The sequence below is a fragment of the Aythya marila genome (assembly GCF_965140915.1).
Source record: "Aythya marila genome assembly, chromosome: 18".
Taxonomy (NCBI): Eukaryota; Metazoa; Chordata; class Aves; order Anseriformes; family Anatidae; genus Aythya; species Aythya marila.
This window is the reverse complement of record NC_139059.1, coordinates 12,708,857-12,780,945: the sequence shown is the minus strand read 5'-3', so window position 1 is coordinate 12,780,945 and position 72,089 is coordinate 12,708,857. Positions and strand designations below refer to the sequence as shown.

At 41.9% G+C, this 72,089-nt stretch overlaps 2 protein-coding genes across 2 annotated transcripts; both read right to left on the bottom strand.

The window, feature by feature from the left end:
* Window positions 1–13,842: 13,842 nt before the first annotated feature.
* Window positions 13,843–52,407, bottom strand: LOC309885067 (myosin-13-like; the record flags this gene model as incomplete). The annotated part of the gene is made up of 40 exons (XM_082774614.1): window positions 13,843–13,975; window positions 15,900–15,961; window positions 16,573–16,707; window positions 17,108–17,203; window positions 17,303–17,407; window positions 18,863–19,033; window positions 20,130–20,255; window positions 20,340–20,543; window positions 20,627–20,935; window positions 22,230–22,354; window positions 23,169–23,334; window positions 24,234–24,417; window positions 25,039–25,235; window positions 25,933–26,051; window positions 26,471–26,597; window positions 26,690–27,079; window positions 28,755–28,845; window positions 28,924–29,069; window positions 29,716–29,892; window positions 30,783–31,025; window positions 32,730–32,985; window positions 34,318–34,454; window positions 35,301–35,424; window positions 37,049–37,166; window positions 39,880–39,967; window positions 40,076–40,149; window positions 41,521–41,830; window positions 43,818–43,988; window positions 44,064–44,213; window positions 44,309–44,427; window positions 44,822–44,960; window positions 45,176–45,279; window positions 45,367–45,465; window positions 45,555–45,618; window positions 45,717–45,809; window positions 50,665–50,776; window positions 50,861–50,888; window positions 51,429–51,585; window positions 51,959–52,102; window positions 52,204–52,407. 40 exons carry the CDS (start codon window positions 52,405–52,407, stop codon window positions 13,843–13,845), a joined length of 5,997 nt encoding a protein of 1,998 aa, XP_082630740.1.
* A 5,310-nt stretch (window positions 52,408–57,717) lies between these two features.
* Window positions 57,718–58,988, bottom strand: LOC309885066 (myosin-1B-like; the record flags this gene model as incomplete). The annotated part of the gene is made up of 3 exons (XM_082774613.1): window positions 57,718–58,015; window positions 58,571–58,707; window positions 58,794–58,988. 3 exons carry the CDS (start codon window positions 58,986–58,988, stop codon window positions 57,718–57,720), a joined length of 630 nt encoding a protein of 209 aa, XP_082630739.1.
* Window positions 58,989–72,089: the final 13,101 nt, after the last annotated feature.

Sequence of the window (72,089 nt, the reverse complement as noted above, 5' to 3'; positions counted from 1 at the left end):
ATGGCTTTACTTGCACAGAGAGCAGCTCTCTCACCAAAGGCTTATACAAATGTTTGCTTCTGCATCATGTCTTCTCTTTATTGTAAAGGATATTATTGTGGAAATGACTTTTTCATTATAAGAAAGAGGATTTCTGGTCATAGAAATCATTTTCATATAGCATAAGATATGAGAACCAGAGACACTGGTTGGAAGATAAAGAAGCCATCTTAGAAGTATGAATGTTTGCAACAGCAATGGTACAGAGCATTGGAATGAATTGTTCAGCTTTTAGTTTCAGTCTTTTTTTCTATCATCTGTTCCAGCTCACCTAAAGCATCTTGTTGGGATGCAGGTATTCTCTGGCTAGTACTCAGCAGGTTTGACTGATGCTCAGAACAATCCCTCTGGCTGTAAGATCACTACAGATTTACTTCCTAAGCCATCAAAACTGTTATATTCTGTCATCTGATCTGGGAGAGTATTCCAATTAGCAGTGAAAAGCCCATTCTAGAATTAGTGTCACATGAACATATTCTGTATTAAAACTAGATGAATCTCAACTTGAGAGGACATTTTTCTCTGTCTGCTGCCAAAAAGTCTAGGATGAAGACCTTAGTCTTAGATATCAAACTTTTAAACAAACCTTAGTGTCACTAAAATGTTGCCTGTGAATGGGAAAAAGCTAACTTCATATAATGCTGCAGAGAACCTCAATTATAGTCATCTAGTCAGAGATGAATTAATCCTTCTTGGCTTGATTTTACAGATTGTATCTGGAGCTTAAAGTGACACCACTAAAGCCCTGTACAGATGTGGAGATTCCCTGAAGAGGGGCCTAAGAACATTATAGGAGTAATCGAAAGTCCACATCTGACAGCAGTAGAAACAGCATGGTCCATATTTAGTGCAACACCTAACAATCTCTTTAGCCCATGGCAAAAAAAAAAAAAAAAAAAAAAAAAAAAAAGATAGTGCAGATCTCCAAAAGAGGAGCTAGCATAGGTGCATGGGAGAGCTTTTTTTAGTTATGACAGACTGCTGTAGGTTCACTTGAAAAATTGATTGGCCACACCTATTTGCAAGACACAGAAACACCAGATATCATGAGGCCAAGAATTAGCCAAGAAACAGACTAAAAAGAAACCACATGTAGTAGTAGATCTTTAAATGATCTTTGCAGTCTAACTGCCTAGAATAAATTAGTTCTGTTGTTGGAGAGGAAATCTTAATGGCGCAGGAACAGTCTGTCCCCACGTGCCCAAAGACGAGCTGGCGGGGAAGAAGACCAGCCTGGCTCAACAGAGAATTGTGGCTTGATCTTAGGAGAAAAAAGAGGGTTTATAATCTTTGGAAAAGTGGGCAGGCCACTAGGGAGGACTATAAGGATGTAGCGAGGCTGTGCAGGGACAAAATTAGGAAGGCCAAAGCTCGTCTGGAGCTCAATCTGGCTACTGCCATTAAAGATAACAAAAAACATTTTTATAAATACATTAACACAAAAAGGAGGACTAAGGAGAATCTCCATCCTTTACTGGATGCGGGGGGAAACTTAGTTACAAGAGATGAGGAAAAGGCAGAGGTGCTTAATGCCTTCTTTGCCTCAGTCTTTAGCGGCAATACCGGTTGTTCTCTGGATACCCAGTACCCTGAGCTGGTGGAAGGGGATGGGGAGCAGGATGTGGCCCTCACTATCCACGAAGAAATGGTTGGCGACCTGCTACGGCACTTGGATGTGTGCAAGTCGATGGGGCCAGATGGGATCCACCCAAGGGTACTGAGAGAACTGGCAGAGGAGCTGGCCAAGCCACTGTCCATCATTTATCAGCAGTCTTGGCTATCGGGGGAGGTCCCAGTTGACTGGCGACTAGCAAATGTGACGCCCATCTACAAGAAGGGCTGGAGGGCAGACCCGGGAAACTACAGGCCTGTCAGTTTGACCTCAGTACCAGGGAAGCTCATGGAGCAGATCCTCTTGAGAGTCATCACGCAGCACTTGCAGGGCAAGCAGGCGATCAGGCCCAGTCAGCATGGGTTTATGAAAGGCAGGTCCTGCTTGATGAACCTGATCTCCTTCTATGACAAAGTGACGCGCTGGGTGGGTGAGGGAAAGGCTGTGGATGTGGTCTACCTTGACTTCAGCAAGGCTTTTGACACCGTCTCCCACAGCATTCTCCTCAAGAAAATGGCTGCTCTTAGCTTGGACTGGCGCACACTTCATTGGGTTAGAAACTGGCTGGATAGCTGGGCCCAAAGAGTTGTGGTGAATGGAGTCAAGTCCAGTTGGAGGCCAGTCACTAATGGTGTCCCCCAGGGCTCGGTGCTGGGGCCGGTCCTCTTTAATATCTTCATCGATGATCTGGACGAGGGCATTGAGTGCACCCTCAGTAAGTTTGCAGATGACACCAAGCTATGCGCGTGTGTTGATCTGCTTGAGGGTAGGAAGGCTCTGCAGGAGGATCTGGATAGGCTGCACCGATGGGCTGAGGTCAACTGCATGAAGTTCAACAAAGCCAAGTGCCGGGTCCTGCACCTGGGGCGCAATAACCCCAAGCAGAGCTACAGGCTGGGAGATGAGTGGTTGGAGAGCTGCCTGGCAGAGAAGGACCTGGGACTGATGGTTGACAGTCGGCTGAATATGAGCCAGCAGTGTGCTCAGGTGGCCAAGAAGGCCAACGGCAACCTGGCTTGCATAAGAAACAGTGTGACCAGCAGGCCAGGGGGAAGTGATCGTCCCCCTGTACTCGGCTCTGGTGAGGCCGCACCTCGAGTACTGTGTTCAGTTTTGGGCCCCTCGCTACAAGAAGGACATTGAGGTGCTTGAGCGGGTGCAGAGAAGGGCGACGAAGCTGGTGAGGGGCCTGGAGAACAAGTCCTACGAGGAGTGGCTGAGGGAGCTGGGCTTGTTCAGCCTGGAGAAAAGGAGGCTCAGGGGTGACTTTATTGCTCTTTACATGAACATAGATGAACATAGTTTTTGTATAGCGTTTATATTCATTAAAACCTTAAAGGAGGCTGTAGCGAGGTGGGGGTTGGTCTATTCTCCCACGTGCCTGGTGACAGGACGAGGGGGAATGGGCTTAAGTTGAGCGAGGGGAGTTTTAGGCTGGATGTTAGGAAGAACTTCTTTACCGAAAGGGTTGTTAGACATTGGAACAGGCTGCCCAGGGAAGTGGTGGAGTCACCATCCCTGGAAGTCTTCAAAAGACGTTTAGATGTAGAGCTTAGGGATATGGTTTAGTGGGGACTGTTAGCGTTAGGTCAGAGGTTGGACTCGATGATCTTGAGGTCTCTTCCAACCTAGAAATTCTGTGATTCTGTGATTCTGTGATATTCCAAGCCTGTACATAAAAGATATTACCAGTTTTTAAAATGTTTAAATGCTATAGTTTTTGATGGGAAAGGACTATTTCCAATGCTTTGAACAGCCAAAACATAAGAACAGATACAGAAGCTCAGAACAAAACTTAATCTAGACTACAGCAACTCAAAGAGAATGCATGGGGTAGAGTGAAAGAACAAGAAAACATATAGAAGTTTTTCCCTTGAATATTATCCCATCATCAACCAAGGACTCAGAATTATGACTCATGTTCATATGACCAAATATGTGTTTCAAGAACAATACAAAAATGCATTTGATGATAGAGAACAGATTTACCTTTGATTTCTGCCTGTTTCAGAGCCCTGTTCAGGTGGCTCTGCTGACATTGGAACTCTCCTTGTACAAGATCCATTATGAAAATAAGATCAGATCAGATGTTCAGTTCATTGCCTGACTGTGGCCACTGTAAAACTTAGTGATGTTCTAGGGCAGGTTTAGTCATCTGTACCTGTGTCATCTGCCAATGTCCAGAATTGTACCTACTATTTTAGAGCCAGACTTAAACAAACACAGTCTCTGTCTATAAAGGGACAGTGATATGACATGAACGAACAGCTTATGGTGATTCACCTGAGACTAAACTGGATTTGCCTGCCAGGATAATTCACCTGTAGAGCTTACTGCTTCCATTCACCCCCTTTCTTGGAAACAAGCTGAGAATAACAAACTGTTCTGATAACATCATCCTCCTTACAGTCAACATACTCTCTGTGGAGAGGCAGGGCAGGTCACACCCTATTACATGACAGGCACATATATGGTCATATAAATGTGATTCATAACTCTGACTCTTCAGCTTAAGAGTTAGGTGTCACCAACACCCTGTGGTCACAAACCACCTTGATTGAAATGTTGATGCCATGACTTCTCTACAGCAGTTCAGTGTTCAGTTCTCTCTGCCTGGGAGTCAGGAAAGTCTAAGTCACAAAAACGTACTCTAATCAGCTGGCTACAGACTTCCAGGAGAGAAGTGCTATCAGTCCATCTTGCTGCGGCTCCTGTTGGTGCAAGCTAAATATGCTTTGGGTAAGAGACCAGGGCATTCAATAGTGACAAGAACATTCACAAATGAGGGCATACCTCTAGATCAACTCAATGACTCCCAAGTGTTTATATTCATTAAAACAAATACCATAACCATGTCTTATCTTCTCCCAGGTGAATTCTATAGCCAGAACTTAAAGCATCTAACTCAATTTTAAGCATTTCTTTATTGAAAGTTTAGCTATTTCATGCAAAAGAGAAAAATCCTTAGGAGGAAGATAGGCGTTATCTATAAATCATGTTGTCTCAGTATCAGTAACCAACAAGCTGTGGACATTTGTTTTTCAGTTTCTAGAGCTATACAAGAACATAAGACAAATAGCTCTGGGTTAGAACACAGGTCTGTCTCGTTTATTAGCCTCTTGCCAGCAATGTTTAACAGCAGAAGTCTAGGAAAAAGGACAGGTGCAGAGACTTATTTCTGAAGAATATCCTCTGGATTTCCTGCTAATGATAGCTCGGATCCTCCCCAGTGAGAAATGGTATCTTGTATTTAGAAGAGCTCATTTCCATTATTTTGGGCAGTTATTTTTTGAGCCCATGAAAACTTTTGGTATCTATAAGATCCTGTAGCCAGGTTTTCCAGTTCAGGCACTGTATTTTGGAACTTGCCTCTTGCCTGTTTTGTCTGAGGCAATGTTGGCCCACTGTCATAAGCACAATTCACCTACACTGACCTTTATGTTATAGCTGCACTGATGCCCAAACTTGAATGGTTGAACTGAAAGTTACCTGCATGTAAAGACGTGGACATGCACATACATGAATCACCTACTTTAAGCATCTTAAGGACTTTGTCCAAGATCAAATGAAGAGGCATCGGAAAAGCAGGAAAACATCCCAAGATGTCTCTGACAAAAGCCCATAAACCTTCCTTCAAATATCTTTCTCTCTGGTTTAGCATCAGTCTCAGTGGTGTGATTTGGTCTTGCTAGATCATCTACAACAGGTTGCTGGGTCCCAGAGCATCTGAACTTTTGATCCCAGAGAGAATTAGACTTTTAGCCAGCTAAAAAGAGCAATCCAGCTAGGTAGTCCTCCAGCCAAACTTCCCCTGGGTGTGCTCATTTGGACATTAATATTTCACTGATATTAAACTTTGCTCTTCATCATGAACTGCTCATTACTTGAATGCCATCAGGGATTTCTTATGTCATGAAAGAGCAGAGATTCTGCATGAGCACACTGAGCAGGTCTGACTGTCTGCTTTCTGTGGATAAAGTCGTTGATCTGTGTATATGTGTGTGCCTGTATCTGCAGAACATAGATGTCTTAGTGTTTTCCTCTCAATGGTGTCTCTGTTCTGCAACCATCTGTGTATAAAGCTGCTATTATCTCATGAACAATGAGTCATACAGGAAAGTCTCTAAGAATTAGGCAAAAACTATGTTCATCTCTATTACTGAAGATGAGGATTCAGTCCCACAAGCTCTCTGGAAACTCAGCATTAGTTTTCCCTTGACAGTTTTAATCTTTAAAATCTGCTGTTGCTGGCACAAACTTACAAACAACAGGTTGGCAGTAAGCTGTCTGCAAACTGGCATTTCAAGTCCACTGCTTGTCCTCCTCTTGGAACTTTCTAACAAAGACCCAGTACAGCATTGCTTACTGTGACCAGCCTTTTCCTCATTCCATTTTCCAGTGGGGATCTACTAAAAATAATTCCCCAACTCTTTCTCAGCCCTCGCAGATGACTCTCTCCGGCTCTTTCATTTCCAAACTACTCTGCAGCTCTGCAAATTGCAGTGGGAGAGTTGGAAAAAGTTAGGGTCACTGCTTCTTGTGTCCAACAAGCTATACTTAGACCTGGAGCTGACCAAAAGATTGCGAAGTTGGCCATATGAACGGAGACAGTGATCCATACTGGTATCAAATAATAAGATCAAGAGCAAAGGTCTTGCACCTGAGTCAGGGCAATCCCAAACATGAATATAGGCTTGATAATGAGTGGACAGAAAACAGTCCTGCAGAGAGGGACCTGGGGGTAGTGGTGGATGAAAAACTCAGCATGAGTTAGCAATGTGCACTTCCAGCCCACAAAGTCAACTGTATCCTGGGCTGCATCAAAAGAAGTGTGACCAGCAAAGCAAGGAAAGTGATTATCTCCTTCTACTCTGCTCTTGTAAGACCCCCCCCCCCCCGGAGCACTGCATTCAGCTCGAGCCCCCAACACAAGTAGGACATGGACATTTTACAATGAGTCCAGAGGAGGGCTGGAGCACCAGTTCTGTGAAGAAAGGCTGAGAAAGCTGAATTTATTTAGCTTAGAGAAGAGAAGGCTCTAGTGAGAACTTATAGTGGGCCTACAAAGAAAGATGGGGAGAGACTTTTTATCAGGAAATGTAGTGATAGGACAAGGTTTAACAATTTAAAACTAAAAAAGGGTATGTCTAGATTAGATATAAGGAAGAAATTCTTCATAATGAAGGTGGCGAGGCACTGGACCAGGTTGCCCAGATACACTGTGGATGCTTGATCCCTAGAAGTGTTGAAGGCCAGGTTGGATGGAGCTTTGGGCAACCTGGTCTAGTGGAAATGTCATGGTTTAACCCGGCTGGCAGCTAAACACCACACAGCCGTTAGCTCACCCTCCCCCCTCCCTCTCTGGGACGGGGGAGAGAAATGGAAAGTGAAGCCTGTGAGTTGAGATAAAGACAGATTAATAAGACAGGAAAATAATAATAACAATAATAATAGTAACAATAATAATAATAGTACAATAATGATAATAGTACTACTACTAATAATGTGTACAAACAAGTGATGCACAATGCAATTGCTCACCACCCGCTGACTGATGCCCAGCCTAACCCCGAGCAGTCCGGCCCCCTCCCCCCGGCTAGCCACCCCTATATATTGTTTAGCATGACGTCAGATGGGATGGAATACCCCTTTGGCTAGTTTGGATCAGCTGTCCTGGGTCTGTCCCCTCCCAGCTCTTGCTGCACCTCCAGCCTGCCCGTTGGCAGGACAGAGCAAGAAGCTGAGACGTCCTTGGCTTGGTATAAGCACTGCTCTGCAACAATTAAAACATCAGGGTGTTATCAGCACTCTTCTCATCCTAAGCCAAAACATAGCATTCTACCAGCTACTAGGAAGAAAATTAACTCTGTTCTAACTGAAACCAGGACAGGAAAGTATCCCTGTCCATGGCAGGGGGCTGGAACTAGATGATCTTCAATATCTCTTCCAACCCAAACTATTCTATGATTCTAATAACAACAGCCTTAATTTCACATATCCAATGAGATTTGGGTACTTAGGAAATAATTGAAAGAAAGAAAATACCCAGAAGATTTTCTTAGAAAGTCTCCTGTGGCCAGAAAGGGTACAGAAAGAAGAATATCTGAAAATCAAGTGAGTTTCTCTGGCTAGTGGGGAAGTTTCTGTTTTGGGTCATGTTGTCAGACACAGTGGATAGAAAAGGTTACAGGGTTTTCATGGTCTCCATTGCCCCAGAGAGGTAACTAAGATGATTAAGAAGGTTTGAAATAAACAGTCACATATCCTAATAATGTAATGTACTCTAAATAAGTAGATCATACCCAGGAAACATGCACATGATAAATTCAGATTTACAGTTAGTTTAGATTTTTAATTGGAAATTTTAATCTTAGATTTTAAAAGTTCTCTAATATTTTGGGTGATAAATAAGGGTTAGAGATACTGACACATGAAAGGAAACATGCTCCTGTGGGCATGAGTGAAACTGGGTGGCTGGAGTTAGACCAGATGTTAAGATCAACGTATTAAATGACAATAACTGAATCACAGAATGTTTGAAGCTGGAAGTGATCTCTGGAGGTGATCTAGTCCACAAGCAGGGCCACCTAGGTCTGCTTGCCCAGGACTATGTCCAGATGGCTTTTAAATATCTTCAAGGATGGAGATTAAAATCCTATGCTATATAATGGGAAAAAGATATTGCACTTTATACCTGGAGTCATCACTTTGGGCACCTAAGGAAGTGATTGGGTAGCTCACTTGGATGGTGTCTGAGAGACCATCCATGCTATCCTTCCTCAGCCACCACCCTTCCTGTTAGCTGCATCCTTCTGACTCTCCTGTGGCTGGTATTAGTTTTGTGTTCTCCAGCCTTTTCACTGAACTGATCAGTCTTCAACCAGAAGAAAGCCACTGCTAGGTGGGTTCACTGAATCATTGAAAAATGTGTCTTGGAAGGGCTATTGGAGGTCTTCAGTACAATTTTCTACTCCAAGCAGACCTAACTTAAAAGGTAGATAAAGTTGCTCAGGGCCTTGCTCATGGGAATTCTGTAAATCCCTAAGGACACAGATTCTCTGCAGAGTCTCTGGTCAGCATGTCACAGGGCATCACCACTCTCATGGCAAACAATGTATTTGTCAAAAAACATCTTTCTGGTTTGCAACATGAGATCATTGCCTTTTGGCCTTCCACTTTGCACTTGCAGGAAAAGCCTGGATGCATCTAATTTGCATACCCCCCTTTTCAGCTGTGTTAGTTTTAGTTACATAGTCCCTAAGCCTCCTCTTCTCCAGGCCAAACAAATCTAATTCTCTTTGCATCGTCATATGGCATGTTACAGCTGACCAGTCATAGTAGGGGCTTTTGCTGGATTCTCTCCAGTATGTCGACACCTCTAATATAATCGGGGGGCGGGGTGTGTGGGGCATGGCAGAGAACTGTACAAAGTATTACAGAAGCAGTCTCATCAGTGTCAAATAAAGTGAATAATTACATCCCCTTACCTGCTGGGTCCATTACTAGCTACTTACTAATGCAATGCAATCCAATGACTGGTTAGTATTATCACTACAGGAGTGCATTGCTGACCTATGTTTAGCTTGTTTTCCATGGGGATCCCTAAGTCTTTTCTGCAGAGCTGCACCCTAACCAGTCAATTCCTAGTCTGCACTGATGCAGGGAGTTGTTCTATCCCAGGTAGAAAATATAAAAGGATTTATTATTTCATAGAATTAGAACAAACATATGAGGTCAATTAGACCAAAATTTACCAGTTGAAAAGGTACCTCAGTCTTCTTGTGCTTTGTCTGGTAATACATGTGATGAGCAATGGTGACATATAGGAGCAAGGTTTCATCCCTGAAAAATCCTAATTTTCTGCAAAATATTTTTAGAGCCGCATAAGGTCCAATGTTGGTCACAGACGTACGCAAATGGCCTGTAACTCTCAGCACAATTTACCCTTTTTCTCACAAAAGGCCCTGCAGGCTTGAAAGCGAATCTTGTAGGCCCCTGGAATGAATCCCACTTCCATCTCTTTCCCCAGGACCTCAAAGGAGCAGCAGGCACCATGCCTAGAAAGGATAAATTTTGTGTGTGCATGGTATGTTTTTAAATCAGCATTTTAATCCTCCTTCTGACTTCACAGATAGACAAACTACTAGGAGTTCTTAGTACAACGTGACGTATACTAACATTCCACTACATTCTTAGTACACCTTGAGGTATGACAAAGCTCCAGCTCTCCTATTAAGCTTATTTGTTACTGTCATAAAATAAAGAGTATGTCCTTTTTATTTCCCCAGTATAACTTAAACTACTCATAGGTCAACTAAATGAACAGTAGTATGTTTCTTGGTCTTAAAGAAATAAACAAAATTTATTTAGAAACCCTAGCAGCTGTCCTATTTCAATTTTCTTCCAGCTTTCTGTTTGGTTGGTTTTGTCCACTTTACTCCCTGTCCTGTTTTCTAGAAACTGTCTGCTTCTGTTCAGAATGCTAATGCTAATACACCTGCAGTTCTTATACATTCAGAAGCAAAAGCTAAGTACAGGGATACAGAAATAAAGAAATACAAAAAACTCCGAAGCTGGGCAGAGCTTAGAGCTGCTTCCTGGAATTGCTAGGCAACAGACCTGTGTTCACATTCTTCCCAGTCTATGGAGGCTCAGTGCCACTGTCCTGTCTTCTCAGATCCTCTCTGTGTGAAGATACTTAGTTGAACAGTGTGCAGTTTCTGAAGAACAGATAACACGAATTTTTGCTTTTATTTTGACATTTATAGCTAATTTAAAGGTGTGGCCTGTTATTTATTTATTTATTTGTTTGTTTATTTATTTATTTTTCCCTCAACTTAAGAGAAGTTCAAGCCTTTGGCCTGAGCTCTGTGCCCACCATCAGCTTGGACAGTGCACTCTGCCTCTGTACAGTGGTGACAAGTAGTAGTATAGAGTTGGACTAAGTCTTTAACATTTACCTTGTCCATTCTATGTCTCTCCCAAAACTGTCTTAAATGAGCATGGTGACATGATCAGAGGTCACGAAAGGAAGCCACTGAAGCTCTTTTAACTGCTGATGCTAATGTATGACCTGAACACCTAACAGGCTGATTTACTGAAATACAGCTGCAGAGAAACAGCTGATCACACAGAATGATCCTTCTTACTGCTGACTGGCATGCCCAGAATAAGCCAGTGCTGGCTCATCGGTAATACATGTGTCTGGTCATTCCATTACCTCTACTTTCCTGGCATACTGCGACAAAGCAAAGGACACAGAGGGTTCTACATGACATCTCACCTTATGACAGCTATCGTGCACATCTAGAAACTTCTGGGAGTTCAAAGAAATTTTCAGACGAAGGCTCTGCTTTCAGCTTTATAAATGTGCTTTTAGTTTTCATCATGTTAAAGAAAAATGGTGTTAAAAAACACACCTGCAGAACAAAACTTCAATGCAGATGTTATTTCTCCTCTTTGCATATTTCTTCCTTTATATACAAATAAAATTATAAGAACTGGTTTGTACTTAACAAAAGGATAAACCCTGCTAATCTACTTTATGTGCTAGCATTGTGCTTACCACAGCACCGTTTGTTGGCTGAGGCAGACCACTGTGGTCCTAATGTGCACAGCTGTCCAATGAAAACCGTATCATGTCATGTGAGTGTGGGCAGGACTTGCCAGTTTAGAGGGGGTTGGACACAATGACAATTCAAGTCAGACTGCTGTGTTTGTGACGTTGCTAACCATACATATCTCTAACAATTGAAAATGCCATGCTGAGGAACGTACAAGCTAGAGCCAATCACAGCAGGTAGCCATGGAGCAAAAGAAGAGAAACAATAAGATGATTTTGACCAGCTTGACAGGCAGTGATCACAGACCATCATGTGATGGGGCATTAGTAGACAAAACACCAGAGAGCTATGACTGGCACAAAGAACACTGAATACAAGTAGGATGATGACCAGTCAGGAGGCAAATGGGTTACAGCCAGCAGTGATGACAGGGTACAAAACACGGAAGGATGACAGAAGCCCAAACTGAACACAACATACAAGAACAACTGCCACAATTGTTTCCCAAAACAATTTTTGAATTCTCCAAATGAGAAAGGAATGAGATGGAAGGAACAAGGAATGAGATAAAGGAGATAAGAATAGTGTGCCACTAAGTACTGAATGTAAATGAGGGGAGGCAGGAAACCTGACAGGTGTGACCAGCTGATGTACATTGATGGCACCTGTGTCCAAATACAAAAATGAAACAAAATAATGATCAGAGCCACTGACACTCAGAACCACCTGGCTGAACATGATTACCCCACATGGCTCCTATTGACATGAAACACAGAGACGTTTTAAAATGAAAAATTTGAAGCTACAGCCAATTAATTGGCCCCTTATCTTTGCTTTTGAGAAATTATATAATTCTATTAAATGATCCTTTTTTTTTTTTTTTTTTTAATTTTTATTTTTATTTTTCACTTAGGTCTGATCCTTAGAAAATGACAAGCAGCTTGATAAAGACCTGGGCAATGGAGGCCTGGAACGGCCCTTTCTTTTTCAGTGTGTGGACCGTACTCACCACAGAGGGTGCCAAAACACAGTGTATCAGAGTGGCACTTTGAGGTGAGAGTACAATCCCACCATGTTACAGAAGTCTGAAATTGGTGGAGGGAAACCAAGACCGTGGCAAGGGACGGGGCTACTTCGGAAGGCTCCTAGGTCAGGCTGAGAACTCAGATGTGGCCCTGCTCCAGCACCACCCTGGGAAGAGGTTTCTGGCTGATGTTTCTAAACCTTGAACATGGAGACTCCGACTAGAGTTCAGTGGGTGACGCCCCTCAGGCTCTGGGCCTGCACCTCGGGACACACGAGCTTGCTCGTCTTTGGAAGAGAAACCAGGGCTGAGGAGCTGCGACACTGCGTACGGTGAAAGCACTTCTCCCCCTAAGGGCGGAAAGAGAAGGAACGTTCCCTGCCGCAACGCCTCCGTCAGCAGCGAACAGGGTGGGACGGCCCCCACCCGCCACCGGCCCCGGCGCGGCGAGGAAGCGCCCTCTGCAGGCGCCGCCAGCCCCCGCAGGCTGGGTTTCCGCGACCGGGCGGCGGCACGGCCCCCCCGACCCTGGCCTCCTGGGAGCTCCTGCTGCGGCCCCACGGCGCGCCGGGGCTTCCCAGCGCTGCGGGAGAGCGCTGGCGCCGGGCTACCCCGCTCCGCGGTCTGGGTGGGTGGGCTCGGCGGGGTTCTCGTGGAAGCTGCGCCAGCCATGCGGCTTCCTACCCCCACGGCGCTCCGTGCGGCGTAGCCCCCCTTCCCTCCCTCCTTGGACGCTCACGGCACGGCCTTCCTGCCCCACGCAGGCAGCATGGAGCAGACCGCCTTATTTTCCCTTTCTTCCCACAAGTAGGTCTCTACACCACAGGAAACAGCGTATGCAGCAAATTGCCACACATCCCTTAGACACCGCAGATCCTCACACATGCACTGTAATGGAGCAGAGGCTCTACCCTTTCCTACAGGACTGTGTCAGGGACTGCTAAGGCAGACAGAAGAATGCAGCAGTTCATAAGTGCTTGTGATATATGGAGTTATAATTTGTGCCAAGAAGATAGTTGATATTAATAAAGAAGGGGGAGATGTAGGAGTGTTGCCATGGGGGTCAACAAGCCCCATGGTTGATGATAACATCAGACTCTTAACGATGAGGCCATCAGGAATGTAGAGTTTAGAGGGAACAAAGAAGGATGATTCAGGAGACTCCATGCAGTCTCAGGTTGCTGTTCTCCAGCTGTTAAGGCATGGAAGTTGCTGGGTGTTTGCTAGTTGGTGGGCAAAGTTGTTTGACCAATGAGAAGTTGCTTTGAAAAGGACTGCTGCGGGGCAAAAGGTATGAGAGGGGAACCTGTCCTCAAGATGAAAAGGCAACACGATATAATGAAGTTATGTCATCAATAAAGAAGTAGAAAAAAAAGGAACGAATTGAGATGGGGAAGATGCTAAAACTTATCTGAATTAATATTTAGCTACATATATGGTAAAATATCCTAATTATCTGGGATGTAGATGAGAACCTTATGAGAAGCATATGTAAAAAGGAAGATATCGTTCAAGACCAATGGATTAGGGAAGGACGAACAACTCATTAGGGAAGAATGAACAACTTGTTGGCAGGAAACAAGGCAAAGATAAACAAAAAACTTCTAAATACTGTCCAACAGAAGGTCAATGTCCAGAAAGGTAAAAAGTTTAACCTCCTCTTCCTTGTTGCCTTCATCCTGAAAGACCCCTGCCCACAACCACCAGGCTACATTGCGCAGGCGCAACCAGGAGGAGCTAAGGGCGGGGAGTATAGAAATGAGTACTTGGAAGAGGTCTGCCTTTTCGGGGGAAATAATGAATATGCATTACAGCTCATGTAATATGTAACAGTATTCATGTATAAAGTTGTGAGAGATGACCAGGCAGGCGTGCACCTTTTTGAGGGAAGCTATTCCCAGTGTGCCTGGTGCACCACAATAAAGTATACCTACTTTACAACCCTATGGTTGTGGAGTTTTCCGCACGTCAGGATAGGGACAGGCTAATAGGACAGGGACCAGGACAGGAACATTGATCCCCTAAATAAGATAAGTTCAGCCAAACTCAGCAAACCGCTCAAAGAAGCTTGTATAGAAAGTCGCTGGAAATAGGCGCACCGGAGCTGGAAAGAAGCTCAAGCTGAGAGAAGCGAACCTGCGCACACAACTGCCCCTTGGTGGTAAGCAGTTACGCATTATGGAGAATCATATGTCCTTAGAAACAAAGACTGTCATGGTAACCTTACAGCTTATTCCCTTTATTAACTGTGATAAATTAGTAGGCGTTTGTTCATTTTTCTTTGAGAATTTAAAGAATCTACTGAGGAGATAAGGTTTCACAAATCACGGCATTGAAACATGGGGACAAAGCAAGACATCCTGTTTTGCCCCCACCTGAACACAAGCGTTGTGCATGATCACCGGAGGAAGAATAACGACCCCCAACAACAGACTGTGCAATCTCAGGACAGGTCTCGACAAGCCAACAGGTCTCGACAAGTCTCGACAAGCCGGAACTTCAATGCTATAAAACAGCGACACTGGAAAGGGGAAGTTGCGTGCCGTGGTGGAGCGGAGACTCCCCAGCCTCCCAGAGCTGTTTTGCTTGTGTCTGCTTACTTGATTAATAAAATAATTTCAATAGACCAGTAAATTGTGTGGTCTAACTTATAACATTAACAATGAGACAGTTTATGATTGTGAAACATGGGACCAAATTGAGGTCAAGGTGTGGGACTCTGCTACTAAAAATGACAAGGTTGCAGTGGGATTGCTCGGCACCTGGCGAGCAGTCTCTGAGGCCTTACAGAGCCATGTGGGACCATAGTCAGAAACGTGGGGTTTGCCGGATAGTGAGGGAGCTGCGGGCTCATCCACCCATCCTTCTACACCATTGCCCCCCCCCCCCCCCCCCCCGCCACTACTGCCATCACAGGCCTTTGCTGTTATGCCCCCTGGTGACCTGGATGTGCCTTTTTACCCAGGCCGTATTGGCCTTGAAAAGGAGATGGATATGTTTCCCTTCAATCCGGAAAGAATGGGATACATAAGACTTGAAGGCTGAGTTGCTTAACAACTTGAAGCGAGACATATTGTTCCCATGACTAGCCCTGGAATTCTCCAGTGTTTGTAATCAAGAAAAGGAATGGAAAATTGAGACTGCTATATGATCTGAGAGAAATTAATGAAGTCATGGAAGACATGGGAGCACTTCAACCAGGATTACCAACTCCAACTATGCTCCCCCAGTCATAGACATTAAGAGTAATAGAATTAAAGGATTGTTTGTTAAACACTTGCCTTTTAAAACTTTGCCATGTTTATGTTTCAATTGATACCTTTTCTGATTGTACATATGTATAGGTGTACTTGGGTTTAATATGTAAAAGCAATGATATGTATATTTAGAAAGTTCGATGTTAGTGTATGCGTGTTGGTAGAGTGTAGACTCCCTGCGCACCCAGCACCCCAGCACTGTTTACTTGCCCTTTAAATATTACTAAATTCAGATTGATAACATGCTGATATTGTTCCAACCTTATGGAGAGATGTTTGCTGACTTCCCTCCCTCCTTCCTCCCCCCTCCCCCCCTTCTTTTTTCTTCTGTTCTTCTGTTTAATTGTTATCTAAGCATGAAAGTTGAAAACATGGAGGACAAATGAGGTTTCTGTGCCCATTACCTTGGGAATCCTTTTCCCTGCATCGGATGTAATCCATACTTGGGTAACTGCTGCCCTACTTGCTGTAAGCGTTTACACTCAATCTCATTACAAATGAGATAGCCCTTACAGTCACCAGTGTGCCATGCAGGTTTGTTTTTATTTCTCACATCTACTTAGGGTTGACTAAGAATGTAGAGGCCAAACAGCAGTTACATGCATACCTACTGATTAGAAGCAGGTAATGAATATTTGTTGTATGCATAGAAGTCTCTAGTGTCAGGAAGCCTGCAGCAGCTCTGGTCATGGACCTCATTCTTCTGATTTCTAAATGTTAAATAAATAAATAAATATGCAGGTTACTGGGGGTAATTGAATTATTTGTGGGGTTGTTACAGGTCTGTGGCTATTGCACATGTTATGCCATATTACTGGCAAAGAAATATTATCTCCCAATTCTGCTGAAAGACCTGGGTTCTTACAGTAGATTATATGTGATATATACATGTATCTTGGGAGGCACCAACAGGATTTTCAAAAAACACTGATTTTGAATAAGTGCCAACTCTGTCCTTCCTTCATGATGACAATCCAGTGCAAAAGTGTGAAAAAGACCGCTGCCAGGTGTTTGAGCAGAGATCTTTGTGGCACTTGGTGAATAAGAAGGGTCCTTCTCTGCAGCCCTTGAACTTACCTGTCTTCCAATATCACAGCTTTTGGCTCGCAGTTTGTTAACTAGAATTTCAGCAATATCAGCTTGTTCTTCAGCCTCTTCCAACTTGTGCTGGGTCTTGCGGCATCGACAGAGATTAGCGTTTGCCTGTGCTTCCTGAAATCATGGTGCCATCAGTGACATGCACACAATCTGTCATCACCCTGTTCCACTTAACACCCTGCACCTGCTCCATAGTAATGTAACCTAGTACAGTTAGCCTCACAGCTCTATCCTTGCAGTGCCAGAACTCAGTGCATTTGTACTACTTACAGGAACATGAGTACTGGGAAAACTGGCTGGTGTGACTCCAAAAGTGTAACAACTCCACGATAATTACAGCTGTGCCTGCTCTGTTGTAAGCCAAAACTCTTTAAAATATAGGGAATATTCAAAGGTAATGGCCACCACTGTCCCATCAAACTGAGTATTCACTTATTTTAATGAACCTGGGAGACCAGACTTTTCAGAAATATCCACCCAGGACCCACAAAGATTTAAAGAGTCCTGCACTCACAGCTTCCTCAGCCTGTTTCTTGTATACTTTCACTTTTAACTGCAGCTTGTCCACCAGTTCCTGAAGCTGGGAAATATTTTTCTTATCCTCTTCAGACTGTGAGAAGTGAAAATAAAGTCATCCTGGAAAGATGGACCAACGTGATGCACTTAGAATACAAGAAAGATACAGAATAGAGCAGAGGATTTGAAATACCTGGTAAGTGAGCTCCTTCAGTCTTCGTTCATACTTGCGAGCAACTTTCACTGACTCTATTCCTCGTTTCTGCTCAATATCAAGCTCATTTTCTAGCTCATGAATCTGAAACAGAGTATCATGATAAAGACAGCAAGCTGCCAAGAAGGGCTGCTGACATCATTGTAGGATCCAGGGTTTTGCAGACTAAGGGCTGCAGAGCAAGTGGCAGTGCAGAGCAGCTTCCTGCAGCTCCTTCTTGGACTAGCTAAAACCCATTCACCATGCTACATTAGTAGTGACATGGTGTGTGACGCCACAGTTACTTATACAAAGAACTTTGCTGTGTGTAGCTGGGGCAACTTTAACAAAAATCAGGCTTAAATCTGTCAGGGAGGAGGAAACTGAAACAGTGAAGGGAGGGTTGTTCTGCAGTGTATGCAAGTCAAATTTGGACACCAATTGTTTTATTTTTTCAGTGGATATTTCCTTCCATGACCAAAAGCACCTAACTCCCAGTCAATTGTGCTATATCTTGTAACAGGAATAGATTGAGTGCAGTAAGTGGATCAGGCAAATGTTCCATCTAGCCTAGTGCTCTGTCTCTGGGAGTGGCAATAGCAGATGCTATCTAGGGATGGCATGGAAACCTGGCCACTGTCTACTTCCCTCACACTTGTCTAGCTTTCACTGTCATTAGATTAGGAGTTTCAGTTGACATATCTGTGCCTGTTCCCTTAAGTGTCTGTTTATAAACAGCTGATCCCTAATCCCTTTTTGAACCTTCCACCACTGCCTCTACAGTCTTCTGTGACAGCAGTTTCCAGAATTTCACTGCCCAGTCTGTATAGTACTTTCTTGTATCTGCTTTAATGTGACCTCCAGGCAAAGATCTTCTCTGTATGATTTGTCCTTCTAATATTGTGCATTTTGATGACTAACCTTCACGAATGCATCTAGTTTACTACTTTCATGATTCTGTAAACTTTGATCACATCCTTCTCATCCATCTCTACTCCAAACTGAAGAGTCCTAGCCTTGTTTGTCCCTCATCATAAGGCTTCACCCCCTCATCTGCCATTTCCTGGAAGGTTCTCTAACTGGTGGGTTCTTCTTGAGATGCAGAGACCAAACTACCTGTAGTACATATAATATAGTGGCAAATAATGCTCTCTCTCTATCTCTGGTCTCAGTGTCCTTCCTAATAAAGGCTAACTATTTTTTTTTTTTTTTTGGCTTTTTGCTTCTACTGCACATTGAGCAGTTTCTGAGACCTGTCATGGATTGAGATCTCTTCTTACTGTAACTGCCAGTTCCAAACTTGTCCCCATGTAAGTATGTTTTAAATTATTTTTCCCTAGGAGTATGCCTACACTGGTGTTCATCTGCCACCATCTTTGCCCACTTATTCAGGTTTTATGAGGTTGTTCTCAAGTTCCTTACATGCAGTGCAGCATTTGACTATTCAATGTCAAATTCATCAAACCTGCTGGAAATCCCTACTGTAACATTCCCAAGGGATTCCAGCAGCCAAAGATCAACTCAGGACCCTGAAACTGTGTACCCCAGTTTCTCCCATACCTTTGCCTCTAGTTTCTGAAGTTGCTTCTTTCCACCCTTCAGTGCCAGCTGCTCAGCCTCATCCAGACGGTGCTGCAGGTCCTTCACCATTTGTTCCAGATTCTTCTTCATCCTCTCCAGGTGGGCGCTGGTGTCCTGCTCCTTCTTCAGCTCTTCTGCCATCATGGCTGCCTGGTTATAGTACAGAGTTATATCTTCACATCACTAGCAGTTCCGTGCTCCCGTTGGGAGCAATGAACAATGACCAGCTTCATATTGGTGTTTGGATCTCTACATTCTCAGTCAGTGTCTATGGCTGTGCTAAGGGTCTGTCATATAAGAATGATCACCATTTGTTGGTATTTCTACAGGTACTCTGCCTTGGAGTATGGGCAGGGTTGATGACAACAACAACAACAACATCCAAATGACTCAGGATCCAAAGTTTAAAAGCATCTCTGCTAAACTAAATGATTTTAAATATCTGGTTGTTTGGTGCTTAAGTTTCAGAGTCAGACTCCTTAGCAGTGTTTATCAATTAAATGACTCTGAATGTCTCCTAGTAACAATGAAAAGCTTGTGCCTGTTGAACTCTTCAGAATCCTGAATAGCTATCACCACGGTTTCATAAAAAGGACAGAGAAGCTATAGGGGAACCTGCAGCATGGCTGCTGAGGGGGAACCAGAACTAAACACAGTACTTCAGACCCAAGCGTGTCATGATGTGTTGCAATAGTGTAACAATTTTCTGTTTCATCTTCATACACCATTTCTGGATAGTTCTAACATTTGTTTCTTCTGATACTGTGGAACAATTTCCTTGTTTAAATAAAGCATTTCTATTCTCCCTTTTTATTTTCTGTATCTCTTGCATAGAGAAGCACATATGATTTTAGTCTCAGTTCCTGTTTTCTGCTGTATCTAAATAGGACTTGGTTTGGGCTATTCTTCCCATTTCAATTTTGCCATCATTTGTTTTTTGCTTTCTATCTACCCTGGAAGTCAAAGTGAGTACCCACAAAGTAGGTATTAAAAAGAGGAGACACGGTTCTTTTTCAAAACAGACTGGTAACAGAACATGAGTACATGACCTAGACTGAATGGTTCTTCCATGACAAGCAGTAGAGCAGAGGCTGTGCAAGGCCCAAGTAGGAGGGATTGTGTGTCACTGATATTTTCTGTTCCTAAGTTGAATAATCAATTCTCCCCCGCCTAATGGCTATCTTTCTAAAGTATAAATGTGACTGGAGTAGTATAAAATGGAAGAAAGGGAAGCAGGAGAACTCACATCTATAATTGCTTTTTTTGCTTTCTCCTCTGCATTTCTGGCTTCCTGAATGATCTGTTCAACTTCATTCTGTAAATAAGTAATGTCTGCTTCCAGTCTCTTCTTGGTGTTGAGGAGGCTTGTGTTCTGTTGGGACAGTCCAAAGACAGCTCATTTCCATACCATTTCATGCCAGACCAACATGCCTATTACAAAGGAGATACCAAATACCTGAGAGTGGAGAATCTGCACTCGCTCACTGGCATCTATCAGCTCCTGCTCAGAAACTTTCCAGACTCGCTCTGTCTGCTCCAGGGCAGCTCTCATCTCCTCAAGTTCTGTTGTCATCAGGTTGTTCCTACGCTCTATCATAGCAAGCTGCTCCTTCAGGTCATTATTCTCTCTCAAAGCATCATCCAAATGGAGCTGGGAATCCTTTGAAATTGAAAGCACCATGAGATTCAGAGGCAAGCAGAGTGTCAAAGTCTTTATAGGACAGCTGCCCTTCTGATCTCTACCTGGAGTTGCCCTTGCATGCCTTTGATGTGCTTCCGTGTCTCTGCCACCTGACAGTTGGCATGGCTCAGCTGTATCTCCATGTCATTTAGATCTCCCTCCATCTTCTTTCTCAGCCTCAAAGCATCATTTCTGCTTCTAATCTCAGCATCCACTGCAGTTTGTATAGAATCTAATACCATCTGGTGATTCCTCTTCAGCTGTTGAATTTCCTCATCTTTCTCTGCATTCCTTCTATCAACATCTGACTTCACTTGGTTCAGCTCCAGCTGAACATGCAAGATTTTTACTTCTTCGTGTTCTAAAGAACCCTAAAAGTGTTGAAACAATATTATTTGTCTATGTAGTGTCTATTCTAGGAAACGCCCATGCAGAATTTTGACACTTCACAGTCAGTAACACAGACGTATTTGCATTACTGTGGACCTTCAGAAAAGGCCTAACTCTGCAAATGCAGACTGCTTTTCCCATACACAGGAATTATTATACCTTAGTGGGATAGTAATCAATAATTTAATAATAAGATTTCTTAGAACAGTGACTCCAATACCACAAATTCTGGGCACCGAGAGCTATGTTGACACTGCAGAGATAACAAAACATGTGAAAACATTAAATTTCCAGGAAAGCCAAGCCTCATACTGAGAAGAAGCTTGCTGTCATTTGTGTCTCAATGCTGAATTCTGTTTAGAGACTCTGCATGTAGTTCCTCCCAAGGTGCGAAGCCCCAGCAACTGTGGGAGCATTCCCCCCTTCCATACAGCCGTTTCCCTGTGATATTCATATCATCTAGCTTACAATGTTTGGGAATTAGAGTTTGAGGCTGGGTCTTTAGAACAAATGGACAGAAATAAGCGCATCCAGAGGATTAAGCATTTGATGTAGCCCTGGCATTCCTTTTTAGAATAGACCCTCCAGAGATACATAGTTCTCCTTCTTGTTTCTACAAAGAGCCTGTGGTGACTAATTCAGGATTAGACTGCTGACATTTAGATACAGAAATGGGACCAGATGGATTCTCATGGCCACTATAACTCTTGTTCCTACTGGTGTCCCATCTAGTGTGATCTCAAGATCAGAGATGTCAATTGTTTTTATTCCATTTTATTCTATCTAAGGAGAGCTATTGCGAAAATGAAATGAAGCTCTTCATGGAAGTGGACATCACAAAAGAGTAAAAAGTTGATACTATGTAAGTCCTGACTGAACTAAGCATAAAAATATTCCCCCACAAGAATGAAGCAGCAAGGGTAAAGGTTGTCCAGCAATACTATGAAATCTCCATCCTTGAAAATTACAAAAAACAATTAGAATAGGCTCTACGTAACGTAATGTATTTTGACTAGGGAACAAAAACCGTCAGAGTTTTGAAACAAATGACCTTTCTGTAGCCTTTCAGAGGAGCAAAATCAAACTGGTGGTGCAAAATGAGCTTAGTTTTAGCCTGGGACTGATTTATTTTGTGTGTGTGTGTGTGTGTGTGTGTGCGCAAGGTGGCACAACAAGCTATGCTACATTAGGAGAGGGGCAGCGTCTATGTTATTTGTTCTGCTTTCTCCATTTATGGTCTCTCCCAAAACAAGACCCCTTATTGAGGACACTTGCCTCTGCTTCTTCTAATGCTGCCTGAAGGTCACATTTTTCTTGTTCAGTTTGCTTCTTTGATTTCTCCAGTCCATGATTAGTTTTTCCAGCTTCAGCAATCTGTTCAGTAAGATCAGAAATTTCCTCTGTAACACAGAAAATACACAGAAAATAGCTCATCTTGTTGCCAATGGCACCTGCAATTGCTGTTTGACAGTGGGAGTGACAGAAGAGATAATGGTGTATTACAAAACGGCAGTGAGAGGAAATAACAGATCCTGTCTCATGTGCAGTATTTATTTCTGATTACCTGCTATTTCCAGTTCAATGTGCAAGTTTAAAAATGAGGGGGACCAACTGGAGGGAGCTCAGAGAGTAGTATCAGTTACCTCTGGATAGTGATATCATATCTCCAGAGACAGTTCTGTTTGATTCCCAAAATCCCAAATTCATTCCCAAATTCTCCCTCCCCAGGGATCACTAAACTTCACAAAACAGAATTGAATTCCTTTACACAATTAGTTAGCTGATTAAATGCCAATCTGTTGTGCCACATCTGCATGGTGCTCCAACCAGAAGGCAGACAACAGCCCACCAGGTCTTTTCTAACGGTAATGACTGAAGTGGTCTGAAAAACATGAGTATCTGTTTTCATCAACATTTCTGTCTGTTCGGTTAATGTGTTCCCTTTCCATCAAGGGGATTATGATGGTGTGAAGGAGGAGAAATATAATGATGGTGTTAGAAACCATGAGGAAGTAGGATATTATCATAAGCTGTACTCATGTGCTTGTAGGTGAGCTTGTGATGAGCTGAACAGGAAGGAAAGTCACCTAACCTTAGTTTTGTGGGAAAAGCATAAGAAACAAAAGCTTGGGAAGAGGCAGAGTTCTGGTACCCCAGAAACACAGAAGCATCTTAGCATGATGGATCCCAGCTGACAGAGATCTGAGAACTTACGCTGGAGGTTCTTATTCTCCCGTCTGACAGTCTCTGCCTGGTCAAGAATTTCTTCATAGGCATTCTTCATCCTGAATATCTCAGTGCTAAGGGAGCAAGACTCCTTCTGGGCAGCTTCCAGGTCAGCCTGACTCTCCTGGTACTTCTGCTTCCACTCAGCCACAACCTGGAGTGACAGAAACCATCAGAGCATAAGAATGGCCCGTTCTTCAACACTCCTGTCCCTGCACGTATATGTAACAAGAACATCAGAGGCATGTCGTTGGGTCACAAAATCTTCTTCATTGCACATTCACTGCCTGTGACAATCCATTCACTGGGATACATACTTTGTCTGTTTCAAGGGCAGCTACTTATATTATCCTCTTCAGACAATAGGAGTGTATGCCCCCAAGCTCACAGGTAGGTGTTTGGTTTCACAGCAACTTGGACACAATGTCGTTAGTCTGAATGAGGCTGTGTGAGCCTGTTTATTATTTCAGGACCCAGTGCTCTTGCACTCAGCTCACCAACAAAGATCGTGCTATTTTCTCCTATTGTCTTCTGCACAACCCTGCAGGCCATCTTTAGCTCATCTACCCATTTCAACCACATACACAGGGCTATGCAACATCACTTGGGCAAACAGTGTTGAGCCTTTTAGTAACTTTATTAAAGGCAGTGAAGGTTGGAACTGATTAAGGAGGTTGAAGCTATGCCTAATCTGAATAAAAGGCTGGAAGACTAGCACCAGCCAAAAGTAGGGGCTTGTTAGAATTTATATGAAAACTTTCAGTCTACTTGATCAAAGACTTGATACAGATCTTCCAATTCTCCCTTGTGAAAATGTCATGCTTTTTAAAACTATCAGAAATCTATGTTATTATATGATGTGGTTACCTTAGATTATTCACACTGTGACATTATTATTACTACATGTCCTGTTTGGTGCTCCTTACCCCCAGTTTTGCTTTGGATAAAATATAATTTATCTTATTGTGAGTGCAGAACTTTCATGCTTTCAGAATTTGGCCTGGCCTATCAGATTTTTATGATATTCGTATCTGGTAGGCTTTCTGAATGAACCTTGTCAAAATTCTTCTGCTTTTTATCAAATGCTGCACGGGCTGCGTTCAACCTCTCCATTTCAATCATGAGGTCATCCACTTCCCCCTGCAGCCTCTGCTTTGTCTTCTCCAGTGAAGCACACTTTGAATTGACAGCCTCAGTCTGCTCCTCTGAATCCTGCAGCCGCTGAGCAAGCTTCTTTCTGCAGGACAAGACAATCAGTACTGAGAGAAGGAAAATTCTGACATTCTGAGAAAATGGACAGGAAAGAAGTGTGGCATAGGAGAAAGAAGAAGAGAGAGCAGCATACAAAGCTGTGATAGTGTGATCAGATAACATCAATAGGAGCCTAGGATAACAAAGAATGCTTGGAGTGGTGTGTAGGCTGGAAGAATACACAGAGGAGATATGGACATGTGAGTGATCATAACTTGGAAGGGGGACTCCCTAGAAATCTGGGAGAGAGGTGAAATATGAGATGGAACCAGTGAAGAAACAAGAGTATCCAAGGGGTAGCCTACACCAATGTGGAGAGGAACCAGAAACACACTTTCAGTATCATCAGTGTCAAGAGTGCAATTTTTCAACTACTATGTTTAACTCTATAGTTAATACACTGGAATTGTCCATTCTGTAGAAACTTTAACAAACCTCCACCTCTCCTCCTTTAAACCTTTACTCCCTCCCTTTTTCAGTCCCAACACATTACAAAGTACATTGCTCTGCATATTCCCACTACAAACATATTCTGGTTTCCTCCAGTTCCTTCTCACATTTTTACATAAATATCCTTCTACTTGTTCAAGATCATCCCTCCACATACTTTGCTTCTTCCAGCTCTTCCATGCGCTGAATAGCATCTGTCTCATATTTGGTTCTCCACTGGGCCACTTCGCTGTTGGCTTTGGACAGGGCACGCTGCAGCTCACCCTTGGCTTCCTGCTCCTCCTCATATTGTTCCCGGAGCAAGTCACAGTTGTGGCGAGCAGACTGCGAGGCGTGGGCTAGGGCATTCTTGGCCTGTGTAGTTAGAATGATACAAATTGTCAGAACACTAACCGTTTGTGACTGGACATTTTTACTACATTTTGATAAAAAAACAAAAAAAAAACAAACTCCACATCTCACAGCCTATGTACAGCAGTTGCTAGAGTAACTGGAGGAGAAAAGTGAATAGCATTTGGAACTCTGTATTTCAGACTCGACATTGTTCATCAGGATCAGTTCTTTTTGCCCAATTTGTCTGGGATACTGCCTCTTAAACACATCAGCATGAAGTGCTTCAGGCAAAGATGCAATAAATTCAGCAACAGGAAATGTGTGAATAATTGCTCCAGAAGATGTTTTCCTGTAAGCTTTTTAGGTAGAATTTAGTGTTTATCTGAAGGTGGAAGAGACTTTAAACTGTATTGCCATTCCTAGTCCTGGGTACTCCTGGTACTACCTGGGTACTCCACTACTGTCTTTTTTTCACTGCTGCTGTACCCTTTGCCTGAATGATTTCCTGTAGGAGTAAGGTATGTACACAGAGCTATTTTTATTCACTTCCTTCATGTTTTTGAACTTCAGAAAGAATGGCAAGAAGGGCTTAAACTGTCTTATTTAATTTCTATGTCACTTCTGTGTATTATATTCCAAGGCAAAGCTCAAAAGTTTCACTGTTCTAATGTCTCTGCCTTCATTTTACAGTTTTCTGTGCCAAATTAAAACAACTCACCTTATTTTCTTCCTCTAGTTGCCTCTTCAGCTCTTCTGTCTGCTGTGTGAAAGACTGTTTGCTTCTAGTCAACTGAGAAATCAATGAGTCCTTCTCCTCTAGTTGCTGCGTTAGTTCATCTAATGAGAAAACACTTTTTTTTTTAGACGGAAAAATATGAACAGACAGACATAAAAAATTCATATGAATGAGAAAAGAGATTACATGGAAAAAGATTACAAAATACAATGTGGTACAAAGAAGGGAGAGTAACAATTTAATTTCCACCAGGTAGGAAAAAGCTATCAAAGATGAACACTATGCTAGCATCAAAAGAAAGGGGATGAGCTGACTGCAAAAACCGCACACTGGTTTTGGTTCTTTTGGGTTATCTTTGTTTCTTTGGGTGGAGTATCCATGACGGCCACAAGGAGGAAATTCTACAGTCTGAGTTTTGCTCAGATCACTCAGTGATGAACATATAAGAAAATACACAGGCATTCAGGCAACATATTTAAGTGCTTGGCACAGGACAATTATATTTTGTCTAGGGACACACCATTCTTAGTCTGTAGACATGTTTTCTCTGTGTTCAGGTCATTAATTAGCCGCATATGTTCATCATCTTTGATTCTGACTTCACTGAACTGGTCTTCAAGAGCTCTGCACATCTTTTCCAAATTGCTCTGTTAAGAAATAGAAAGCACATCTGTCAGCTCATCCCGTTGTTCAGAAGAACAATAATAGCGATGAGAAATGTTTTTTCCTATGCAGCAACCTTGGCTTTGGAGACAGACTCCATGTTACTGGCCAAGTCATCTATCTCCATCTTCAGCTCACTCTTCTCCTTCTCCAGCTTCTGCTTGACTTGTTGCAGGTTGTCGATCTGCTCCCCAAGCTCAGCTGTGCTGTCTGCGTGCTTCTTCCGCAGGGCGGCAGCTGTGGCTTCGTGCTGCAGCGTGGCCTCTTCGAGGTCGCGGCGCATCTTCTGAAATTCTGCCTCACGCTTCTTGTTCATCTCAATCTGAGCTGCTGTAGCTCCTCCTGCTTCTTCTAGGCGATCGCTGATTTCTTCCAGCTCCCTGGAAAGTTCAGCTCGCTGCTTTTCAGTCTTTGCATAGACTGCACGTTCAGCTTCAACTTCCTCCTCCAATTCCTCGATTCGAGCCTATGAAAATTAATTGGTTAAATGAAGATTTCTGAATAGAAGTACTTGAAATTACCTTTAAGGAACAAAGAACATACATTCACTTCCATTTATATCAGCATAGATAGTGAAACACCACTAGAAATTTCACTGAACTGTGTCCTAGGACTTAAAATACTCAGTTTTGGAGCAGCAGTGAATGTAAAATCTGATACTTCATTTTATGTTGTATTTTAGAATGGATTCATTATGTAATGACAGACGTAGTACTGTACTTTTCTAAAGGCATGAGGGATGTGCCACTGACAAATATAAAATAATATGAGTTTCTTATAAATTTGCAGAAGGTCAGGCAGGCCATCTCCAGCAGCAAACAAGATGGAAGGAACCTTGGGATGATCAACCATGGGATAATGTCACTTAAGGGAGTTGTCTTCCTGTGTCTCCATTTGGAAGGTGATTTCTGCCCCGATGATGAGAAAATATCAGTCTTTTGTTTTCTCTGAAAGGTAATTCTCAGTAGCTTCACTACTGTTACAAGTCAGCATTGGATCCATTTTTGAAGTCTGCCACAAGGTTCACTTAAGTGATTTCTTATATAGTCAGCTATGAGTATAGACCAGAGCCTCTTTAAAAGTGCCCTGAGATTGGAATAGCACCCATGTTCATTGTTTTATTCATGTGTAGATAAATATTTTTGTAGAACAGTCTAAGAAAACATAAATTCTTAATTGATTATCAAATATTAATTCTAATGAACCTTGTGGTAGTTTTAGTTTGCTGGGCAGCCAATTTCCACCACAACTGCTCTCTCACTCTCCCTCCTCAAAGGGAAAGGGGAAAAAATATGATGAGAACGGCTCAAGGGTTGAGATAAGGACAGGGAGATCACTCAACAGTAATTGTCACAAGCAAAACAGACTCAACATAGGGAGATTAATGAAATTTATTACCTTTTACTAACAAGCTAGAGCAGTGAGAAACTAAAAACAAACTACGAACACCTTTCCCCCATCCATCCTCTTCCACCTCCTTCCTTCTAAGAGGCACAGTGAAATAGGTGTTGTGCTCAGTCCTTAATGCTTCATCTCCACCACTCCTCAGTCACTCTGACCCTGCTCCATGTGGGGTCCCTCCCACACGATGCCCTCCTTCACATACTGATCCTGTGGGGCTGCCCACAGGCTGCAGCTCTTCAAGAACTGCTCCCATACGGACCATATGACTCCGTACCATGGCGTACATACCCCAGGAGCAAACTGCTCCAGCAGGGGTCCCCCAAGGGCAATAGCTCCCCTCAGGCCCGCTGCTCCTGCATGGGCGTCTCTTCACAGGCGGCAGCTCTGGCTCGGGGCCTGCTCCTGCAGGGGCTCTCTATAGGCTACAGACTCCTTCAGGGCAGATCCACCTGTTCCACTATGGGCTGCAGCGTGGAGATCTTATTTTCCCTTTCTTAAATATGTTCTCCCAGAGGCACAACCAATATTGCTTAATCACTCAGTTCTGGGCAGTGGCAGGTCCCTTTTGTAGCCAGCTGAAACTGGCCTTTATCTAATATGGGGCAGCTTCTGAACTCTTCTCACCTGAACTCTTCTCAGGCCACCCCTGCAGCCCCCTGCTACCAAAACCTTGCCATGTAAACCCAATACAAAGCTGTACTCAGCTACTAAAAATATCAATATCCCTTAGACTTTACCTGAAGCTCCTTGATTTTCTTTTGCAGCTGAGAACTTCGAGCCTGCTCATCCTCAATTTTACTTTGCAGCTGGTTAATTTCAAAATCTTTTCTGTTAAAGAACAAAAATGCAAATTCAATATGGTGAAGATAAAATATGAATTCTAGAATTCAAATGTCAGTGCAATACTTTTTTAGCCTGTCATCCATCTGTTTCCTATCATTTTCCAGATCCATGATGGAAACCTGAGACATTTTCAGATCCCCTTCCAGTTTTCTCTTTGCTCTTTCAAGGTCCATTTTCAATTTCTTCTCTTGTTCCAGAGACCCTTCAAGCTAAAACACATAAGACATAGTTTGAAACACATAAAACATACCTCAGTGGTAAATATTCCTGATTTAAAAATCTTAACTTAAATTGAATATTGAAAACTACAGAAAACAATCGTACTGTAAATGCTTCTCATCTCTACTTTTGATACGCTCACTACAGAGTCAGGTTTTCTCTTCAGATATTAATCTGGCCACAACTTGGCCATTCACAGTTGAAATGAAAGTTTTTGAAAAATACCCAAATTATTTTTTTTCAGTTAGTGCAGTTCTTAGCATGCAGACTGCAAAACATCGACAAATTCCCAGTGTCTGCAGTGTCATGGTGTATATACATAAATTTTATAAGTTCACAGCAAGCTTCAGAATGTCACAGATACACTGCTGTAGCTAATTGGTTAAAATGGGGCACAAAGGCCTACAATGCTGGAATATCCACTGATAAACATAGATTAAACAGGCAAGGAAATATGGAAGAAACACTGGATTCCACAATACCCTCTCAACTACCCATGAGTTATTAAGTGAAATTACTAGAGCTGGCTTGGCTGCTTTAGATATTGTTTACATACCTAGCTGCAGATTTCTACCCTCTCCTAATCTGTCAGAGCATCCACCTACAAAACTCTTTTTTTTTTTTTTTTTTTCTTACAACATCTACTTGCTGCTCCAGTTTGGTCTTTGTTTTGGTGAGTGTGCTGACTTTGTCTTCCTCAGCTTGCAGGTCATCCAGTGTCTGCTGGTGTACCTCCTGTAAGGCCTTTTTCTCCTTGGTGAGTTTGGAAATATTTTCATCCAGAGCTGTCATCTCTTCAGTTAGATTCTTTACCTGTTAGGCAGCAAGCATCCATACTATGAGGGGGTGCCATGGGAAATAGACTAAGAAGGAGCAGTGAGTGTAGCCTTGCAAAATATTGTATGGGTTACGTCAAAGTGCTCTCCACTAAGGTATATACTATTAATGATGGGAGTAACCAGCATCATGGCTGGCACACCTGTCTGACCCTGCAATGGTAAGAATTCCTGCTTGAGTTGGTCTTGACTACCAGTTCTATCCTGCTAGTTTTAGTAGTGGAATGTGTGCTAGATTTTCACAGCCTCTGCAAGCTTTACTTTATTGGGATTTACTAAAGGCCTCTGGGTTGTTCCTGCACAAAAAATGCATTTCCTAAATACGATACATTTCCTAGGCACACAGATGTAATTTCTCAGAAAATGAGGCTTATTAAGTTATTACGAAACACAGTAAGTGAGTGAACAGCTGTGTGGTGTTTAGCTGCCGGCCAGGTTAAACCACAACAAATATAAGAAAACATTTGGCATCTGCAAGATCAGTTCTCTTTGATGCACATGAGAAAGGCTCAAAATAGCCATTTTGTACTGAGCGACCCACAAGCATACTAGTTCTCCATCCACAAGAGACACAAATATACTGGCTCCTTATGTGTAAAAATAGTGGAAGATAGAAGTTCTCCATCAAACACCTTAACACCTAAAAAAAGTTAACTCATTTGAACTGCAACAGGAAAATAATAATATTTTTTTTTCCTAAGAGGAAGTTATAATTTTAGCAAAATCTTTTATGCCACAGGCACTTAGGTGTTACCTTTCCTATACTTTGGGAACATATCACTTCCATTCAAACCACTTAGGAAATTCTGTAACTTGCCACAGAACTGAAAACATTCTGGGGAAGAATAATTTCATGATCCCTGTCACCTTATTCTCTGTTGCATGCTTGTCCTTTTCCATTCTGGCCAGAGTCTGTTCAAGATCATCAATATCTTTCTTCAGCTCAGAGCACTCATCCTCAAGTTTCCTCTTCTTTGCTGTCAGTTCAGCGTTCATCTCCTCTTCATCCTCCATTCTTTCACTAAGTTCTTTAATTTTAGCTTCCAGCTGAATTTTACTTTTGATGAGACCTTCACATCTCTCTTCAGCATCAGCTAGATTTTCACTATCCTGTTAGAACATATTGGAGGCATGTTATATTTTCATAAAAATTATGAAAGGTAACATGTTGCTCAAACACCACCTCCAGGAAATGAATTGTATAAGTCAGGGCAAAAGTTCACATGCAAACCACAGTAATGCACAAGATCTAATCATGGGGAGATTGAACTGCTTTGTCATGGCTTAGGAAAGTGGAGCATAATCCCACAACAGAGACACTTCCTTTCATCTGGTCAGATATTTTGACTGTAATAACACGCCATAAAAACTGATCGGTTTGTGTCATAACAAGGAGCCTATTGTATCAGCAACATAAATAGGTGGGTCAGCAAACTGGATGTCATGGAAGCGTGAGCTTAGATGTGGATTTATAAAACACAGTATTTCATAGTCATCTTTCAGAGTGTTGGGGATGATTCTGTCTGTAATAAGCTCTTCCAATTAATGACACAAGTCTGATAGTCTCTCTCCCAACTTCTGCCACTTAATTCACATGATGCTTCCTTGCTCCCATCATTCTCTAAACTCTCATCAGCCAAGACAGGCTCAGGCTCATGGCTAAACAGGATTGCTCAACCTAAATTTTAGCCTGCAACTTATCTATCATTTTGAGCAACATGACTGACAGATAAAATGTTACCCAAATTAATGCTACTGTGAGGTATTCTAGGCAGAATACCAGAAAAGGTATATGTTGCTTCCCATAAGAGTTGTGGCCAAAAGACATCACTGCAGTAACGTAGTATGTTGTGTATAATTCTCTCTCAGATTCCTACTGAAACTCATGGGGCACTGAAAATAATGGTTATCAAGTGTGCATTTTCTGATAACAAACATGGACAAGATGGCTCTTGAGGAACCCTTCAAGCAGAGTTGATTGAAATTCACACAGCAATGGGACTTAAAGAGCAGACAGGAAGGGCTGTTCTAGTGATGAAACAGTAAGAAACTGTGATTCAAGAAAGAACCAGACAACACTCTGAGGGCAACGATCATACCTTAGGACTTCTTTTATGCCCATAAATTTGAAACTATTGAATGCTTCAAATGGTATCCTAACGTTGAAGTTAGTTAGCTAAATATGGTCTTCTTGCCTTTTTTGGATTACCATACATGAAGTGAAGCCTGAAATGCTTATAGACTAGGTTGGCTCTGGAGGACAGGGCATTAAGTACCAAAAAGGGTACAAAGAAACTCAGAAAAATATGTTAAACTGAAGTGCTGAAGGAGGATTCGGGTAAGGAATCTTGTTTTCAACATGCATGGTTACATCCTTGGGGCCTAAAACAATACAGGACTGTCCAAAGAAGGCTGGTTTGGGAGCACATAGAATCAAGTGACAGGTCCACTTGCACCAGACTGCCCTTGGCCACAGAGAATCTTTATTATATTTCAACACCTTCTTGCCTTGTGCAATTTCAGTCTCTGCTCAGCACTGTTGTAGCTGAAAAGCATGTCTTTGTTCCACAGTTTCAGTCCTGTCTCTGACAGGAAAGCAGCCCCATCCCTGGCTCCACATTTTAGTGGTCAGTAAATGAGGAAATAATCTGTATTTAATCCAGATTTGGAGACCACAGGTAGTGCACATTGTATATAGAGTGTAACATCTAAAGCACTGAAAAATCTGGCCCTGTTACCTGTCTGTTTATGTAGGACAACAGAAAAGAGAATTGAAGAGGCAGTAGGGTGAATCTGAAAATGGAGGCTACTCACAGACTGAACCTGCAGCTGCAGGTCATTTTTCTCTTGCAACAGGGACACCATTTTCTCCTCCAGCTCCTTCCTCTTTGCCTCAGACTTTGCAAGCTCTTCCTTGGTTTTTTCAAACTCTTCCTTCATATTTGCCATCTCCTTCTCAGATTCTACGGTCTTCAACATGGGCTTCATCTTGAAGTACAGCTTCATCCAGGGCCAGTGCTTGACATTCATGAATGCTCTAACATTGCATTGGATGATGTAAATGGATTCTCTGAAAACACATGAAAACACATGATATAGATTATCAGACTAGTGAGACTTGTGTTAGAAACAGACTCTGGTTATTGGTCACACAGCATCAGCATTCTGCTCAGGGAAGTTTTGTGTGAAACTTTTTATCTCACCTTGCTCCTTTCTATTAAAAGTCATTTCTAGGCCCTGGATTGCTGCATGACTAGTTCAGTAGCATGAACAATAGCTATGTATGGACATGGAAAGAAATACTTAAAAACAGACAAACTTCTCTGGAATGTTGCCTGGAAATCTCTGAGACTTTCCCAAATCTCAAAGAAAGTGCAAGTGCTCTGGTAAAGACCAGAATGAAAACTAATTTCCATGAACTATTGCTGTTGCGATTATAAATATGGGAGTTACTGTAAATCGTGGAAGCAGTATCTTGATGCTTTTGGGTCACAAAAAATAGCAACTATAGAAATTATTAAGACAGAACATGAAAACAAAAATTAAATCTTTTTTATGGTATTGAACGCCAAAGGATTTTCGTTTATGCCCATAGTTCAAGGGGACCTTCAACAGTTCATTGTAGAGAAATCCAATAAGAGTTATTGAATTCTTAGAAACTATGCCTGGGTCAGGAAGTCGCTGAACTAAATATATGCTGTAGAATATTATAGATAAAAGCAACTGGTTAGCAAAGAGCTTCCTAGTGATCCTAGCTTTCCCTAAAGCTTTCACTTGTCAACAATGTTTGAGACAGTTTGCTTGGCTGCTGCCATCCCTACATTCCAAATGTTGCATGACTCATTCCACCTTAAAGGGACAGAATAGAATTTGGAAGGGTATGTGGGAAGGTCAAAAGTATAGAATATTATATACAGTATAGAGAAAAGTATTCTCTGTACAAGCTAGAATTCTTCATCTTAGATGATGAAGTCATGAAAGAAAATTGAAGAGAAGGAGAGCAGAATGTGATTTTGTTCCTTTCCTTACACTACTGGATTAATGAGATTCAATAAAATTATCAGACAGCACAAGCCAAACAGCCTACTGAACAAATGGAAAGGTTTGTCTGTCTCCATCACAGGGAGAGGTTGAAAATGGTTCTAAAAGTTAGTGCATTCCTGGAGGAAAGGTTCACTGTTAAATATTAAATATCATGGTCCAGATGCACAGTCCAATTGCTAAACAGCCATTGCAAGGATTTGGAAGGCTATAACAAGGAAAGTATTAGTTTCTGCTTTTTCTGTTTCCCCTGGTCTTTCTAAGGGTCTTCACTGGGGACAGATTTTTTCCCGAGAGAGGGTAGTGCATTGCCAGACTTTTGGTCTGTCACAATAAGTTACTTAGTGTGTCCTTGTATTACCTTCTTTCATTCATCTTTTTAAATTCAGTTCTCATGAGGTACCCTCTGCACATAGCTTGTGTATGAGTGATGAGGCTCACAAGCTTCTCATCTCTCATCTCTTCTAGGAGTCCTAAGAGACCCGCTTTGAAGAACACCTAAAACATAAAAGAGGTTTGAATAGTTTGAGGGCTAGGCAGATACACAACCATTGGAAGCTGATGCAGTATAGTTTAAAGAAGTTTTGGAAGAACACCTGCAGAGTAAACATTGAACAGCTAGAGAAATTTGGGGTTCATATCCTCAGTGTTTCTGTGATTGATGACAAGTCACGTTATATGTGAACTAATCACACTATTGCAATGTTATTTGAGGCACACTCTAGAGTAGGTTGTGGAAGATCTAGCTCATCAATAGTTATTAAAACAGAGTTAACTTGCAACTTAGTATGATATCTTATCCCGTCGCTTCACTGTATCCTTCTGTGTCTTAGTGGTCAGGCTCTGTAAACTGACATACAGATGGCTTGAGAGCCATACACAATGACGTCCATATAATAGTATATACAGTTGGGTTTGTGTCCAGAGATAGTACTGCTTTGATTGTGTTGGTCAGAGAATCAGTGTACCACCTAATGCTGCTTTGGATATGGAAGAGAGACAAGTGTGTACCTAAATCCCCTGAAAAGTCTGTCTTCCTAAACTTATCTTAGCTTGCCTAATGTGCACTGATGTCAGGGAGTTCATCTGGCAGGAGAAAGGGGCAGCACTAGTTCTAGTTACAGCCATGCAGGGTCATTCTGGTAGCATGGTGTTGCCTGGACTGACAGGCCTATCCTAACACATACCCCAAGAACCAGACAAGTTTTGTGTGCTCCTTCTTGCTTGTACTGTACTTTGTTTCCTAGTCATCATGAAGGCTGATTTGATCTGGAAGAAATTCTTTAAACAAATGGTATTTTTTTTTTGCCACTGATTGTACCCACTCTTCCACAAGGACTTTACCTTGGTATGGCCAAATCTGTATAGGTTGTGGTCCACATCAATAGAGGAAAGAAGCTTTTCTGAAGCACTTTTGCTGTCAGTGAATTGGCCTTCTGGAATGGCTGAGGCATTAAGAATCTTGTACCTGTGGTAAGACAAGTTGCAAGGCACTGGTTGCAAACAGTGTGAGGAGAATAGGAGTCATCATATATCATAAGATAATGTGATTGGAAACTGAGCTGTCTGAAAGCAGCTGAATATGCTATCTGAAATTTAGACAGTCTTGGCTGAACAGAACATGATGACAAGAGGATATGTCTGCTTTTCAAAGGAATCTGCTGGCTGTGTAACAACATAGTATGCTGTTACATACAAAATTAATGTGCATACTTAACAGTGTTTGCAGGTCCAGGAATTAGGAAGAACATAGTGAGAACATGTCAACCTTCTCTTCCCATCTTGTTTCATTGACCAGAAAAAGGCTATTTAAATTAAAGTAGAAGGTAAATTAAAACTGCTGACAAAAAAAATCTATATTCCAAAAGGAATACAGATCTTGCAGAAGTCACTGTCTGTATAAATTTTAACAATGAAGCCTTGAGTTTGTGCTAAAAATGGCACAATATTATTTTTTAGCTAACAGAAGTCTTAGTGTTTTGTAAGGTAGCTTAATGATTAAGGTAATCCTGTGTCATGGACAGGATCACCTCACTCTTCTAAAGTGTTTTCCTCAGATACAGGAATGAGGACGGGTGACTGCACTCTGGCGCACTTCTTGTTCTCAAGTATATCTTGAAAGAAAATATATAAAATCAAGATAGTGGAAGTGGCACAAGAACTTTATTCTGTATTTTAGGCTTCTGTTGTAGTTCTTCTTAAACTTTGGCATGTTTCTTTTGTACTGTATAGCACTTTTTGGTTCTGGACCATGGCCATTATGGAGAGATCCCTTCACCTTGTCACTTCAAATTATGATTTGACAGTTGAGACCAGCTAATGCCATAGTGAATTAAACAGCAGGTTGCAGCACATATTCAGAGAGGTCCTGCATCCTAGACTGCATTTACTCAAAGTCTGAATACTCTTGTCGCAAAAAGATTAAAAAATAATATTGATTTCTTGGGAAAGGGGAAGGAAGGGAAGGGGAAGGAAGGGAAACAGAGGGGAGAAACAGACAGGCTATGCCCTCTTGAGGGGAAGAGCTTTTTACACCAGGTCAGCATGTAAGATGCTACTGATACATTTATTAATAATAACAACCAATTCAGATTCAGCACTTTATAGTAATTGAACTCACTTGAGCCAGTTTCATTATCTCAATTTTAAAGAAGAGAAAGCAAGACACAGGATGCAGGCAACTGACCGAGCACCAACAAAGCCTTGGAGTTGGGAATGCTTAGGTACCGCACTCTAAGGAGACTGTGCTGACATTTATTATTCTTGTATTGTTTTGTAAGCCTATAGGAGACTTACAAAGAGCAATCTATTATGCCATTTAATTCATTGCCCTAAAAACATTTTGCATCTTTTTGAATCACCAGGCAATGACTACAGTTCAGAAACAATATGGGTTCTGATGAATCAACAAATCTCTGATCAAAGAGGGAGAAGACTGGAGAGACCTAAGACAGTATTTATGATGACATTCCCTCAAATTCCACTGCAGTAGTCTGTTTCAGAGGATGTGTCTCCATGATATCACCAGATTTTTCACCTGAGTTTTGGGTTTACTGAATCCTTAAATTAACAGACAATAATTGAAGACCTACCGTTGCTTAAAGTCTGCATAAAGGATTCTGCTTGGAAACCCCTTCCTGCAAATTCGGATGCCTTCTAGAACCCCATTGCACCGCAGCTGATGCATCACCAAGTAATGGTCCATTTCACCTTAAACAAGATACATACATCATGACTGTTTTTATTTTTTAATTTTATCCCCCCCCCCCCCCCTCCAGGAGTCTCCATATTTACTAGCATGACAGTGCAACTTCTCCTTTTGCTAAAATTCAATCAGTTCTTGGTTAAGGATGAAGGAAATGAAGACAGAACATGTTTTCAATTCATAGAAGTGAAAAATATCATCACTCACTGGATGCATGTAGAAGTGGCACAATGTAGAATGTAATACAATCTGTATAATCAGCTCTTCATGTTATGTAAGATTTTACCTTGGATTTTCTGTAGAAGTATTGACTATACTTAACCTTGATTAGATTTGATAGATAGATTCCTACACAGTAGAGGATAAGGAAGATGCTTAAAGTTTTTATCAATCCTTTTAACTGCCTGTAAAGGACAGCTGGAATAATAAATTGGAATAATTATCCTTCTTCTATAACATCTATCAGGTATAACAATTGTGAGGAATGTTTTAACAATTCGTGTCCATAAAGAACAATTCTGTTTGAATCCTGTCTGCCTCTGGGCCCTGCACTGGCAATTTAATTCTTGAACCACAGATGCAGTGTGTCCCAGTCTCTCCCTCATTCTAGTCAATTTATCACTTCTTAAATTTATGAACCTGTTTGCTTTTGTTATTCCGGACTTCTATTTCTAACACTGCTATAGATGTGTCTGTGAATGGCTGGGGAAGAATGTTTTAATTACTCGTGTGTCTGGGAGTTTCAGAACAACTGATAACAACTAGTGACTGTTATGGGATACTATGTGGATCTTTGGTATCTGGTTAGGGGGGGCCAAGAGATAAAGAGGAAGGAGAAAGAAGCTGAAGGGCGGCTAGGAGACAAGACTTGAAGAAGATGTTCCGTAAACTTGGTATGGTGCCCAGTAAGTACAAAGGTGGAGAGGAAGACTACGAGCCTTCAGCATGAAAGACCCCTAGAGACCCCCAGAAGAGACCCCAGAGGAGACTGCGCATGCTCCAGTAGGAGGGACTGCACCCCGGAAGCTAATTTTAATAATCTATTTTTTTTAGAAGTAGTAATGAATATGTATTAGTCTAGGAGCATAAAAATCAGCTGCTTGATGTAACTGGTGTGCGTCCTGGTGGAGCGGAGACTCCCGGTGCACCCAGCGCTGTTTGCTTACCTCTATTCCTTTATATTCTTTCAATAAATCCTATTTTTTTATTTAATCCTAATTTGAATCCTGAGCCATTTATAACACAATCAACTATATTCCTTAATCTTATTCAAAGTATTGCAAACAAAGTACAATTGAATAAAATAGTCTTGGAATCACTTCGTCATGAAGAAATTTCTCAGCTCCTAGAGGCATTAATTAATGCAGAATGGTACATATTGCTAACCCTTACCTTTTCAGTGTAATTAATAAAGGTGTACCCAAAGAAATGGTTAGAAAAATCAAGCATAAGCAGCCTAAAAACAACTAAAATCAGAAAATGACCAGTTTCTCTTCACTTTACAATCCTTAATTTTGTTCACACATTACTACTTTTCTTTTTCTTAGAAGGCAAAAGTCTAATTTCCTCTGAGTCATCTCTGAATATTAAAATGACAGTCATATTTGGCAAAATCATTCATTCATGTATATTTCAGTAGATTTCCTTAATTCCCTTACATCTTCTATTCCTGTCAAGATCCCAGTGGGATTCCTCTCTCTTCACTTTATGGATATGAAGTGTGGGACATTCCATATGGGCTTCATTTATAGTCAGTGGAGTGAAGCAGAAGCATTTTTTTCTAGGATGTGATTCATCTCATCCTAAGACATATAAAAGCAGCCAAATGAGTCATACCTTAAAATGCCAGCTTCTCTCCATTGAATATATAAATTTAGATGAATAGCTGAAATCTGAGTGTCGTACATATGTGTGCTGCTGAAACCATGCTTGTGGTCTTCAGGGTTATACAAAGAGACATAAACAAGAAAGGTAAGAAATGCTTTGAAATTCTGGAGCAGATTAAATAGGTGCTAAGTTCCTGTTTCCTTGTATTCTTATTATATCCATTACAACTTATTATTCCACCAGTATCAAACCTCCTATAGATTAGACTCCTAAAACCCACACAAGCAACTCTCCCCAGGTACTTAACGGCCACATGAAATACCCCCCAAACTTGACTGTTCTTTGAGACTAAACTCTGCGTGAGTTAAATATTTAATTCAATAAATGAACAAAAATAATTTTATATCAAAATGCTCATCAGGTGCAAAGAGTACCCAGCAGCCTATACAGGGAATTCTACAAAGGATGCATGATTCCTTTGTCAGTCCTCCAGCTCAGTGAATCAGTTTCTAACACGAAATATTTTGAGTTGTTAAATTGTCTTGAACTGAACCCAACAGTATTGAATGACATAGTGGTCCTTAAAAATATGCATTTATTAGAAATTTGCTACTGTTGTTACTTGTGATATGCAATTTCATCAGCTCTAATACATGCCATCTTTATCATCAGCTCTGTACACACATTAAGCAAAGATGAGTAAGTGTGGTGGACCATATAATGCTCAAAATTTTACAGTCATGAAAAAATACAAGAAGGCTTACTTGAGCACTGTTCCATAGGCCACCCCCCACAGGAATTTTACATGCATGGGGAGCTGTTCTAGAAGAAGTTGGTATGGAAGCTTAGCAGCACAATTCTGGTCAGTTTAGTGTATAATAACAGACTTACCAGGTGTCTTGGTCTCATTAGGAATCAAGCAACGCACAAAGTGAGGATGGGTGCTTCTCAGGTTAGTCATCAGCTTGTTTAGATTTTCCTGTGAATAGAACAAAACATGGGGTTTGAACTCTGAGCTACAAAGCTTTTGCATTTTTATTCAGATGTCGAAGAGCTGTGGCTCAGTTTTAAGAGGAAATTCACATACCCTGAACACAGCAGACACTGTCTGGAAAGAGCCCCCCTTCTTCTTAGCACCTTTCTTGCCACCACTACTATCACCTTGGAAGAAATACATAAGAGCTGAATGGTTAGAGTAGGCAGTGTGTTATGGACTAATATAAACATTATATTTTGATGTGAAAGTGATTCAGCGCTGCATGGGAGTTTTATGTGAACTGCTGCCAGCTGGTTATATATTAATCAGTGTTTGGTATATTTTGGTCTCAGATGCACAACTTAAGTTGCGTCATAATGTGATGTGGCTGTGGTAGTATGTAACACTACGGTCTGACATAAACTCCATAGCAGTTTACTGTGTACCACTGGAAATTGGTTTTACTTGAAGATATACTCTCAAATTATTTTTATTTTGTTGTAATGTGGTGAAAGGCCACATGAATGGTTCAGCGGTGGACATTTGTTCATGAGTGCAGTGAAGCCTTTAGGAAAAATTTGTTCTAATGTTCCAGTTGAAGAATAGGGACCTATTCTGAGTTACGGCATACCCAAGGCAATAAATGAAATACAGCCTCATGAATACAAACCCAAAAAGCTCAGTACCTTTTCAGAATTGCTGTATTGTTGAAGTCATTTAAATGGAGAATTAAATGGAGTCTTCTCTTCTCACCTTCCTTGTATTGATGATACTAGTAAGGACCACAACTGCTTCATCCCCACTGTTTTCTAGGAGTATGTGGTACCCTCTTGAGCCTCAAACCCAGCTGCCCACATGCCTGTTGACATGTTACTCTATACTAACACTTCTTTATGCCTAGCATCCGAGTTTCCTTTTTTTTTTTTTTTTGTGGCAATCTGTATGGCTATTTTTGGTAAAACAGACCCATTGACTGTCTTACTTGACAGCCTTAAGTCACAAAAAAAGGCAAGAGGTTGAACTGCTCTCTGATGCCCTTAAAGAACTTCTAAATTAATTTGTCTCTCTCTCTCTCTCTTTTTTTTTTTTTCCCCTGTTGCACCAGGACTGCTCAGCTGGATATGAAATAGTTCTGTGATCTCCTTGAAGATGTAAGGCTGTGAACCTCTCCATTACTTTTAGCTCTTCCTGTTCACCTAAAGAAATAAAACTCTGTCTCCTAAGGCTATAAAGTGCTTACATTTTGCACATACATGTATATTTGGCACCTGTCTGGATGATGGCTGACCATGCATATGATTCACAACTCAGTAAGCCAGGAAACATCCAACTCCTATCATTTTGTTTTGAACTTGCTGAGCATTGCTTCTGTGCACCACACCACATAAACATGGTGCTTTCTGCAGTTATTCATGATGGTATCTCAGTTTGGCATACCTGTGCATGTGAATAGGATGAGATTAGGGATGATGAGAGGCTAGAGAATACAACAAGGAGGAGACATAGACTTAATTTTTTTTCTTGCCTTATCAATCATCACTGAAAAACGCACTTACTTGTTTCTGCACCAGCATAGTTAGAGTAAAGGAAGGACAGGAGCTTCGAAGATGATTTCTGGTACAGCCCAACAACAGTTTCATTCAGGGGATCCTTGTTCTTGTCAAGCCAGCCAGAGATGTTGTAGTCCACTGTGCCAGCATAGTGCACCAGGGAGAAGTGGGCCTCAGCCTTGCCTTTGGCAGACTTGGGCTTCTGGAAGTTGTTGGACTTGCCCAGATGCTGGTCATAGAGCTTGTTCTTGAAAGAGGTGTCAGTTGCCTTGGGGAACATGCACTCCTCTTCCAGGATGGAGAAGATGCCCATGGGCTGGGAGAAATATGAATATATGAAGAAAGAAAGTGTCAGGGACAGAGAAAGTAAATAAAATTTCACTTTGCATGTGTTTTGTAGTTTGTTACAGTGACTGTAATTTCTACTGCACAGGTTCTTAATACATCACTAGTTACTATAATAATCACACATACTATAATTAGACTTTGCTGCTCAAGCCACTACTATGAAAACGGCAACTTGGCAGTAGAGTTTAAACACATCTTTGAGTGAGAGGCTTGTGATGCACATTATATTCAACAGCTTCAATCATCTTTGCCCTAAACTCTTTGGAATGTAAACCAGTGAAATCAAAATAGGAATTCAGAAGACAGGTTTCAGTGCCCTGTTCATGGGACTGATGATATTTTGTAGTTCTGTTACAAGTCATCAATTGCCAATTGCCAATGTTGAACTTAGTTTGATGGCTTCTCAGGAATGTGAATAGATAATATCTAACAAGTCCTGTGCGGTCTCCAATGGATGTGCATGATGAATTAGATTTTCTTCATCTTATATGGGGGAAAAATGGCAGCAATCTGGTGCTTTAGAATACCCTCTGACTTCTAATTTGTCACAGAATGTATTTTAAAATTGAAATACTTCAATACAGAGGCATATACTTAGCTACATGAGGGCCTTCATCTGAGCTACATTAGGAATCTTCTGATAGTGCAGATATTTCCTCTAATTTTGCTGAAGACACTGATCTGACTTGCACTTCATTGGCCTAGATAGTATTCTAGGAGTTCCTTCTTTTAATGTACCTACTATATATAATATGGTAAGACTCTATCTATCTAGTGACGTTCTCAGATCAGATGCTTACATCTGATGTCAGCTAGATAGCTGCCAAAGCTAGAATTAGGGATCCTACAGAACATCAGCAAACACAGGAATTGGGTGTTGGGAAGGAATACCAAATTTTGAATTAAACTTTTGCCCACTAGGTGTGCCTGCTGTATGAGGACTCTGGGGTTAGGATTAATTTTGCCCAGCTGTAGGTGTCTCTAAAATAGAATGTAGATCTGAGATAGATGTCTGTATTGTTCTAGAATCAGTGGAAGCATTATGCAGACATTTCACAGTATCAATAACAGGATGTATTTTATGAGATGAATTGCATCCTAGAAGCATCATCTTCTTTCCTGCTGTTCCAAAAGTGACTACAGTGCTAGATTAATGCAGGTGATGTAATTCCTCTGTCTCTAACCACTCTACATTTCATAGACATGAGGCACAAAATATGTGGACACTGAGCAGTAAGTGTGGATTTTGAGTGTTAAGTATAGCAATAGACACCAGCTGTGAATGATAGTGTTGTTTGTAGATGCTACTGTGTGGTGAGAACAGTGGGAGGTTATCAAGAAATGTGAAGCTTTTATGTGCAAATACATCATCCATGGGTATGAATATTAAGTTGTGAATGCGCTCATGAGATAGCTGAATGGGCACCAGGCTGGGAATAGGTACTTGTATTCTCCTGAGAAGGAAGATATTTGGGTGTGTGTACAGTAGATTTGCACATAATATTTAAGTGCTGTGCACAAGTAACCACTGGACACTTACTCCTAATGCTGTAGTTGGGGGTTAATTCACATTAAGACCACCAGCGCAGTGGCAGTGGGCAGTGACAAAGGAGCCAGAAAGAAGAAGATTGCTACAACCAGGAACTCTGAATTCTGTCAACTACTACAAGGACTAAGACTTGAAGTTTAACCTTACTGTCTACTGTTGAAAGCAAAATTAACATTGTGCTTCTCTCCCTTCCATCGCAGCCATGTTGTCCAGATTTTTTTTTTTTTTTTTTTTTTTTGTGGAGAGGCAGTGTACCTCTCCAAAATGTCAAAATGTTTGATTTTATAAACTGCTTCTTCTGATGGGAGAATCATTCAACAGTAATTATTCAATTTATAAAGAACATAAGGACTAAAATAAATTACCAGGAAATAAATGTGCTTTTCTAAAATTAGATTTCCTCTACCTTTTCAATGAGTTCAATGCAGGCAGCCAGGTCCATTCCAAAGTCAATGAACTCCCAGTCAATTCCTTCCTTTTTGTACTCCTCCTGCTCCAGCACAAACATGTGGTGGTTGAAGAACTGCTGTAGTTTCTCATTGGTGAAATTGATGCACAGCTGCTCCAGGCTGTTGAACTGCAAATTCAAATATAATAACGCCAGTTAGTTTGGAAAAATAATCAATTGGCAAACATACTAACTGTAACTCACATCAAAAATCTCAAAGCCAGCAATATCCAGGACACCAATGAAATGTTGTCTGGGCTGCTTTGTATCCAGTTGCTGGTTGATTCGAGTAACCATCCACAAAAACATCTTCTCATAGACTGATTTAGCCAGAGCCCCCACTGAATTGTATACCTGTAAGAAACAGCCACAGCAGTAAAGAAAGTTAGATTAGCATTAGTTGAAATAATTGTCTGAACAAAATGAAAACCAACCAGCTCTCTAGATACCTGTTGGACATTTTGTCCTTTAGTCACGTATTCATTCCCAACTTTCACCCTGGGATAGCATAAAGCCTTGAGCAAATCAGCAGAATTCAGACCCATCAGGTAGCCAGCTTTGTCAGCCACTAGGAAGAGATACAGCAAAGGAGTTCAACATAGACAAAGATGTCATAGTCCTCTAGAATATTTCTGTTACAAGGAGCCTACTTCAGACACTACTCAGATACTCAGATGTGCCTGTTGTCAAGGGAAGCTTGTCTCAGCTGCACCACACTCCTGTGTTTCATGCCTAGGGAGCTGTAGCAGTGCTTCATCTATGTGTTTCATCTAGTGCTTCATCTATCAGTTTCCACGTGGTGCATAAATTAAATCAGTGACTTTGTGGCACTTGCACAAGTTCGTAAAATTTACTTTCTAGAAGGGCAGAAACAGTCTTGAACTGATGGGCACTTTATTGGATGAGGTTCCTCTCTTGCCTCCTAGTGCAGTTCACAAATGAAGTCTGCAGTCAACCCCTACCTTCTGTGCTGTCTGGCTCTGCCTGCTCCTCCCGCTGCTTCTGCTTGAACTTCATGTTCCCGTAGTGCATGACAGCCCCTGTTAGCTTGTATATCCCCACCTTCTCATCAGGGCTGAAGCCCAGGATGTCCACGGCACTCTCCAGAGGGAATAGACAAGTTGCGAAAGGTCAGAAAAACACAAGTTGGGGCTTCTGCTTCTGCCTGCATGCCTGCCCAGCGCCAAGTGCGTGCAATAGCGGCTGGGAGTGGCCGCGGCTGCTGCAGAATGACAGAGGCCACCTCTGCACCCAGAGCAGAACCTGGCTCTGACAAGGAGTGCCATTGCCATACTCATATCCATTGCCATACTCACATCCGTTGCCAGCAGCTCCTCACTGTCATCAATGCTGGCAACAGTGATTTCTCCTTGGCTCACGTAGGCAAAGTCGTAGGGATTGGTTGAGATAAGGAGGAGATCTGCAAGCATACAGTGCACCTTTGATGGTACGGGGAAAAAGTGCAAAGAGAACGCACTGAACCAAACCCAGAAATGCTGGCACTCACCAATGAGCTCTGGCTTCTTATTGGACATTAGCTGGTAAAAAATATGATAGCTCCTTTCACTGGGTAGCTGGAAAGTCACTCTGGATTTCTCCAAAAGATCTAAGAAAAAGAGAGATGCCACTGGTCTCCTGGGAAACTTGAGATCACAAATGCACAAATTCTGCATGTGCTGACTAGCTCCAACTCACAGGTTTCGATATCTGCAGAGGCCAGCTTGCCATTTTTTCCAAAGTGAATACGGATGAATTTTCCCTGTTGAGTAGTAGAGATCAAACAGTTGGTTAGAGCGATCAATGAACGAGACATATATAGCAGAAATCTGAATTCCAACAAAAAAGAAGTGAACTCACAAAACGTGAGGAATTATCATTCCTGACAGTCTTAGCATTTCCAAAGGCCTCCAGCAGTGGGTTGGCCTGGATGATCTGATCCTCCAGGGTTCCCTAGTTACATGGAAAAAAAGGTTCTTAGCAAACCTCACTGCTATTTAATAACAAATATGGAAAAGGATACATCACAAACAGGTCATTATTACATCTCACACATGATTTTAACTTTTAGTTAGCAAATGTTTTAAGCACTCATCAGCCATCACTAAGGAATTGGTTTCACAGGGAAGAGTGCTGAAAAACTGATTTGTACTTCATTTTCTTTTTGTCCATGCTATCATATATCGTATATAATATACAGGGTAATTTCGGTGGAGCTCAGAATGTTTGAAATCTGTATGAGAGAGGCACTTCTGCATTCCCATTCACTGCTCACAAAGGCTATAACAGCTAAAGAAAACGTGAAAAATCTGGGATTCTTTTCTTAAGGTTACTCAAGCACAAGACAGAGGGAGTGGTACAGCCTCAAAGCTGAAAGTAGGAAGCACCTAAAAAGGGATAATGTAAAGTTTTGCAGTTATGTTCAAACAACCAGTAACCTTTCAGAATGCAGAAAAAAATCTCCAGAGATGCTTTGAAAAGACAAGTAGGACATGGGTGAAGCGTGATACTCAAATGCCAAATGTAAAACAGTACAAAGCAAAAACCAAAAATAAGTACCTCTTGGATGCTGTGATGGTTGTTCCTCCCCCCCCCCCCCATTTTTTCTTTTCTTTTTGTACATGGCTACAGTAGAAAAGAAGATCATCAAGCAAACATACAGTTTCAATTCTGCATTGTATCACTCCTGTTAACTGAAAAAAAAATGGGAGGAAAGAAGCTTCCATGATATTATGTCTCTTCTGTGCAAGGCAGTGTCACAGAGTGCTGTTTTGAAATCACAGGGCAAAGCTTTTCTCAAGGCACCTACCGAACTCATGATTGATCCTTAAGTAGTTAGGAAATAATTGTTTGCAGGGATGGTTTCCAATACAGAGCAGGAGAACAAAGAACGAGGGGGAAAAAAAAAAAAAAAAAAAAGGCAGTTTTTATTCACATGAAAGATCAGTGGCAGAGCTCAAGTTGCTGCATACTACTTAGTGTACAATGGTGCGTGCAGCCTTCAAGACCTTGCAGTGGAGAGGCAGCGCCATGCCCAATACGGTCTGAAGGTGGCGCAAAGGATTTAAGTTAGTTTGAACACGAAGCTACACCTTGCAGAACTAAGGCCACGCAGTAGCATAACTCTCTCTCTAAATATACACACATATTTTTAATAAAAAAAATCTCGAATATATAGACTAATGTCCTCTCACATACAGCTTCCTAAATAAACTTCCTCCTTTTAGAGACATTTGTGTCAGTGCTGCTGACTTCACCACAAAACAAAACAACAAAAAACACAAACAAAAAAACTCTGTTGCACAGCTGTGAGTCATGAACAGACAAGAGTGCACGGTGAATGGAGAACAGCATAGAATATCTGGCAATTCTTTACACAAATTCAATCTGGAGTACAGTCTGGGTTACAAATTGCTTGAACTGAGAAAGCAGTCTTGGGAAATGTTACATACTTCCCTTATTTTATGCTCTTACCTGGCATCTGATTTCAGTCTATGCCTGAGATGGGATGTTGGGAGAGACATAATTTAATGGTGTTTTATTTTGTGGTTTTATGAAGAGAAAGATACTTCTTAGAGATTGTGAACACCAAAGAAATAGAGTATTCTGTGAATAAACTCAAGAAGAGACCAGAACAGCTTGTTGCCCATCTGAGAACCTGGTGAGTTTTCTTATATCAAATACAGCCAGTACAGCTGTCTCAATGTTTTTGTGAGATCAGTCCCAGCATAGTGAGCAGCTGGTGAAAATTGAACCCAAGTTATACAGAAATGGTGCTAATGGAAAGAGAGCTTGTGATGAACTTGTCTTTGCCATAACAACCCATCAATCACAGACACCTGCCTCTGAGTGAGAAAAGAATATTCAGCCTTGGAATCTCCTTAGATTCTGCTGTGCCCTTGGGTACTCAAATAACGCACTGACAGGCATCACCCTCTTTGATGCACATACCTTCTCACATACTGTGATGACACACTTGTGCCACAAGGATGTTTGTTGCTTGCTCTGTGCTAGCCCATGCCTTGCAAATGCACTAGTGGGCTCAGATTGCAGCAGCTGTGCTTGTACTTTCCTCCCTGGAAGGATCTGTTCTGAGGTTACTTTCTAATTGTCTGGCAAGTGGTCCCAGCTGTCCCAAGTCTGACACTTTTTTCACACTGCCCCTCAGGGCTGTTACATAGACCACAGGCAGTAATTTCTACTGGCTTGTTCTTCTGTGTGATGCAATTGAAATATCTTTAACTTCAGTGCAACCTCTCTGGAGTCCAAAGTTACTGTAATTCCCTTGTTAATAGGAATGAAACAGGGAGTTGTAACACAATCACATGCCAGTGGGAACCAACTGGTCTCTTTCAGGCACTTGGGTGGAGATAGCAGATCTCAGGTACACAGACATGTAGGCATCCATCACAGAGAGAACTTCTGCTGTCTTATATCATTTTCCTCTGGTCAAACTTTCCCTTGTGTAATCATTTACACTGGACTGGAGAGGAACTGAAACTTGGGGCTTTCCTACATTAAAAAGATGGCCTCTTCAAGGATCTACTTGGTAGAGTACCATGGGATAAAGCCCTGGAGGGGAAAGTGGGTCCAGGAATGTTGTTTAATATTCAAGGATCACCTCCTCCATGCTCGGTATCAATGCATCCTAACAAAGAGAAGTCAAGCAAAAATGCCAGGAGGCCTGCATAGATGAACAAGGAGTTCCTGGCCAAACTCAAACACAAAAAGGAAGCCTCCTGAGGATGGATGCAAAGACAGGTAATGTGGGAGGGATACAGAGACATTGTCCAAGCATCTAGGGATCAGGATAGGAAAGCTAAGGCCGAGACAATTGAATCTCGCCAGGGACATCAGTGATAAAAGAACGAGTAGTGAAGACTTTGCCCCACTGCTGAAGGAAATGGGAGACCTGGTTACCTGGAATATGGAGGAAACTGAGACACTCAATGACTTTTTTGCCTCTTTTGTCTTCCCCAGTAAGTGCTCTAGCCACATCTCCCAACTCACAGAATCCAAAGACAAAGACTAGGAGAATGAGGTACCATCCACTGCAAGAAAAGATCAGGGTAGAGACCATCTAAGGAACTTGAATGTGCATAAGTCCATGGGACCTGATGAGCTGCATCCAAGGGTCCTGAAGCAAGTAGCAGATGAAGTTTCTAAGCCATCATCCATCGTATTTGAGAAGCCATGGCAGTGAGGTGAAGTTCCCAGTGACCAGAAAAAGGGGAAACATAACCCTGATTTTAAAAAGGGAAAGAGAGGGAGACCTGAGGAACTGCAGGCCAGCCAGTCTCACATCTGTGCCTGGCAAAGAGATCACAATCATGGAGCAGATCCTCCTGGAAACTATGCACATAGAAAATAGAGAGGTGACTGTGAAGCCAACACCACTTCATTAAGGACAAATCATGCCTGACCAATTTGGTGGCCTTCTATGATGGGGCTACAGTATTGGTGGATAAAGGAAAAGCAACAGATGTCATCTACCTGGACTTGTGCAAAGCTTTTGATACTGTCTCACACAACATTCTTGTCTTCAAATTGGAGAGACATGGCTTTGACATGCGGACCACTTGGTGGATATGGAATTAGTTGGATGGTCTCACTCAGAGGCATGGTCAGCAGCTGGAATTTCAGGAAGAGACCAGTAACAAGTGATGTCGCTCAGGGGTTTGTGTTGGGACTGGCATTATTTAACATCATTGTTGGTGATATGGACAGTAGGATTGAGTGCACCCTCAGAAAGTTTGAGGTTGACACCAAGCTGTGTGGTGCAGTTAGCACGCTGGAGTGACAGACTTGAGAGGTGGGTCTGTGCAAACCTCATGCAGTTCAACAAGATCAAATGCAAGGTCTTGCATATGGGCTGGGGCAACCCCAAATATGAATATAGGCTTGGTGATGAGTGGATAAAGAACGGCCTTATGGAAATGGACTTTGGGATACAGGTGGATGAAAAACTGTATAAGAGCCATCAATGTGTGCAATTGCAGTCCAGAAAACCAATTGTATCCTGAGCTGCATTAAAAGAAGTGTGGCCAGCAGGCTGAGGGAGGTGATTCTTCTCCTCTACTCTGCTCGTGAGACCCCACCTGGAGCACTACACCCAGCTCTGGGGTCCCCAGCACAAGAAGGATATGGACATAGCTTATGGACATAGTAGAATGAGTCCACAAAGATGATCGAGGGGCTGGAGAACCTCTCCTGTGAAGACAGGCTGAGAGAGCTGGGGTTGTTCAGCCTGGAGAAGAGAGAGCTCCAGGGAGACCTGATAGTGGCCTAAAGGGGGCCTATAGGAAAGCTGGAGAAGGACTCTTTGTTAGGGAGTGTAATAATAGGGCAAGGAGCAATGTTTTTAAACTAAAAGGGGGTACATTTAGATTAGATATTATGAAGAAATTATTATGAGAGTCATGAGGCAGTAGAACAGGTTGCCCAGAGAAGATGTGGATGCCCCATCCCTGGAAGTGTTTAAGGCCGGATTTGGTGGGGCTTTGAGTAACCTGGTGTCCCTGCCCATGGCAAGAGTGTTGGAACTAGATGATCTTTAGTGTCCCTTCCAACCCAAGTCATGCTATGATTATGACTTTTTTAGGTGGACTTTCAGTATTTATAAGAGGGATGGGAGTTGGTTAGCAGGGGTAACAGAGCATAGGTGTGCTCAGACTGTGTATCCTGCTTGTCACCTCAGAGGCATTACACTTTCATTTAATGGTATTGCAACGCAGAAATATGTACTGATTTTGTCTGCAGAGCAGAAACTTTCTCAGCAAAACACTGAAAGAGTGTGCCTATCACATACCTGCATTTTACCAGGCTGATGGTCTTTCTTCTTCTCACCAGTAACTGCAATTGTTGCAAAGTACTGGATGACACGCTTTGTGTTCACAGTCTTCCCTGCACCAGATTCTCCACTGTTAGAATGAAACTACTGTTATAGGAAATAGGACACATTTTTACTTTGGTCAGTGTTGTCACACATATCAAAATATACTCACGTGATAAGGATTGACTGATTATCATGATCTGAAAACAAAGCCACAGAAAGAGCTCTTCAAATGAGATGTGGAGGGCTTTTATTCCTCAGAGGTAGCTAACTGACTTCAAGGGAAAGAATTATATTGAAACTGTATCACTTTGTAAGGTGAATTCTGCATTAGTCTGTAAGTGGTTTTTTGCACTCCCGACTAGATGGAGCTGTCCAAACTATAATGTTAAGCAGTGGTTCTTTATAAGGCTTCCCCACTTATTAATTGCTTTTGGTTACGTACAGACCTTGGATTGAGTATTGTTTATTTGGAGTCAGATTCTCTGCTATGATCATTCTATATTGTTTCTTCAAATTCCTTACTTTGGCACAATGCCAAAGAGCTAGCTACTGCCTTTCTTTCATTATCCAATGCTACAGGGTTCTTTAAGATGCCATAGTCGGTTTAACTTGAATTTTGCCAAAGGACTATGGGAGCTATTTCCATCATGCCTTGAGTACAAAAGGATGCAAGATGCCTGAACTGTTACGTGTTCCTTGACCAAGCAGCCAGCTTCTGTTCTTGCCAAATGACTCACCAGTCAGCATGAACTGATAAGCATTGTCAGAGATGGAGAAGATGTGTGGAGGGGCCTCCTGGCGCTTTTTGCCTCGGTAGCCAGACACCACCTTGGGGCTGTACACGGGCAGCCACTTGTAGGGGTTGACAGTGACACAGAAGAGACCCGAGTAGGTCTGCAAGGAAGAAAACAGGCACGTTGGCTTCTGCTCAGCCTGGAACAGCAGGCCTTCCAGCTACCCCAAGGAAGACTGCTGCAGAGAACTCAGAAGGCAGAGGTCAACAAAACTCTGCAAAGACCAGGGCAGTGGAAGAAATTAAATTGGAGGAATGACCTATCACAGAATGGATGAAATTCACCGTATGACAAGGAAAGACAAAGGGAAGAAGGAAGAAGAGGAAATGATACATAGAGTACAAATGGAGAACACATGCAAGAGAAAAAAACAGAAATGAGGAAAGGAGGTGAAAAGTCAGGAATATCTTCAGAGAGATTGAAAAGTGTCTTCAACCCCTCAAAAGCACAAATCTCCTTCTGCTTGTACTTACATAGATCATCCAGACTGCATAACGCTCTTTGAGGTTATACAGCACCGCAGGCTCGTGGAGGTGGGTCATCATAGCCATGTCCTCAATTTTATCAAATTTGGGAGGGTTCATGGGAAAGACTTCATCATCCTTTACTGTTACAGTCTGACAAAACCAGAGAGAAACAAAAGGAGAAGAAATATTAGCCAGGGAACTTTTAGAACTGGATGAGTTATGTATGACGAGTGACGGTTAATGACACTTACTATATCATCACATGTTTTAACTGTGACTTTACCACCTTCTCTACTCTGTATGGTACCTTTCACATACATTTGCTTTTCATCCACTACAAAACAGGCTGCCTTAGCATCAAATGGGCGATTCTGGTCTTCAATTCGCTCCTTCTCAGATTTCCGTAAATAGGGAGCAGCTTCTCCAAAGATTGCCATCTCTGCATCTGATGTCATGACTGGAGTTATTCTGGAGGAATTTAGAAGAGTTTCAGATATCTTGTGCATTCGTAATTTATATTTATCCAGATCATATCCATTGATCATACTCAATGACTAAAATGAAGAAGAGGACTAATCAACCTCAGGCACCTGTCCTCCATGTCAATTTTATGTATTCACTGAAGAAATTTTAATAAAGAAAGTTTCTTGTAGACAGGAGTCTTCAAGACTCTCACAGATTAGTGAGTTAAGATTTGTTCTCATACATAATTTTTAAGTGGAGGCATTCTTCATGCATTTCTATGTTTTAATGACAAACAGGGCAAGTTCAAATAGTTTCTTTCTGTATCGAGCACAGAAACTAATTGTAAGCAACAATCATCGTCCATCTAGAGCTAAACCCATTTATCCTGCCTATGAAATATAAAACGTATTTACATACCACTGACAAAATTAGCAATAATGGAATATAACATGTAGTAAAGGAAATAATTCAAAGCATAGTGTTACCCAGATATGTAAGTACTTGATATTACCTTTCAAAAAACATCAGTGTCAAAGTACCTTTTAGCTTGATTATATTATGTAGGGGGACATCAGTTACAAATCATTAAAAGATGGTTTGTAAGTACCAATACATACCAGACATTCTGTTAGGGATTCTTCTAGCAGAAAAATTTCATAGAAAGGTTTTTGTGTTCAGTTTTATTTTACATTTTCAGCAACATCTATTAAAAATTCTTTAATACAAATAGATGTTATTGGTTGCTACAGTTGAAAGGACTGATGTGGATAATTCAAGACTATCTGGAAACAACACAGGTAGAAATAATGTAGGCAGCAATTAACAAACAGAAAGTTCTGCAAGCTAGCATTAAAGTAAGGTACTGAAGTAATCAACACAGAGTGTTTTTATGTGGTGCCAAGAAGTAAATGAAAACAATTAGAATGCATTTGCAATGTTTTGATTTTGGACACATTGATGTAGAAGTGCTGAACTCTCAACAAAACCTATCTGCAATAGAATCTGTACCTTGCAGGACTTTGCGAGGCTGCATCTCTCAAGAGACTTTAACAGTCATGAACTTCAAAGCACAAAGTCTAGAACCATTAACATACTTTGAAATTATTATTCTGTGTATATAGAGCCCAACTTTTTTTTTTTTTTAAACCTATACGATCCTTCCTCTGAATGGCTCAAGTGAAGCAACATGAAAGAAAGAGAGAAACTATCTCACTGTAGCCATGAAAAGGCTAAGCAGAGCATCAGAAAATGCTGATAGGTTGTTCAAAACTTTCTTGAGAGGCACAGTCTGTTATACTACTGAATCATCTTTGATTTATGCCTTCATGAAAAGACAGAAAGGCATTCTCTGAATGGATAGTTTGCATTTCTACCCCTTTCAGCACCTCAACTCTATCAGTGGACCTTTTGTGGTATTAGGTATCCACAGGTGTGGATGGCTCCTTTTGTTACTCTTGTGAGCTCTTCCAGTCACTAACTTTCCCTAGAAAACTTAGAAGAGAATCATTCATATATAAGTTCTTTATGAAGGTGTCTCTTTATTCGTGAACAGTTCTGTCTATCAGATAGGAGGCAAGACCATATTGAACTTTGTTCTGTATTCAGGACCTCATGGATAAGCCACGCGTACATAAGTCAGCATACAATGCTTGAGACCTTACCCCAGAGGAAACTAAAGGCAGGATAAAGTCGAACCCTTCCTAAATTGTACTGTGAGCATCCTCTCTGAGCACAGCCCTCAGTTTCAGATTTCCAGCAGTTGTACAGATGGTAGGGGATGAATTGTAATTGTCTACAAGTCCCAGAATACCAGTTTACATGACAAAAAGACATTACCATCTCTGTGATTCATGCCTTCTTGGCTAAGCTTGAGTATCAGTAACTTTTCTTTCCCCATAACTGGAGTATTTCCTACCAAGATCTATGGATGTGCTCCTACTGATTAAAACATATCCTTTGCAGTTAACCGAGTTCTACAACATAATCCTTTGCCACCTCCCCCTACCATTGTCTAGGTGAGCTACACTTACGGCTCAGGATCAAACAACAGAACAACCTTATTTGTTAAACCCTTACCTTCAGAGAGCCCAGGAGGAAATCTGCTTTCAGTATCTGTGTGGAACGGTTAAAGAAAGGACAGAGAGAGTTAAATCAAGAAGAATTAATTGCCTTGGTTAGCTCTCACTACATATGCCTTGAGCATATGCTCTATTAAACATGCACACATTCTTTGAGTAGTCTTTCCTAGTAGATGAACTGTACACAGAGCCTTACAACTCTTAAACTGGAGTCAAATCCCACAGAAAATTTTGTGTTCCTCCCCACATTGCTGTGATCTGCTGGAAAAAATATACGTCATCCAGGAAAGGATGTGCTACATTATTAACCCAATAAATTTCAGTTGCTTTCAGAGTTAGTTCTCTGTGCCTTTCATAGGGCTTGAAGGGAGCAAAATTTGTAGAGGGCCCTACAGTATGACTCTACTACTTCTGCTACTACACTGAACTGGGTTGGGTCATTTAACCTTAGCATCATGTGCAAAACACGAACAAGAATGTTAGAAGTGTGGATTGAGAAGAACATGCCCCTAGATGTTGAATCAAGCAAAGTGGACTTACCGTGAGATGCTGAAGTAACAAAGAATAAGATTGCTTTCAGCTGTAGCTCTTTATAAGTAACCTTCTGCCCACACAGCATTCAAGTGCTCTATTTTTGGTCAATAATAATTTGCTCTTTAGTTGCAAATGTGTTGAAGCTGTGATCTGTCTCCTAATTACTTATAGACAGGATTGATTCAAGGTTGTATGGAGTCAGCTGCACTGACCTTTTTTTTTTTTTTTTTTTTTTTTTCTTCTCATGCTCCTCTGTGCCACGATAGAAGATTGAGGGACCCAAAGACAACTCTAATAATGCCAAATAAGGCAACCCTTGGCTCTTGACTTCAGGAGCTTTAAAAAGACTTTTTTTTTTTTTCCTAATTGTACCCAATTATTTCTTTACAACCCATGTTTTTAATGGATCCCATCCATCCTCTCTGTCTATCTGCACATACTGATAGAGAAGGAGAAAGACCTAGTGAGACTGATTTTTTCTCTCATTATGTTTGCTTATATCATTCTACAGGGTGCTGACAAGTCTAAGGTTAACATAAAGCTTGGGTAAGGCAACTGTCAGTTTATAGATCACAAGAAAGATTTGAAGTCCTGGCCTGTAGGACCATTCAGAGGGTTGTGCTTAGTAGTGCAAAGTCTAGTTGGAGGTCTGTAGCTAGCAGTGTCCCCCAAGGGTCAGTACTGGGTCCGGTGTTCGCCAACTTATTCATCAACAACATGGACAATGGAACAGAGTGCACCCTCAGCAAGTTTGCTGACAACCCAAAGCCTAGAGGAGTGGCTGATATCCCAGGGGGCTGTGCACCATTCAGAGGGATCTGGAGAGTTGGGCCTAGAGGAACCTCATGAAGTTCAACAAGAGCAAGTACAGGGTCCTGCACCTAGAGATCAATAACCCCAAGCACCAGTACAGACTGGGAATGACCTGCTGGAGAGCAGCTCTGCAGAGAGGGACCAGCAGGCTGACCACAAGTCAGCAATGTGCCCTTGTGGCCAAGAAGGCCAATGGTATTCTGGGGTGCATTTGGAAGAGTGTTGCCAGCAGATTAAGGGAGGTGATCTTCACCTTCTGCTCAGCCCTGGTGAGGCCACACGTGGAGTACTGTGCCCAGTTCAGGGCTACCCAGTACCAGAGGGACATAGAAGTATCAGAGTGAGCTCAGAGGAGGGCTATGAAAATGATTTGTACATTGTACTGGATACAGAATATAGAGTCCCTGAAAGGTAAAGAAAGTATGTTTTATACTTTTGAATGTATATTACAAAATTAACTTATATATATAAATATGTATAATATTTTTCAAAATTCTGTTTGTATGTCAGCCATTATTTTTTCTCCTTTTTTTAAAGCAAGGTGTTTTTATTTTCAAAGCGGTTTCATAATGATGTTTCAAGTTAGAACTCCTTATCATAAGAGTTTATTTATTTTATTTTTTGATTTATTATTTTTTATACCATTTATTTTGGAATGCCTCCAGCCCTGAAGACAGGTGCTATGTAATAGTATAGTAATAAAAGATGAATAGTATATAAAAATAAAAGATGAAATATGAATAGTATAGTATAGTAATAGGTGCTAAGGATATATATATATATATATGTATATATATAAATTTTATTAGTGTTACATTGCACTGGGTCTATGAATGGAATAGAGTTCTGAAGTCATTAGAGTACCATGTAGGCAGATTTCTCATCATCCAGCATTTAAAACTCAAATGCTAAGCACTCCAGCATTCTGCTGAGAAATACTTATTATAAATCTCACAAAATAATTTACTTAGCATAAATTCATCTTTAATACAAATTTTTTAGTTTGGGGAAAATTTTGTGTTAAGATCACTGTTCCAAAGGCATCAACTGCATCAGACATATGTGTAGCCGTTGTGGTCAGGAAGAACAGTTTGGAAAGGAGACTGGTGTTTAGCCAGTACAAATTGCCTGAGTTTGCCGGCATTCTAACATGGAAACTTTGAAGTCCTTGGAGAAGTAACCTTTATTTTCTTTGTACTCCATGTTCTTTTCCTTATGGTTCTAACAAAGAGCAGAGATGCCATCCAGGCAGAAGGCTTCCTATGGCTCAGCAAGATGGCTAGTCTGGGTTTTATCTCACCTAGATTTATTTATCTGGTATGTAACTTCCTGTAATTGAGAAAATCAAGATGCAGTTGATTTTCACTACTTTCTTCTCCCCGCCTTTCCGTGGAGAAAGTATTAGCTTTCCCCACTTTCATCACTGTTTTTCCTGAAGAGGCAGGAATGAGAAATGCTGTAGAAATACCTTCCACTCCAGCTCCTCTTACTTACTCCAATAGAATCCATTTGTAATTCCCCAAATCAGGGTATCAGTTGGACATCCAGACTAACTTCATTCATCAGATGATAACATATCAAAATTATATAGTAAATAAGGTTACATAAAGACATAATAGTTGCTGCTCTAAGTTGTCATATATGATTTAAAACAATATACTATAGCAGTAAGGTTTACTAACTGGAAATGGATTAGCTCTCTCTTGATTTAAAAGTACATGGAACAAGCTGCAATAACGACTTGAAAATTTCTTAATATGTATTTATTCCAGCTTAGCTTTTCTATGTTTTTCCTTCCTATTTTATTCTTTATACGTTGTTCAAAATAATACTGGTTTGGAATAATGTGTCTGTTACCAAGATATATGGATTATTTTACATGGGGCATGATGAGCCAAAAGAATTAGCAACACTCACGGCCTGCACTTGGAGCTGTAGATCATTTTTCTCCTGAAGCAGGGAAACCATTTTCTCCTCCAGCTCCTTTCTCTTTGCCTCAGACTTTGCAAGCTCTTCCTTGGTTTTCTCAAACTCTTCCTTCATGTTTGCCATCTCCTTCTCTGATTCTGCACTCTTCAGCAAGGGCTTGATCTTGAAGAACAGCTTCATCCAGGGCCAGTGCTTGACATTCATGAATGCACGTACATTGTACTGGATACAGAATATAGAGTCCCTGAAAGGTAAGGGAAGTATGTTTTATACTTTTGAATATATATTACAGAATTAACTTATATATACAAATATGTATAATATGTAGTGACTGTTCTATATGTAATACTTTATAGTGATAATTCTCTATATAATGAATTACGTACATACAGGCATATATATATATATTATATTTTATGTATATAGGAAGCAAATATCCTATTGTGATGTAGTGATGGCCAACCTATATGGACAGTTTTGAAGTCTAGATTTTGGACATGAGCAGCTTACATGGCCTATATATCTGAATTCTGGACATTTACAGAATTTAGCCACTTATAGAAATTAGCAAAAATTACTACAAAGAGTGACATAATTTAAAGAAGGTCTTTTCTTCTTCTTCTTTTTTTTTCTTTTTTTTTTTTTTTTTTTTTTTTTTTTCCTCTCCATTCATAGTGGTAAAATGAACTAATAACAAATAAATGAGTTTCATCGAGAAGGAGCTCGTTTTCAGTTTTGTTCACACCATTGGTATGTTAGGAGGATTGGCCCAGCAAGCCAAATAACTGTATGTATCTACCTCCTCTCCATCATTTTCTGGAACTCCACTCTCATCAGGAAGCCTCTGCACCTAGCCTGTGTGCGAGTGATGAGCTGTGCCAGCTTCTCATCCCTCATCTCCTCCAGCAGTCCCAGCAGCCCAGCTTTGAAGAACACCTTGAGAAAGGAAATGGTCGCAGCACATAATTGTCAGGTACTGCAAAGTACAGATACACACTATTTAAGTCAATAAGTATTTATACCTTGGTGTGACCAAATTTGTATTGGGTGTGATCCACATCAATAGATCCGAGGAGCTTCTCAGAAGCCTTCTTGCTATCAATGAATTGTCCCTCTGGGATAGCACTGGCATTAAGCACCTTGTACCTATGAGAGGAAGTAGAATATGAAGAACAGCTTCCTGAAAGCTCATTCAAGCCTGTACAAACTGATTCCATTGTTAAGATTCTCTGCAGAGTGGCCATGAGTGGATGAGAAGTGAGTAAGCCTGAACTTTACTCTTTTGCTTAGAAATGATATTTCCATGGGTAAATGTTTTTAGAGTAAAACTTGCACTTTCCTTAGTCTCGAAATCCTTGACAAAGAATGAATACAGATTTCCATGGGTAACTACTGGCATATTTCCCATGTCTTTTTATTTAAAGAGTTATCTTCAAATGAGAACGCTACGTGCAAGAAAAAATGTGTGGGTATGAGAAACAATTCTTCACTAATAAAAAGCGTCAGTACATACTCTTGGAGCGTTTTCCAGCTGATACAGAGCAAGAATCACAGAATCGTCGTCTTGGTTGGAAGAGACCTTCAAGATCACCTAGTTCAACCTCTGACCTAACACTAACTAGTTCTCCACTAAACCATATCACTAAGCACTCCATCTAAACATCTTTTAAAGACCTCCAGGGATGGTGACTCCACCACTTCCCTGGGCAGCCCATTCCAATGCTTAACAACTTTTTTGGTAAAGAAGTTTTTCCTAATATACAACCTAAACCTCCCCTGGCACAACTTTAGCCCATTCCCCCTCGTCCTGTCGGCAGGCACATGGGAGAATAGACCAAACCCCACAAGCCCAGCTCCCTCAGCCGCTCCTCGTAGAACTTGTTCTCCAGACCCCTCACCAGCTTTGTTGCCCTTCTCTGGACTCTCTCGAGCACCTCCATGTTCTTCTTGTAGTGAGGGACCCAAAACTGAACACAGCACTCGAGGTGCTGCCTCACCAGAGCCGAGTACAGGGGGACGATCACTTCCCTAGCCCTGCTGGCCACACTGCTTCTTATGCAAGCCAGGATGCTGTTGGCCTTCTTGGCCACCTGAGCACACTGCTGGCTCATATTCAGCCGACTAGCATCCAATACACCCAGGTCCTTCTCTGCCAGGCAGCTTTCCAGTCACTCATCTCCCAGCCTGTAGCGCTGCTTGGGGTTGTTGTGCCCCAAGTGCAGGACCCAGCACTTGGCCTTGTTGAACTTCATATGGTTGGCCTCAGCCCATCGGTGCAGCCTATCCAGATCCTCCTGCAGAGCCTTCCTACCCTCAAGCAGATTGACACATGCACCTAACTTGGTGTCATCTTCAGACTTACTGAGGCCACTTCCTAGAGGATTATGAGGGCCACGTTCTGCTCCCCATCCCCTTCCACCAGCTCAGGGTGCTGGGTATCCAGACAACAACTGCTCTTGCCGCTAAAGACTGCGGCAAAGAAGGCATTAAGCACCTCTGCCTTTTCCTCATCTTTTGTAACGAGGTTTCCCCCTGCATCCAGTAAAGGATGGAGATTCTCTTTAGTCCTCCGTTTTGCACTGATGTATTTGTAAAAACATTTTTTGTTGTCTTTAACGGCAGTAGCCAGACTGAGCTCCAGATGAGCTTTGGCCTTTCTAATTTTGTCCCTGCACAGCCTCATAACATTCTTGTAGTCCTCCTCAGTGGCCCGCCCTTTTTTCCAAAGATTATAAACCCTCTTTTTTCTCCTAAGCTCAAGCTGCAACACTCTGTTGACCCATGTGGGTAGTTAGGGTCTGGTGGCCAGAAGGTATCGCGCTGTACGGAAAGGTGGAGCCCCTCCCTTGATGGGCAGTAGCATGTGGTCTGTGACATAAGCAAGCAGAAGTGACGTTGTGGGCCTTGGCTATATAACGCCATGTGACTGGACAATAAACACCATTTGCCATCCTCCACATTGGTGTCTGTGAGCCGATGGACCGAGTGGCCTGGGGTTGGTTGCTGTGCCGTTCCTGAACCAGGTCACCACTGCACCCTGAAGGCAACAGAGCCAGGCCGGTCTTCTTCCACGTCGGCTCATCTTTGGGCACGTGGGGACAGACCGCTCCTGAGCCATTAAGATTTCCTTCTTGAAGAGCGCCCAGCCTGCCTGGACTCCTCTGCCCTTCAGAACCACCTCCCAAGGGACTCCACCAACCAGTATCCTGAGCAGCTCAAAGTCAGCCCTCCAGAAGTCCAATACAGCGGTTTTGCTGGTCCCCTTCCTGGCCTCGCCAAGAATAGAGCCTCTACCATATCATGGTCACTCTGCCCAAGACAGCTTCCGACCACCACATCTCCCACCAGTCCTTCTCTGTTTGTGAGGAGAAGGTCTAGTGGGGCACCACCCATAGTAGGCTCACTAATAAGCTGTGTCAGGAAGTTATCTTCCACGCTGTCCAGAAACCTCCTAGACTGCTTTCTCTGGGCTGTGTTGTGCTTTCAGGATATGTCAGGGAAGTTGAAGTCCCCCACGAGAACAAGCGCTGACAATTTTGCAACTTCTGTCAGCTGCCTGTAGAACTCCTCATCCATCTACTCGTCCTGGTTTGGCGGTCTATAACAGACCCCCACAAGGACGCTAGCCTTGTTGGCCTTCCCGCCGATCCTAACCCAAAGGGACTCAACCTTGTCATTCCCAGTCTCGAGTTCCACAACATCGAAAGATTCTCTAATATAGAGAGCCACACCACCACCCCTTCTCTGCTGCCTGTCCCTTCTGAAGAGCTTATAGCCAGTCATTGCAGCACTCCAGCCATGAGAGTGGTCCCACCACGTCTCCATGATGGCAACCAATGCATAGCCTGCCTGCTGCACAATGGCTTCCAGCTCCTCCTGTTTGTTAACCATGATGCGTGCATTAGTGTAGATGCACTTCAGCTGTGCCATTGCCTTATCCCCCTCTCTGTTCCCTTCAGAAGGGAGTCCCCCATGACAACAACCCTTCTTTTCTTCTTGTTGGAGGTTGTTGTGTTGTGGGGGGTAGGCTGACTTGCCCCCAGCAATGCCCCCAGTGGGGATGGACCTTTGTCCACACTGTCTTCTGCTTGCCCATCAAGTTTCAGAACCTCATACCTGTTTTGTAGCAGCACCTGGAAAGGTGAGGTAGGCAGTGGGGAGGTTCACCTGCTGCACTGAACGGGAACCTGCTTCCACTTCACCCTGTCTCTTAGGTCCCCTCCCTCTGCCTGGTGGTGAGGGGGTAGGGGAACCTTCATTTCATGTGTACTAGCTGGCTGAGGAGCCTGTCTCAAGGATGGCAGAGCTCTACCACACCAGATCCCCTTCTCTGACTCCCTGATACTCCTCAGCCTGCCCATCTCCTCCTGAAGCCCTGTCACCAGGTGAAGCAGTTCTTCAGTGTGGGCACACCTCCCACAGCTGTGCTCACTCCTGCCATCCTGTGTTGGCCTAAGAGTAGTGCACACCTGGCAGCCTGACACACCTGGGTGGCAGCACGTTCTCTCTAGAGGTCTGTCTGGGAGGCTGCGTTGGTTGTGGTGGGGGTTGAGCTCTGTGAGGCCATGGCCATCTGCTGGGTGGATACCACTGCTCCCTGGTCAAGCAGGCCAAGCTTTAGTGTCTTCCCTGTGTGCCCTGCCTTGGATATAGGGATATGGATATAGGGATAATAGATTGAAGATTGTTCTCTGTCAGAGACTATTTATTTTTTAAATCATTTTCTCCTTGATCACTTTTTAATTAAGCAAAGTCTTGTGGCTTTTTTTTTTTTTTTTTTTTTTTTTTTAATTTAAAGTTGGTTGGAAACAGAAGTGCTGAGATACTAGCAGGCCAACTCCTGTTCTTACCCCTGCCATCAGAGTGGTTCCAAAGGGTGTTTATCAATATGGTGATAGGTACTTTATACATGTATATCTTTACTTTTATATATATATGCATAATATATTTTTTAATTAAAAGTGACTAAGTGATGTTATATGGTGAAGAACCAATCCTTTCTGAAGGCACGCCCATCTATTGGTGATTCTACGCATATGGAACCATTTTAAGACCTGTCAGTCAAGCAATTTTCAATATGCATAGTGTGTGCTGTGATTTTATGGTGTTCTAGCTTATCAAAACACTACAAAGAAATGAAAGCCAGTAAAAAATCTGTGTACTCTGAGAATCATTACTTTTAACAAGAAAGTGTATAGCCTTATAAACATCAACACAGTTAAAGCTATCTGAAAAAGACAGTACAAATGACAGTAAGTGTATCAAGTTTAGCATATCAAGTATTTCAAAGTTTGCCTCAAATCTATATCAGTATGATTAGACTGCTATTTACAATAGGTGTTACAAACGTTTATAATATTGATTTAATTTTAAGCTACTAGCTGCCCTCTGGATGTTCCCTAGTATCTCAAGAACCTCTAGTATCTCTAGAATCTCAACAAAATCATTATTAATGATGCATTTGAAATAAAATACCTTCTTGTCAGATTGTCAGAACAAGTTACTTTTTTAGAAGTGTGTAGAAAGAAAGAACAGCTGTTATGGAAAAACCTCCACTTGAGGAATGTCTAGGTAGACTTGGATTCTCCAGTTCAAAAAAGATTAATTGCAGAAGGTAAAATGCAGAGGTCTGAAAAACCCTGAGTGTCATAACATTCAATGTCTTTTTAATGCAATAACTATAAACCAACACAAGAATGTAGCAGAATGATAATTAAAAACAAAAGAGATGTGATTCATTGCCACAGGTCATAGTGGATGCCACCTGTGCAGGGTAGCTTACTCCAAGAGTCAATAGCAATGATTACCTCAAAGGCACACATCTAGAATGAAAGAGAAGTGATAAAGATCATCCTCCACCATGGCTGGGAATTCGTAAGTTATTAGAGGAGGGTCTGGGTTCATGAAAAGCAAGGGTATGCAAGACATGTAGATGATGAGCTTCAGGAAGACTAGCAAACCATGTCCTGGGCTGTGCATATGTAATACAGCCAAAAGGAACTAGCTTTATAGGTGATGGCAGTCCTAGATTTGTGCTTGCTGCCAGTAGATAAAAGGACCTTTTAACTAGAACCTCTTGGGTTTTAACATTCATTCATTTACTTTTCTTCACAGTGTGAATATATGTAAAGCAGCCCTGTATACCCCTGTACACCACTTATTCAGCAAAGGAACAGCATGGTGTGTATGCCATAACTGCTTCTTCTTTTTGTTTTACAGAGCACAAAGTTGTTCTTTAAGAGGGTTCTCCATCTCCTGGTTATATGCTGATACCAGTGTTATTTACAAAAGGGAGTGTCCCCTGTCGATAACTGTCAAACAGGCAACTGTGGAGCCATTGCACTGAAGGAACAAGAGTATATGAAGACATGGAAAGGTTGCATGTCTGTGCTTTGAGCATGACGACTTTCTGAGGCATCCCAGTAAGGCACCAATGAGCCTTACCAATGAGCCTTACCAATTCAGGAGTATAGATGTCTACCTTGCTTCCTATTGTATGAGTAGGGGAATAATGTTTCCATTAAACTAATGAGATATAGAAGACATTTCTTGTGGCTAAGTAAAAAATTCCATCTTTAATCAGATATGCTGAACCTTCAAAGCTTACTTAGGTTCAAAAACCAGTTAGACAAACCATTGTATGTAGAGACTTGGAAAGCATAATGTACCAGGAAAATTAGTTGAAATAACATTTTAATACAATTCAGGTAAAAATACCAGGTACATTCTATAAACACTTTATATATCTGTGCAGGTATAGGTGTGATATTGATGTGATTAATCTATTGTCCATCTTGTTTGATGGGTTGTGGTTCATATTACTTATTTTCACGTGTTATATGCAGATATGAATTTATCCAAAGGATAAGTATGGCTGGAGTCTTTTACAGCAATTTATCTGTCAAGAAAAATGTTACACATTTATTGTGCCAGATCTTGAACACATGTTGATTCATCTGAATGGTTTCTGTAAAATTCTTCTGTTTACAAGGGGTTGATAAATCCATCAAGGAAACAGCATCTTCATGAGTTCTCATAATTCTGGCTTTGTTAAGCAATATGTAAAATGTAACTGCAGGCCTGTCTTGGTAGCTGACAGGTTAGATATGCAAACCACAACCTGTACAATTTGTGCATTTTGTTATCTTAGATTTTTTTTTGCTCTTTATGGATAGGAGTGTTTGTTTTCTGTATTCATGTGCTCCCAGCAAGACTCCTCAGTTAACTGCAGTTAGTCAGTTGCAACACACCTGTTCACAGAACTAAATACATTTGATCATATTACACTTACCCAGTATCTTTTCCACCAGGTGTTCATTAAAAGATACTTTTCCTAGAACAAGTTGTCCTGTGAAGTAAACCTGCCCATGCTAAGTCCCCCAGACAGTTGATAACATGGTATATCTGTAACTGACACCAATTGGTTGGATGGACATTTTTGGTCTCATCCAGTGTAGCTATTCTCAGTGCTCCACAGTTAGTTGAAAGTTAGTTTGCTATATCTGCAGATATATATTTGTTCATCATGCAATGTTATCATCTACCTTTCTGACTTTTATTATTCTGTCAATGTTATTGCAGTACACCTGGAAGAATGAAGGGGGAAGAGAGTTTATCCCATAATTGTTCATTAGGGGATAAACCCTGTTCCCTGTGCTGTAAATCATGTTGCAAAGTTATGTGGGACTGGTGCTGGAGAAAAGCAAGAGTAGCTTCCACAGAATAGAATCATAGAATCATTAAGGTTGGGAAAGACCTTCAAGATCATCTAGTCCAATCATCCCCCAACCACCAATATTACCCACTAAACCATGTTCCTAAGTACATCCAACCTTTCTTTAAACACTCCCAGGGACGGTGACTCTATCACTTCCCTGGGCAACCCTAGGAGTGCCTAACCACTCTTTCTGAGAAGAAATGTCTCCTAATTTCCAACTTGAAACTCCCCTGGTGCCACTTGAGGCAATTCCTTCTAGTCCTATCACTAGTTAACTGTGAGAAGAGGCTGGCCCTCAGCTTCCCACACCTTCCGTTCAGGGAGTTGTAGAGAGCAATGAGGTTTCCCCTTTCCTCTTCTCCAGACTAAACAACCTCAGTTCCCTCAGCTGCTCCTCATAGGACTTGTGTTCCACAAAATGGTAGAGTTCTCTATTTTTGGTGAAGTCAGGAGGGGGTTCAGTAAAACTGAGACCTTGGACTTCCTGAGGGCAGACATTGAACTGTTCAGGACACTGGTTGGGAGGGTCCCTTGTGAGTCAGTCCTCAAGGGCAAAGGCATCCAGGAAGGCTGGATGCTGCTCAGAAAGGAAGCCTTCAAGGTGGAGGAGCAGGCTGTCCCAGTCTGCCGTAAGTTGAGTTGTTGGGGAAAAGACCGGCATGGCTGAACAGGGAAGTTTTGGTGAGTCTCCAGGAGAAGAGTTTATGTCCAGTGGAAGAAGGGACAGGCAACTCAGTGAGAGCTCAAGGAAGTTGCTAGCATATGCAGGGAGAAAATCAGAAAGGCTAAAGCCCAGCACGAGCAAAACCTGGCTGTGATTCTTACTGTAATTTAAAGCCACAGTAACCCACCAGTTTCATTTCATAATGTCCTGATCATTGAAGCCTTTTAGCCAATTGTCTCCTATTCCATGGGCAAAAGAGTGAAGATTCCTCCATAGCTTTTCTCAGATTTTTTACGTATTGGGCATTTATTTTTAGGCTCAAATGAAAAATGGTGACAGAATACATGCATATTCATGGAAAGATGCATCTTATATGTTTCTGAACTCAGCAAGTGTTTCTGCACTTAAGAGAAACACATGTATTGAGGTTTGGAAATGAGTCAGCATGACTTTAAATGACAGTTTTTAAATAAATGTTGAAAGTTAATTTACGTAAAGAGAAAAGAATATTAATCTAAACTTGTGAAAACTGTATGATACTGCAATGATTCTGTTTTAATAACAGAGGATAGGCACTGAGGATGTCTTTCAACTAACAGTGGAGCACTGCAAAATAGTCAATGATATATATTATTTGGGCTCAAAGGTGATCTCTATCCTAAATTTATCACTTTTTCCATCATAAAGCAGTAATACATACCTTCAGATTTTTTCAACAGTTGTGAGGTTGGCAGCAATCCATATTCTGTGTAAATTACTGGCAGAAATTGCTTATCACCTGTTGGACTGTGGGGCTATTTCACCTTGAATGCCTTATTTCACCTTCTGCCTTTCCTGAGGCAGCCTAATTAGAAAGCACTTCATTACTAGACTATTGTTTATACCTTGGCATTTTGAGGGCAACAAACTACCTTCTTCCTTCTTTCTGGCAACAAAAGGAGAAGCAAAGGCAGAAGAAATTTGAACAACACACTTGGCTTGCTCCCAGTTACAACTGTCCTCATATTTCTACTGTCTCTGTGTACAAGACCAGTTCATATCGCTAACTTGGAATGTTATCTAGTAGCAGCAGAGAATCAAAATGGTGTTGGGAAGAACTGGCTTGGTTTCCATGCCAGAATTGTTAAGCTAATAAAATGATGGTGATTGTACATTCTGCATGTTGCCAAATAGACAAAATGAATAGTAACAAGTGACCAAGACCAGATGGGATGAAATAGCTGATCTGTTGACTGTGATGTGTGAGCTTTTACTAAAACTACATTGTTATTGGAAGTATAGAAATTTTCTAGCAGAATGACAGTTTTAAAAAAGCATTTCAAGGAAAGTTGGCTCAGTAAACCTGGTGGTTGCACTGGGAAAACAGTAGGAGCTAATAGTGAATATAATTTGAGGACATACTTGGAAATCATAGAAATCATTGAATCATTAAGATTGGAAAAGACCTTTGAGATCATCCAACCATCACCGTACTACAAACGTTGCCAACTAAACCATGTCCCTAAACACCAGGTCCAACCTTTCCTTGAACACCCCCAGGGATGGCAATGCCACCACTTCCCTGGCAACCTGTTCCAATGCCTGAATAGTCTTTTGGAAAAGAAATGTCTCCTAATTTCCAACCTGAAACTCCCCTGGCACAACCTGAGGCCATTCTCTGTAGTCCTATCGCTAGTTACCTACAAGAAGAGACTGATCCCCAGTTCCCAACAACTTCCTTTCAGGGAGTTGTAGAGAGCAACGAGGTCTCCCCTGAGCCTCCTCTTCTCCAGACCAAACAACCTCAGTTCCCTCAGCCGCTCCTCATAGGACTTGTGTTCCAGGCCCTTCACCAGCGTTGTAGCTCTTCTCTGAATGTGTTTCAGGGCCTTGATTTCCTTCTTGTGGTAAGGGGCCCCAAACTGTACACAGTATTCAAGGTGTTGCCTCACCAGAGGGACAAGGTACAGGGGAACAACCACCTCCCTGGTCCTGCTGGCTACACTATTCCTGATACAAGCCAGGATGTCATTGGCCTTCTTGGCCACCTGGGCACACTGCCGGCTCACGTTCAGGCAAGCATCAATCAGCACCCCCAACATCCTTTTCCTCCACATAGCTTTCCAGCCACTCTCTCCCCAAGCCTGTAGCATTGCATGGGATTGTTGTGGCCAAAGTGCAGGACCTGGCACTTAGCCATGCTGAACCTCATCCTACTGGCCTCTACCCGTCTTGTCCATGTCTCTCTGCAGGGCCTTCCTACCCTCCAGCAAATCAACGCTTCCCCCCAACTTGGTGCCATCTGCAAACTTACTGAGGATGCAGTCAGTTCCCTCATCCAAATCATCAATAAAGATATTAAGAGGATGAGCCCCAACGCTCCCTGGGGAACAGCACTGGTGACCAATGTCCATCTGGATTTCACTCTGTTCACCACCACTCTCTGGGCCTGGCCATCAAGCCATTTTTTAACCCAGCAAAGAGCATACCTGTCCAATCCCTGGGCTGCCAGATTCTCCAGGAGAATACTGTAGGAGACTGTGTCAAAGGTCTTGCTGAAGTCTATGTACACATAGTAGTACACATAGTAGTGTTAATGTAGTCTATGACTACATCAACAATGTTTCCCTCATCCACCAGGCAGGTCACCCGGTCATAGAAGGGGATGAGATTGGTCAGGCAGGACTTGCCATTCATGAACCCATGCTGACTGGGCCTGATCCCCTGGCTGTCCCACACACATTGTGTGATTGCATTCAAGATGACCTGTTCCAGAAATACATACCAAGAAAAAAGGCTTTTGTAATGGAAAGTCATATCCCACCAATGTAGCGGAGAATTAAAAATACATGTATGGGGGAGAAGCAGCTGGTATTTTCTTAATGAATAGTTAAAAGCTGTGTGAGCTAGTATATATTTTTTCTTAATGGAGGTAAATGTGTGTGTGTTGTTATATAAGATCGTTCTGAGAAGTGACCCTGGAAGAGGATAGCTAGGTAATCATCACTGAAGATACATGATAGTCCCTGAGCATGGTCTCTGAGTGTCCAAAGTGGCTTGATCTGAAGGAAATCCCAGGAACAGGTTGGGGGAAAGATCACTGTAGCAGCTCTATTTATAGGCTGTATGGATAAGGCTGCATTACAGCCCGGAACAATCCTCCCATACTATCTCAACAGGCCTTGTGGCTTCACACTCCTTATATAACTTCACACCACTCCTAAGTTATGTCCCATATACCCTTGCTATCATTTCCTGCAGAGCCTGCTAGATTATGAAACAGCTATCATTATTTTAAGACATTAATGCACTGCTGAGGGGCAGGCGCTGATCTCCTCTTTCTGGTAAGCAGTGATAAGACCTGATGGAACAGCATGAAACTCTATCAGAGGAGGGTCATGCATGGTGTTAGGAAAAGGTTCTTCACCATGAGGGTGGTCAGTAACTGTAACAGGCTCTCCAGGGCAGTGGTCACAGTACTTTGAGCCTGCCAGAGTTCAAGAAGGATTTGAACAATGCTTTCAGACAGAGGAGTTGATTTTTTTGGATGGTCCTGTGTGGAGCCATGAATTAGACTCAGTGATCCTTGTGGGTTCCTTGCAGCTCGTGATATTATTTGTAAATGTCCAAGTGACTCAGAAGTGATAGAAGAGTGTCAGAAGTATCTTGCCTAGTGCTGACTCCACTGCTTTTGTAAAAAATCTTTTATGTCTGGGACATTAACACTGTGCTTTCCTTGAGATGTTTTCTATTCAAAGCAGTAAAGACATATCGGAGAAATGACATTCTGACAGCCCACAAACACAAGACTGCTTTTCTCTGTTGTCTTTGTGTTGCCCATACATGCCTCACTTTTCTCCTCTGACCTTGACAGTATTCAGCTGAAGAGGTGCACAGGTCACTGGGCAAATCCCAGGGCTCTGCTCTTCTGGTGATCATTCAGAACTACCTGGCCAGACATCCAGCCCTGTCAAGCTACTCTCCTTCCTATGAAAATATCTTGGAGGATGGGTATAGGAAATAGTGGCATTTGTCAAATAAACTGTATTCCTCTAGTTATTAAAAAGGACAAAGCTCTTTATGGGCCTTTTATTCCGTATTTGACAGGAAAGATTGTGAAGCAATTGCCTAAAGTATAGTGCAGACCCTGAAAGCTGGTATGGTGATATTTGGTTTGACAGTGATGATTTGGTCAAAGAGATTGCTGATTCTGAACATTAATTGATTTCCTTGAGAACTTTGGTTAAAACTGAAACTACTCTTGATGATGAAGATGAGATCCGTACTACTGTGTGAACGATTCTATGGTCATCAGCAGAATTGGTTAAAATGCAGGAGAAATTCTCAAGGTGGTCAGGAGAACTGTAAATTGAGTGTGTCGAATTTCTCTTGAAGGAGGAGATTGAATTATGCTGAGTGAGGAAGAAGCAAGAGGCTTTTGGGGACCATAAGTGTTTTTAACCACCACACCAGGAGACCATAATTACTCTATAACTGCACAAACTGCATGCTGGGCAAGTGGTATAGATCCCCAGGAGAGAGAAGAATGACTGGAAATTAGAGCCACAAGCTATTCTGACCTGGCTGTAGCAGTAGAGAAAGAAGCCTGCATTCAGGCTATATATGAAAGAGATGAATTCAGGAAATCCTCAGTGTTAGCTCCTATTGACCCAGCTTGATTAACCCTTCTCATCTGTGGACTCATTGATAGTCTTAAAGTATTTGTAGCAAATACCCAGAATTGCATACAAACTGCTCATAGGGATGGTGACTATGGTCGTAGACAAAATCCGCACTCCCCCATTCCCACCTGGAGTGATTTTGAACAAGACATAGATAAGTATGGATACTGAGTGGGCTGGATTAGTTCATCCAGTACTAAGTCCCCAGACTCGTCCAGTCCTGGCGAGTTTGCCAAACACATACTCAAAAATCCAGATACCCCAAACTCAAAGAGAGGTTCAAACCTAATAAGGAACGGGGTGAGTTGTGGCATAAGGCCCTAGCTTTGGGCGCACCCTTACCAATCTTACGTGGTGCCTCTATGAAGGACCTCCATTCCTTAGGCCAGTCTCTGGGTAAGAAAATTATTCCAGCTGGAGAGAATTGCGTAACTGAAAAACTCCCAACCTATAAGGAAACTACACCTTCTGCACTGAGTGATATTGTATAGACTCACTTTAAAATAGAATAAATCTCATGGTTAAAAAATTAATGAGAACAAAGTAAATGACATCTTGTTATCTGTTGACCTTCTGTTATGTTGAAGCACCTTGTTATTTGAAAACATCCCGTTATCTGTCAACCCTCAGTTAGGCTGAGACTTGAGATAACTTGAGTCAACTGTCTGTTATGTCTTGTTAACTGAGACATCCTGTTATCTGCCAACCCTCAGTTAGGCGGAAAGCCAACTCAGCATTTTTACAGCTTGGAAAACAACTGATTAAGCAAAAGATGAAAAGTGCATCACGAGGAAGACCTATGGTCTTCCTCCCAAAGACCACTGCCCACATCTTGAAGACCCCGGCCCACAATTCTTGGAAGGCTTTGCACAAGCGCAAGGACTGATAAGCTAATTAGCATATGAAGTGAGAGCAGGCGGGGTTAGGTAATGAATATGTATAGGCGTTAATAGAATATTCATTGTTTCACTGTATAAATATGAGATAGTTTGTCACTTCAAACATGCACGATAGGTGCAAAGATTCCCCGTGCATCCAGCACTGCAATAAAGAATATACCACTTAAGGAAATTTTGGCTTCGATCTTTAAATCATGAGCCTAACTGACAAGTCAGAAGCTTGGCAAAAAAACTCCTATCCCAGCAGAGGGCAGTGAGCCACTCTGCTTGGTGAGTATAAACAATTCAATGGCTCTCTAATGAACACTCTGACCTTATCTTTGCCATTCTGTTGGACCCCGAAAAATATGGGTCTGGTTGTATTCGGTGTACTGAAC